Source organism: Stenella coeruleoalba (genome assembly GCF_951394435.1).
Source record: "Stenella coeruleoalba genome assembly, chromosome: 7".
Classification (NCBI taxonomy): Eukaryota; Metazoa; Chordata; class Mammalia; order Artiodactyla; family Delphinidae; genus Stenella; species Stenella coeruleoalba.
The window spans coordinates 121,813,921-121,881,729 of record NC_137153.1 but is presented as its reverse complement, the minus strand read 5'-3'; the positions used below and the strand labels follow the sequence as shown (position 1 = coordinate 121,881,729).

At 61.8% G+C, this 67,809-nt stretch overlaps 2 protein-coding genes and 1 long non-coding RNA gene across 6 annotated transcripts in view; 1 reads left to right on the top strand and 2 right to left on the bottom strand.

Moving 5' to 3' along the window:
- The first annotated feature begins 12,998 nt into the window (after positions 1-12,998).
- Positions 12,999-26,212, top strand: AGPAT2 (1-acylglycerol-3-phosphate O-acyltransferase 2). Its single transcript, XM_079927545.1, has 6 exons — positions 12,999-13,395; positions 21,919-22,052; positions 22,470-22,645; positions 22,890-22,985; positions 24,634-24,706; positions 25,507-26,212. Exons 1-6 carry the CDS (start codon positions 13,214-13,216, stop codon positions 25,680-25,682), a joined length of 837 nt encoding a protein of 278 aa, XP_079783671.1. The 5' UTR covers positions 12,999-13,213; the 3' UTR covers positions 25,683-26,212.
- A 463-nt stretch (positions 26,213-26,675) lies between these two features.
- EGFL7 (EGF like domain multiple 7) lies at positions 26,676-36,638 on the bottom strand. Of its 2 annotated transcripts, XM_079926821.1 has the most exons (10): positions 36,479-36,638; positions 34,692-34,769; positions 30,679-30,800; positions 30,317-30,433; positions 29,234-29,349; positions 28,927-29,022; positions 28,629-28,793; positions 27,981-28,045; positions 27,245-27,407; positions 26,676-27,038 (listed from the first exon to the last, which is right to left on the bottom strand). In XM_079926821.1, the coding sequence occupies exons 3-10, from the start codon at positions 30,756-30,758 to the stop codon at positions 27,016-27,018; spliced, it is 825 nt and encodes a 274-aa protein (XP_079782947.1). In that variant the 5' UTR covers positions 30,759-30,800; positions 34,692-34,769; positions 36,479-36,638; the 3' UTR covers positions 26,676-27,015. The 2 variants fall into 2 exon arrangements, with proteins under 2 accessions (XP_079782947.1, XP_079782948.1); XM_079926822.1 differs by lacking the exon at positions 30,317-30,433.
- A 30,199-nt stretch (positions 36,639-66,837) lies between these two features.
- The window catches only part of LOC307189426, a 7,158-nt gene continuing 6,186 nt past the window's right edge, over positions 66,838-67,809 (bottom strand). For all 3 annotated transcript variants that reach the window (XR_013829185.1, XR_013829186.1, XR_013829187.1), the window contains one exon: positions 66,838-67,809. This exon is cut by the window's right edge. This is a non-coding gene — a long non-coding RNA (uncharacterized lncRNA).

Genomic DNA, 67,809 nt, shown 5'->3' with positions numbered 1-67,809 from the left:
ACCCATGGGAATCCCGTAGCTGTAAAATCCAGGGTGCTGGGAGGGGTTGCGCCTGTGCGGGTGGGGCCCCGCAGAGCTGGAGGTGCAGGGCTCAGGGCACAGCTGCGGGCATCTGCCCTCGGGGCCGGGGTCTTCCGGCCTGCTCACCGCTCACCTGCTCCACAGAGGTCAGAGGTCTTGGGAGACTTCCGCTTCTCAGATCCCAGAATCCAAGTTTTGTTTCTGCAGTGGGAGGGTCCCTTGGGTGTCTAGTGCACTGCCTGCAGTGAGCTGAATAGTTGCCCCCAAAAGAGATGTGTTCACATCCTCACCCCTGGACCCTGTGAACGGGGCCTTATTCAGAAGAAGGATCTTTGCAGATGTCATTAAGTTAAGATCTTGAGAAAAGGAGACCACCCTGGATTACCTTGGGGTGGGGGGCAAATCCAGTGACCAGTGTCCTTATCGGAGACTCACAGAGGAGAGACAGACACAGGGGAGAAGACGGGGCAGAGGCAGGAGCCGTGCTGCCCAGGCTGAGGAACAGCTGGCCAGCAGGAGCTGGGAAAGGGAACGGCCTCCCCTGGAGCCTCCAAAGGTAGTGCGGCTCTCCACACCGGGATTTTGGACTTCTGGGCTCCAGAACGGGGAGACTAAATTTCTGTCATTTTAAGTCACCCTTCGTGGTAATTTGTTACGGGCGGTGCTTTCAAGAACCAAAAAGTTCCGTGTCTGGAATGTGGCTTGCAGCAGGGGCCCTGCACAGATGGGGCTGGTGGGCCTGGTCCTGTGAGGCTTCCAGCTCCTGCCCCTGAGTCTGGACTGATCCTATTTTCCAGACGCTAAGGGATTCTTTTCAAAATGCCTTTTGGACTCCTCCTGGCACTTCTTCTTCCCAGAATATTCTCCCTATGGATTCTTTTTTTTTTTTTTGGATTCTTTTCCACGCATCCAGTTGCAAAAGCGTCTCGTATCAGTGATCCACTGCGGTATAACAAAGCACCTCAAACCAGCGGCTCAGAACAGCAAGCAGTGCTGTGTGTCAGGAACCCGGACACCTCCGCCATGCGATTCGGGCCCAGGATCTCTATGACATTGATGTCAAAACGTCAGCCAGGCCTCTCGGTCCTTTGAAGGCTTACGTGGGACTGGAGGACCACGTGCTGGCAGGTTGGTGCTGGCTGGAAGTCAGCCTGGCCATGCTGACCTTCAGCGGGGCTGCGTGAGCACCCTCACAACATGGTGGCCCGCGATCTGAGCTCCAGGCCAGGGCCGCGGTCCCTGGAAGTTGCACACCAGCACTCCCCCCTACGCCGGGAGTGAGGGTCCCCGGGGTTTCCTGGGGGCCTGCACTACACATCCCCAAGGACGAGTCAGGTCTACACAGGGAGGCTACAAGGGGATTAAACCACAGCAGGAGACCCTGAGGTTAGGCCCAGCGCAGAACTTTCTTAGCGTGACACCGAACAATGCAGGATGTCTCCCGGAGCGTGCTCACAGGAGCCCTGAGACGGAGGACGGTTCCTCCACGCTCCTCAGATGGCCACCCGGGTCCAGAAGAAGAGCAGCCCCTCCAAGCCACGCGCTGCGGTGATGGGGCCGGGATTGGAGCCCATCTGCTGACTCTGGCCCAGCCTTCCCCTCCCCCCTGACACCCCTGCTGTCTTGGCCTAGCGCCACGGGCCTGTTTTCCGGGTGAGGCCCCCTGATGCCCTTAGTCAGATTGTGTGGTCCCCTCGCCCTCCCTCCTGTGTCCTCTCTCCCCTCTCTGTCGCTCCCTCCCTCTATCCCTCCTCCCCCCACCTCCTCCATCCCCACCCTGACCTGCTTGCTGTCTCTGGAGGGAGGCAGAGGTCACTGTCCTGCAAGGTCTTGGTCCAGGCCGAGGTCCAGCCGGCCTCGGGGAGACAGAGGACACCATGGACTCGGCAGCACAGGGCCTCAGGCTCAGTGGCCCGAGGCTGTACCCTCCTGACAAGCATTCCCAGGGCCATGCGTTCAGTCAGCCAGCCCTGGGCCGGGCCCTGCTGTGTGTGTGTATATGAGTGAGTGTGTGTGTGTGTGTGTGTGTGTGTGTGTGTGCAGGCTCACGGGTGCCTGCACGCCCAGCCCTGGGCTGGGATGAGGAATCCAGCAGTGATAGGGGCCGGACAGAGACAGACTCGGCCCCGGCTGCGGGGGCCTCAGGGTCAGTGGAGAGCCTGACACTGCCGGGCAAATGGAATGGGGGTCCCACGGGGAAGCCCAGCACTAAGGGGGCCTAAGTGACCAGCAGATCAGGAGGGCCTCAGTGAGAGGGTCTTTTGGGCTGGGACGCACCCAAAGGGGCCTGCTGTGGAGGGGGAGGGCATGAGTGGAACTCCCGGCAGAGGGGGCAGCATTGGAAAAGGCTCTGAGGCAGGAAGGGGCAGATGCATTCCAGGGCTGAAAGAAGAATGTGAGGGGGTGCTGAGGGTGGGATCACCGGGAACGACAGTCTGCTGCCCAGAAGGGAGCGAGGGAAGCAGGTAGGAGGACTGCGGGACTGCGGCCCCGGGACTGCGGCCCGCGTTCTCACGGTTCCCAGGGCCTGCCCCCTCCCCCATCAGCGGCCCAGGGACAGGGGACGGCGGCGTCTCTTCCTCAGCCACCCCGGGGTGGGGGGTCCATGCAGTGTTACCGTGGAAAGCAGCAGGCTAAAAGCCTTTGACCCAGAAATGTCACCTGCTGGAACCTGCCCTAAGTTAATCATTAAGGAAGGGGGCGCAGATTTCGCGGGTCACTCAAGCAGCCTTGTTACGAGAAAGTTCAGAACACCCTAAACGCCCCCGCCGAGAGGGGACTGGTTACATAAATGAAGGTCTGTTCAGGCAGCACAGTATCCTGCAAACCTTAAAACAGAGCTGCAGCCCTGGGCCCTCAAACGCCGGACGCTTCTCAAGAGATGCACGCTCTCCAGGGCCCGGGGACCTGCCCCACACCCACAGGGAGGCCACAGCCTGCTTCGATGCCTTCAAAAGTCCACGATCTGGGGGAGAAACAAGTCTTTCTGATGCCGAAAGGAAGCTTATTTTTATGATGACGTTTAGACAAGTTCTTTTACGTGTCATCCAAATGAAAAAACAACATTTAAAAACTTCCCTTGTAATTTGTGGATCCCCAAGAATAGAGCCGAGGACTCTAATTCTGATGAGAAAAGCAGAGCAAAGAAAAGTAGGGGGAGCGTCACCCCATTTGTGGGAACTCACACAGGTATGCAGGTGTACATTGACGGGTGCGTACAACAAAGAATCCTAAAGTCTGGAAAGCCACACGCTTAGATGCCATAGTGATGCACTGGTTCGGTGTCGAGCGTACAGGTGACTTGTTTATTCTTGCCCACCTGTATCTTTTTCACTGAGGTGAGAGTCATGTAACATAAAAGTGACCATTTTAAGTTGCAGAATTCAGCGGCCTTGACCACATTCACAGTGCTGTGCGATCAGCACCTCTGTCCAATCCCAGAACATTTTCATCCCCCCGAAAGGAAATCCCCAGACCTCATAAGCAGTCACCGCCCATGCACCCTCCCTCCAGCCCCTGGCACCCACCAATCTGAGTTCTGCCTCTAAAGATTTTTCTAGATATTTCATGTAAGTGGAATCGTACTATATATGCCTTCCTGTGTCTGGCTTCTTTCCCTTAAAATTAGCTTTCGAGGTTCGTCTGTGTGGTAGCACGTGTCAGAGCTTCATCCCTGCTCATGGCTGGACGGTATCCCGTTGTATGCACGGGCCACGTACGATGGACTATCATTCCATTCGTGAACAGAAACGTACGTTCATCGGTGGGCGCACGTTTACCTGTATGTTTTACAGCGATCGTCTAAGCCCTCCCATGGGAAGGGATGAGTCAGCCTCAGGGGCCATTTCCCCGCGTTCTCTCCCAGTTCCTTCCCCTCTCCTGTCCTGCTGCCCTTTCTCCTCCACCCCCACCTGCTTTGGAGCTTCAACCCACCTGACATCAGGATCTGCAAGAGGTAAAGTTAGGACTGTTATCAACACAGATCATGAAAACGGCTCGTGTTCCACTCTGGGCTCTTTCAGATCTACGGTACCTGAAGACACCCAGCAGTGCCACTCCAGTCGCAGAAGGACAAATGTCGTGGCCCTAAGACAGGGGAGCTGTGCACGTGTGTAGGTGCGTGTGCAAACATGCAGGGACTGTTCACGCACGTCGAGGGTCTGGAGAAGGCGTCAGCTAGCCCCGCCGTGGGACGCCAGCTCGATCCGGTCTCCAAAGGGCAAAGAGGACTGGGGTGGACTCCCCGTGCGGGCGTCTTGGGCTCGCTGTGTGCAGTGATCCTCTAAGAGCAACACGGAGGGGAAGCTTGCCCAGCTTCTTCTCTGTGGGACGGGCCCGGTGGGCACAGGAAGGGGAAAGTTTACCTAGAGGCAGCTCTGCAGGACGACCACAGCAGATCAGAACCCACAAGCCACGCCCTGGGGGGCGAGGCCTCTCCCTCGAGGCTGCCCTGCAGGGCTCAGTCTTCTGAAGGCAGGTTCTCCCCAGAGGGGGCTGCGTGTGGGCAGCACCCTGCGGGACCCCTGTGGCCTTCAAGACGGGCTCCTGTGCTGCCGTGGTGTCACTGGGCCAGGCGCTGAGCGCCTGCCAGGCCTCTTTACGCTTTGTCTCACCAGCCAGGCCATTTTCCCCGGGCGGGCCTGAGCTTCTGCCCAGGCACTGAGAGGGTGGTGTGAAAACAGATCCACCTTCAGTGCTGCCTGGGCTGCTGCGGGGCAGGGACCGAGCTCTCATGAACGCTCAGGGTCAGACAGAGCCCGGGATCTGGCCCCGCACCCGCGGGGCTTGGCTGCGGTGGGAGGATTCCGCGTGTGCCCTGGGGAGGCCCTGGCCAGGGTGGACCCCGCACACGTCTCTCCCGTCTGGGGCGGCGGTGCCCCACCGACCCCACGTGGGCCGTGCACTGGGAGCCCGTGGCGCTAGGAGCGAGCCAGCCAGCACTCCACAGCGGCCACTGCCTCCGGTGGGGATTCTATTCAGATGGCCGGGCCATCAGCCCCAACAGAGCAGGCGGGGCCTCCCCGGGTGCTGGCCTTAGAGGGATTTTGGGGGCTGAGGCGGGGGGGGGGCAGGGCCAGGCAGAGGTGAGCAGATCTGCCTGGGAGCCCCTGCCCCCTCGTGGTGCCCGTCCGCGTAGGGGTCGTGGCTGCCGCATCGCTGGGTCCACCTGGAAGCAGAGCTGGTGACCAGGCCCGGGGTCTCCCATGGGTCAGGACCCCCAAGGGTAACTAGGAAAAGCCACCTGCCGGCTAGGACAGCCCAGGGCGTGGAGAGGCTGCAGGACGTCCGGGGCCACACATCTGCTCATGGCTGCTGTGACCCCCCAGGACCCCAACACGGAGCCCGAGCAGGGCCATTGCCCGCCAGGCCCATAGCTCAGGACCCTGGGCCCACAGCATTTTAGGGGTCCACAGAAGTGCTTTCACCTTTTTTCAGATCAGAAAGGAAACAGAAGGAAAAAAATGAACTCCTAGGGTTCCTTTTATACCAACACAGGCATAAAATAAATCTTCAGTATTTTCACAGAGGAAAAAGCCCACGGAGGCCGAGTGTCGAGGACCCACCCCGGCCCCAGCGGGGAGGACCAGAGGTGCTGGACCGGAGAGGAAGGCCTGTCAGTGCAGAGCTAGGGAGGAAAGCAGGGAGGCGAAGGTGAGAAGGGTTAGGGAGAGAGAGGGAGGGAGAGGGAGGGAGAGATGGGGGAGGACAGTCACGGAGCCGGAGCTGGGAGCCCACAGCCTTGGTGGCGGGTGGCAAGCTCTGCTGCCCCCAGCCTCCAGGGGCGCACCGAGGGGACAGGGAAAGACGGCCTGCACCGGGCTCCGACCCTGTGCCGGGTGCACAGATGGGCGGGGTTCGGAGGAAGGGAACGGAGCTCAAACGGAGCTCCAGCGGGTGAGAGGAGAGAAGTCCCCCCAAACTCTGCACAACCCCCGACACCATCTCGGCCATAGGGTGGGGGCCAACAAGAGCCCAAGAGTGCCGGCCGTCCAGGGCCAACCACTGTGTGCATCGCCGGGGCAGCCAGCCCTGGGCCAGGTTGATTCTCTGGGGGCTGTGCTCCGCCGGGGAGTGGAGGGGCCCGGGAAGTGGGAGGGGGGTTGGGGGCGGGCCCTGGAATCCGGAGCTCCTCCCTCCGTCCTCCGCCCTGCGGCCAGGGCTGCTTCCACTAGAAGGCAGTGCTGCTCGGCCGTCGGCAGAGGCCGGGCCAGCTCGGCAGGCGCAGCCGGGAGTGAGAACTGGGGCTGCGGAGCAGGATGGGGCCCTGCTCTGGGGAGGGGGTCACCGGATGCAATACAGGACACCTGGTGAGATTTCCATTTCAGATAAACAACGAATGACATTTTTTAGTATGGGACGTCCTTGTCCTAAAATAGTATTCCTTGTTTATCTGCCATTCAGATCTTACCCAGTGCCCTGTATTTTTTTTAATTAATTAATTTATATTTATTTTTGGCTGCGTTGGGTCTCTGTTGCTGTGTGCGGGCTTCCTCTAGTTGTGGCGAGCGGGGGTCACTCTTCGTTGCTGCGTGCGGGCCTCTCACTGCAGTGGCTTCTCTTGTTGCGGAGCACGGGCTCTAGGCACGCGGCCTTCAGTAGTTGTGCCGCACGGGCCTAGTTGCTTCGCGGCAGGTGCGATCTTCCCAGACCAGGGATTGAACCGCAACAAAGAGTAGCCCCTGCTCACTGCAACCAGAGAAAACCCGTGCGCAGCAGTGAAGACCCAAAGCAGCCAAAAATAAATAAATAAATTTATTAAAAAAAAAAAATTATGGCGCGCGGGCTTAGTTGCTCTGTGGCATGTGGGATCTTCCCGGACTAGGGCGCGAACCCGTGTCCCCTGCACTGGCAGGCAGATTCTTAACCACTGCGCCACCAGGGAAGTCAGAGTGTCCTGTATTTTATTATTTTATTTGCTAGGTCTGCTGACCATTCCTGGGACAGCACAGGCAAGTGCAGGGAAGGAGTCCAGGGTGGGGCTGCAGCCCCGGCTCCAAGTTCATCAGCTCAGTGACTGATGTCCGGATGGGTCACCAGGAGGCCGCACCTGCCCTGCACGGTGACTCAGGTGAATGTTGGCAGTGGTGCTGGCTGACATCCAGGCAGACCTGGGCAGGGCGGGGCAGGGCGGGGTGGCTTAGACCGAGCTCTGGAACCTTGCCTCTGACCTCTTACCCAGAGGTAGCAGGACCCACTGACTTTGACTCGGGACTCATTTATCTAGGCCTCTGAATGGTGAAGGGTGTGGTGAGCGTCAATGGCCAGAGAACTGGGTCTGCTCACTCTGAAAGGGACGGCTGCTGTAGTTCCTGTTGTTGGCACTCTCTAGACTTGTGCAGTACACAACCTGGGTAACTGTGCCAGGTGGTCCTGGACTGTGTCTCTGTTTCCCTCTTCACCCAGGGGCTCTCCCTCATCTCCACCTGCCAGGCTTCTGCTCCCACCACAGTCCCTGTGCTCCCACAGGAGTTTCCTTGGTTATATTTAGGTCATGAATTCACCTGGAGTTTCACTGGGTTTATGAACAAAGGTAGGGGCTCTGACTCACTCTCCCATCCGCCGGGGCTGCTCTGCCCCAGTGCCACGTGGCCAGCACTCCACGGCTCGCTTGAGTGGGTGTGTGTGAGTGCCGCAGAGGGGCAGAAGCCAGAGCTCAGATACCCCGCTCCCTGGGACTAGGTCTCCACGGGGAAAGACGGAGAGGGCAGGACAGACAGAAACGGCAGCGGCACCTGAGGCCTGTGTGCAGGTCAGTTCAACGACCAGTGCCTTCTTGTGTCTGCTTATCCGGAGGGCCATCGCTGGCGCAGAAGCAAGCCAGCCGTTCCCGCCAGTGGCTTTTCCCCGATGATCGAGTCCCTCGGTTCCTTTCTGTGGGCGGTGGGCCCAGCTCAGCAGTTCAGGGCCTCGTGTGTCCCCTGACAGCCCGGGAGCTGGCAGGCTCCAGGCAGCAGGCGTGCTCCTCTCTGGACTTGTAAGGGAGGAGTCCTTCACTCACTCACTCTCGTGCTCATTCATTCATTGACCAGTGAACTGTTCGGGCCCCGGCCATGGAGCAGGGAGCTGCGTGGAGAGGTCTCAGGGGCCGGACAGCGGGACTTGAGCCAACGGGCGGTGGCGAGGTGGGGCAGGAAGCCGCCTACCTCTGCCCACGGAGCCCCAGGGCCAGCAGGACCCAGGGACACCGGCTCCTTCCCATGCACACAGCACCCCACGGCCCAGGCCTGGCCTGGCTGCAGGGGGATTGGAGGCTCCCTGGAGGCCCTGGGTGGCAGCCATGGGTCACCCAGCACAGCTCGGGGACAGAGAGGAAACGTGGCAGAAGGAACCCACGGGGAGGGCCTTGCCTCCCCCGGTCCCTTATTCCCACTGGATCAGGAGGGACGATGGCCCACACAGGGGAAGGCCACCGGCCAGCGATGGCGGGTGGAACACAGGCCCGGGTCTCTGCAGAGCGGAGCGCCCAGCCTCCCACCTTCCGCCTCCTCTCGTCAAGGGGCCGCTGAGGAAGAGTGAAGAGCTGCTCCCTGAACTGGAGAGTCTGAGTCTCCGGGGTGAGTTTGCAGAGCTGCCACCAAAGGCCCTTCCCGACCACGTAACGGACCAGACAGACGTCCCACCTGACCTCACTCAGGTCAGGGTGGCGGGGGTGAGGGGAGAAGACCGATTTGGGATCTCGATTCAGCACATGCAGGGGAGGGTGAAGGAGGCCTGGTCAGCGGGGCAGAGCCCTGGCCCCTCCCCCTTCACGGAGGAGAGGACGCCCCCACCTGCCCCGGCGCAGGGGGCTTCCCTAGTATCTGTGACCTCCTCCCTCTGCAGTGGTGAGGCAGGACGGAAGGGACCAGGCACGTCCAAGGCCCCATGGCCCGAGAGGCAGCCCCTTGGGCAGCAGCTGAGGCCGGGACTGGGTGGCGTGAGGAAGCGGGCGACCTGTCTGGCCTCCAGACCTGTCCAGCACCACGGGCTGGCCAGCTGGGGCAGCTGACGGAGTCTAGATGCCAGCTGGGCCAGGGGTGAGGCGGCCGAGGGCAGCTGCCCAAGAATAGGCCTGGCACGCCACGCAGCCTGTCCCCTTCAGCTCACGGGCCCCACACACAGCTGAGGAAACTGAGGCCCAGAGAGGAAGGGCTGGGCCGAGGTTATCCAGGGGGCTGGAGGGGATGCCTGGGTCCGACCCTGGGCACCAAAGCCCATCTCCTGCTCCGTCTTGCTGGCCAGGGACCCTGGGGGGCCCTCTCGCCCTTCTGGGCCCCTGTCTGTCCAGTGCAGGGCTGAGTGAGGCCATCTCCGAGGACCCATCGGAGACCTGGGGTACGGCTGGTGTCGGAGGCAGGGAGGCCGGTGGGGCCCTTCGGGCGCCGGCTCCAGGGCCTCGGCTCCGCCTCTGCTCGGATGCTTTCTGCCTCCAGCCCCTTGTCCCTGCCGCCCCTCCCACCCAAGCCTGGCACTCAGACACGTGTGTGGTGGCCACGAGGGGCTGTGCGAGGGGGCCGCCACCTGGGACGGGGGGCCCAGCTCTCCAGCGATGGGAGGGGCTGCTGCGGAAAGGGCCTCACGCCGGGGCCTTCAGCTCTGGCTCCTCTTGGGGCTTTTGTCTCCCCTGCTCTGTCCAGCGGCATCTGCCTGACTCCGGCCCTCTGTGTCCCAGGCCAGACACCCTCTCTGGGAGGAGAAGAAGCTGCTCTGCCTGCCCGGCCCCTCCCCCCGGTCTTGTGACCCAGGAGCTCCTGACAGTACAGCCAGATGGCGATTTCCTGTTGACCCCGGAGCCCGGCTCCGTGTCCCTGGCTCCCCGTGCCCTGGCCAGCACCCCTGGAGCCCCGGCCGCACGGTCCTCTCCCCGCTCCCTGGGGAGTTTGTGGCCCCAGCACCGCCCCCTGCAGAGACCTGGGAATCAGGCCCAGAGGCCTCACCTCATCTATTTTTAAGCACAAGTCCATGAAAGATTCACAGGCTCCTTTATCTACTGGTGGTGGGATGGCACTGGTGCCTGTGGCACACCCACCAGCAGGTCCCAGGTCCCGGCGAGCTCACCTGGTGCCCCGGGGCAGCCCAGGCGCCTCCCTCTGCAGGGCCCCGCTCTGCTCTCCCGACCTGCCTTCTTCCCAAGGAGCTTCTCCCCAGGAGATGAGACTCCTGGAGACGCCTCCCCAGAGGGAGTGGGGCTCCTCCCTGCGCCCCGACCAGCTATGCTACTGGCTGCTCCCCATCTAAATGGTCCCTGATCTCCGCGACTGCTGAGCCTTTGTCTCCTCCCTGGCTTTCTCGTCCTGGCCTTTTACCCGGGCAGGTTTGAAGGGAGAGGAATCCACCTCCTGATGCCAGAGGCAAGGTCGGGAGGGGCCTTGCTTCCCGCTGGCCTCCTGGAAACAGGCCACAAGGAAACTGAGGCTCGGGGATACTGGAGCTTAGCCATTTCTCTGGAGTTCAAAGGCTGGGCAGCCCGCCCCTGCCCCTAAAGCCACATGGCGAGGAGGGGTGCTTTATCTGGGCCTCCAGAAATGCAGAGGCTCGGCCCTTCCTTCCAGGTACCCCACCCAACCCCAGATAAACACAAGGACCTCAGGGCCCCTCCCCTTGGCTGCTGAGGGCTCCCGTGGCCTCAGGAGGTGGTACCGGTTCAGCCCCGATTGTGTCACCTGGTGTCAGGTGCTGTCTGGCTGGGCAGGTCCCAGCTAATGCCCAGGAGGGCTCTCAGCTGTCCTCCAGCAGGAGATGGGACTGACTTAGCAAGAAACTCCCCCAGCACCTTCCCTGGGTGCTTGTGGGGACTCGGGGCACCCAAGAGGGTCAGGCAGGACGCGGGTACATCCCTGCCCGTCAAAGTAGCATTCTCCACGTGGGAGGGGCCTGGAGGGAGCCCACGCCAGGCCCTGCTTCGTCATGAATCACTCATTTTAGAGGAAAATCTCATGCCTCGGTATCTCCACCAACCCAGAAGATTCCCTGGTGATTCACTTTCAAGAAACAAAAAGAGTTATTGTTAGCCTTCCAAATGGGGCATTACAGGAGAATATTGAATATTTGTTTCAGACCCAGCGGAGCCTGAGGCCCCTCCTCCTCTCCCTCCCTGTCAGGGGAAAAGTGGACGTTTTCTTTCAACACTTCCCCAGAGGAGGAAGGAACTGGGAAAGAAGGCAAACTTGAGCAACAGCCTGTCTGTCTGTCTGAGGACAAAAGAGCGGCGTCCAGAACCCGCGCCCCTGGGAGCAGGAGGGCAGTGCACCAGGCGCACCAGGCGCACCAGGCGCTAGCAGCCGTCCTGGCGCAGTGGGTGTGGGATGCGGGGCCGGGCCGGCTCTTCCCCTGTCACCTCTGTGAAACGGGGAGGCGTTTGCTCTGGGGAGTACTTGTGGGGCACCTACTGGGTGCCAGGCATTATCCTCTTGGGTGTCAGACGCCAGAGCAGGCACGGCTCAGTGGAGCAGCCCTGGGAGGTGGGGGAGAACGGCCACGAACACGAACACCCACGAACGCGTAACTGAGTCACGGGAAGGGAGGTGAGGGGTGGGTGGGGCTGCCTTGGCGAGGGTGGTGGCCTGGGAGCTAAAGGACCAGCAGGAGCCTTGGGTAAAGCAGCTCCGTCTGCCCGTGGTGGTTGTGAGCACGGGATTCCGTTTCTCTGTGAGGGCCCTCTGGGGCCTCCAGCTCAATGTATTTCTACACCCCCTCCGAGAAGCCCTCCTGGGACCCGGCCTCCTGCCCCAGTGCCCAGCTCCCTGCAGCACTGCTGGCTGTCGTGCGCCCACCTGACCCACAAGCCTTTTCTGGAGTCTCGCTGGGGTCTGTCCAGGGAGCCCCAGATCCTGCAGCCAGCCCAGGCACAGCAGTGCCGGCACCCCCTCCCCGGGGGGCTCTCAGGCCTCCTCTAGAGGGGCCGCTATATCCTGTTCCAAGAGTGGAAAGAGACAAGCTGTTCTGGGTGATGCAGAACGATGGCCAGACGGATTTGCAGCGAGACTGAACTAGAGAGTGCCCTCACCGGTCTTACTGTACATCGCCCACAGGTGTAACGCAGAGGAAATGACACTCCTGCTGTGCAAAGCTAAGAACACCTGTGAAGGGGCTACTCCACCCACAGCAGGGAAACCGCTTCTCCCTCTGGGCCTGAGACCCCCATTCCTCCGTGATGGAAGCTTTTGTACTTGTCAGCCAAAGTGGCAGTTTGGGGAGGGGGGAGGCTTCAGGGAAGTATTTCAGTAACAGGTCACCTCAGCGTCTGAAAAAGGGAAGAGGCCCCTGGGGCTCCGCACACGGGGCCATTGGTAAATTGCAGCAAACCCGGGACCCAGGCCACAGGCGGAGGGCACTTGTGCAGAAAGGAAACTTGGTTTTACAGCCGCGATCTGCTCTGAGGCCGGTTGGCTGAGCCCACAGGGGGTGACCTGGAGCACCGGGCAGGGTCCCTGCTCCTCCCCAAAGCCAGCGCAGGCCCATCCGCTGATGTGGTGAACATAGTCGCCTGATACCGGCCCTGGCCTGGCACCGGGAGCGCTGGAGATAACACGCGGAACCTGGCACCCAAAGCCGTTGCTCCCAGCCCCTACCAGGAACACGCCTCATGCCTACCCAGAGCCCCCTCCCCTCAGTCCTTGCGCCCACTGGGCCGCACAAGGCTGGGTCTCCCCTCAGTCGCTGGAGCGGACCCGAAGCGGCAGGCTACCCGTCGGTCACCGGGCGCGGTTCAAGGGCCCCTTGTGTGGCAACCGGGCTGGCAGCCGCGTCCTCGGCCGCCTTTGGAGCCGCGGTTTGGGGAGGGGAGCGGTGGGTTAGGGCTCGGAGGCGGTGCCCGCGGGCGGGGGAAGGCGGCCCGGCGGTGGGGACCTGCGCGGTGCCACGGCCCAGGCGACCCGCTGCGGGGATGCGGGGGCTGGGGAGGGGCGCAGGGCCAGAGGCCGGAGGCCTGGCGGCAGGGCACGGGCAGCGTCGCGAGCGGGGCGGGGCGGGGCGGGGCGGGGGCGGCGCCGGGCCGGTGGCCGAGCGGCGGGTGTGGACGTCGCGGGCGGGGCGCACCTAGCCTCTTCCTCGCTCGAACTACGCTCGCCACCCCGGCCGCCCCGCCCCGCCGCCCTCGCAATAAGGGGCGCGGGCGGGTCAGGGCGAGGAGGAGGGTCGGCCGCCGCCAGCACGCGGCCGGAGCCCGGGCAGGGAGCCGGAGGCCCGCGCCGTCGGGGCTCGGGGCGCGGCCATGGAGCTCTGGCCGTGGCTGACCGCGGCGCTGCTGCTGCTGGTGCTGCTGCTGCAGCTGAGCCGCTCCGCCAGGTTCTACGCCAAGATCGGCCTGTACTGCGTGCTCTGCTTCACGGTGGCCGCGGTGGCCGCGGTCATCTGCCTGCTGCGCCACGGCGGCCGGACGGTGGAGAACATGAGGCAAGGGGGCCGGGCGGGGCGGGGAGAGACACCGAGGCGGGGGCAACGCCGCGCGGCCGCCCGCTTCCGCTTCCCTAACTTTCCCGTGTCCTTTCCCTCCTTCCTGCCCTGCCCGCGCCTCTCCCGGGCTCTCGGACCGGCCGAGGGGAGAGAGCGGGTCGGAGAGCGCGGCTGGGGAGGCGGCCGAGGGTGGGCCGGGGTCCCCGGAGCCGGCGTCACAGTGTCCCCGCGCCCTGGCCCCGGGGCCCCGGCCAGGGGCAGGCACGGAGGGATTTAAACAGGTCTCGCCCTCGGCGCCGCGCGGGGAGTGCGGGGTGCGGGCGGCCCCGAGAGGAATGGGGCCGGGCCAAGCGGGCAGAGGCTCGGTCCTGCTTCCCCGCGGGGAGGGTGGGCCGCCCGCCGCGCACCGCCCCGCCCGGACCCGCCTCCGCTCGGGGCCTGGGGCGTCCCTCGTCTTCTCTCCGCCACCCCCTCGCGCCCACCTGCCGCGGGCGACGAGCGCACTTGTGCTCGGCACCAGGCCGGTTCCCCTTCCCTTTCCTTCCGCTTAGGAAGGTGTGGTGGCCCCGCGGGGGAGGGTGGGCGCGGAGTCCTTGGGGTCCAGCTTCGGGGCGGGAAGAACGGGTGGTGGCTGGGACGCCCCCCAGAGTTGGGGAGCTTGGAGTTGCTGGGGTGAGGGGTCAGGCTGGGCTGACCAGAAGAGGCGGGGGGCCTCTCTTGGGTCAGAGGCTGGACTGGTCACGGTGGCCTGAGAGGGGCTCCTTGCCCTTTCTCCCAGTTTCCGACTGGGAGGGTCTGTTGTTGACGTTCCTCACTGGCTTTTGCAATGATGACCCTTGGCTGTGCCTGGTGTGGGCATACTGTGGTCCCCGAGGCCCTTGCCATCCACATGCTCACAGGGCAGTGGGTGAGGGTTCCTGGCTCTCTGCCGTCCGTCCCTGTCCTTGTTCATCTGGGCGGGCTGAGCCTTCCGGGACTGGCCCACACTCAGCGGGTCCTCCGGGCCCCGTTTTCAGGAGTTCGTAGCTCCTGTGGCCCAGGAGTGGAGTGTGGCCTGAGCGTGGGGAGACTGGTGGCTGGGCCGTGGGTCTCTAGCTCCCCGCCATGGCCCAGGCCAGCGTCCCAGGGAGTCCAGACCCCAGGGCCGGCCCACTTGTTGCCCTTCCAGCCGTCTTCTCAAGCAGCCGACCCTCTGGGGTGCGGAGGGCCTGGCCTGGGATTGGGGATCCCCTGCAGGCAGTGGGCTCACAGCCAGTCTCCATTCAGCACCCGCTGGGGACCGGCCTGGAGGGGCAGGGGGCGGAGGTGGCTGCAGGCAGCAGGGCTGGTGGGCTCCCTGGAGGAGGTGCTGTCCTGGGTTCGGTGGGAAGCGAGGCTGGAGCAGGTTTTCAGCAGGTGACAGGCGTTCCTGGAGGCGGCCCTCCCCCTCCCTGGCTCAGTCTTATCAGGTGGCCTCTTCACAGGCGCTTCCTTGTCTTTCAAAGGCCCAACTCGCTCTTCCAGGCTTGGGCTTCAAAGCTGCTTCCTGGCGTCAGATCAGAAGTCACCAACTGCCCTTTCTGACGCGGTAGCGGGACGGGCAGGCCAGCCTGACCAGCACTTGGCGCTCCCTCCGGCCCCACCCTGCCCAGCCCGGCCCTCCAGCCTCTGCTGGCCGGCTTCCCTCAGCCCAGAGCCGGGCTTGGCCCCCAGCCTCCCCCAAGATTCTGGCCAACTGGGGCATCGTCTTCAGGACCCTGAATCGTGCTCAGGAGGAAGCTTCCTGCTGCCCTTCCCTCCCCAGGGCAGCCCCCGACTCAGGCTCTGCAGAGGGACCAGGCCAGGACATCACAGAGGTGCTGTGTCCTCCCCAGAGAGGGGCGGACCTGGGGGTCCGGGAGCCCACAGCCTCCTTCCCCTGCACCCCCAGGTCCCACGGGGCGGGTCACAGTGATGACCCCCAAGGCTCCCCAGTGATGGCAAAGAGAGGGGGTAGGGACGGGGTGCCTTGTGAACAGGAGTTCCCCAAGGCGTGCATCTGTGGGGGGCGGAGAAATGCAGAGGAAGAGGAGGTGCCCTGGGCGTCTAGGCAGCCGGTCCAGGGACGGGGCCCAGGAGGGCGGAAGCGGAGGTTGGGGTGCCGTGTGGCCAGGCTTCAGGCCCCACCTGGGACCCCTGAGCACCGTGGGTGCCTGGCTGCTCCCCCTCCAGTCCCACCCTAACTCCCAGAAGGACTCTGCCCACCATCCTCGACACCAGCCTCTGCTTCCGTCTCCTGAGCCCACACCGTGCGCCGCGGATGCCTGGAGCTTGGGGACAGGGTCTATTACGTGTTCCATTTTACAGACGAGTCTGCAGAGAAGCAACGCAGGCCTCCGAAGCGGGGAGTGGGGAGATGACTGGCAGGGCCCCAGAGCCAGGACATGGGGCCCGGGCTGCAGACCCACCGGGAGTGGCTCCCAGGGCACGCTTTTCATCTTTCCTCCGTCTCCCACGGCATCAGGGGCTGGGGGCAGCGCCGTGGCTGCTTTGGGGCTGGAGACCGGGCTCGGGAGAATCCCTGAGTTCCAGGAGGGGCAGCCCCACTCCACCTGCCCCCTCACTCTCCCATGTTCCCCGTGATGGGGCTCCGGGTGAGCACCCCAGGAGGCCTTTGCCATTGAGTTGCGAGTTCTGAGTGTGCAGGGCAGTGCTGGGAGCTGCGAAGCAGAGGCAGGCTCCGTTCTGACCAGGCTGTGGGCCGAGGCCAGGGACCCCTCCCAGAGTGGCCGGGTCCCGCGCTCAGGGTGAGGCTGGCGTAGCAGGTCCTGTTTCCTTGTCCCAGGGGCACGTGCCCTCATTGCACCCATTGGACGGAGAAGAGAGCGAGGCCCGGGGAAGCGGTGTGTGTTGGAACTGGGTTCCCTGCAGGATCGGGAAACCTAACAGCAGCGGCCTAACCCGGGGAGTGTACTTTTCACGCGTCACAGGCGACCGGGGCAGGCATGCCACTGTTAGGGCAGGACCTCTGGGGACTGAATTGCCCACTTCTGCGTCCATCCTAGTGGCCGGGACCTGGGGGACATAGCTAGGCTGCGGGGTGGGGTGGGGGACAGGGCAGATGGAGCCCCCCACCTGCTCGAAACATCGAGGACGGGCATCACTGCAGCCAGGGGCGGGGGGCTTGTCGATGCCGGTCAGGGTTTGAACCCAGCACTGCCAGCCACTGCGTGGCCCTGGGTGGGGGGGGTGGTGCGTGGATGCAGACACAGCGCTGTCGGGGAGCCGCAGCACCTGGGGGCTGGCCTGGGGCCCTGGTCTCACAGGAAAGTCTGCCCTGGCTTTGCTCGGGGTGGGATAGTGAGGGGCAGAGCCTCCCCTCTGGGTGTACTTCTGCGGGCCCAGGAAGCAGAGCTCCCGAGAGCCCTGGACACTGCTCACGGCCCCGCCTCCTTCCAGGCCCCTGGCGTTCAGCCCACTCCCGTGCCCCTCTTAACACCTCTGGGCACCCGAACAGGCTGGAGCCCCCACCTCCTGGCCCCCTCTGTGCTCCAGCTCTCGTGACACTTGGAAAACACTGCTGCTCCGCCCGGTGGCCCTCCCAGGACCTCCTGTCCCCTGAGCAGATCAATGGCTCTGTGCTGCCCTCCTGGCAGGGCCGCTCTGAGCAAACCCCATCACCCCCTCCCTTTCCGGGGGCAAAGCCCGTGGGGTCTGGCTGAGGTCCGGCGCCTCTTGGCCGAAGCAGCTGCCAGGTCTCCCCAGAGCCACCTAGTCCGAGTCCAGGGTCTGAGGGCAGAGGTCAGCAGGTAGCTCAGACCTGACCTTGAACTGCTTCCCAGCTGCCCGGAGCAGGTGCTGTGGCCGGAGGAGGATCCTCTTGCTTTCATTTACTTTGGGTCCTTCTGTCCTGCCTGTGTCATCGCCGCCGACACAGCTGCTGTTTGCGGAGGGCTCCCAGGGTCCCGCAGGTGTCACGGGTGTTCCAGCCTCATCTCGCTCAATCCCTCCGCACCCTTCCCCTTTCACGAGTGGAAATGGAAGTTTAGGGAGGTCAAGTCCGTTGCCCAAGGTCACAGCTGGTGAGAGGGAGTCAGGGTCTGTCTGACCCTGAGCTTGGGCCGGGCTCAGGTGTCCTCGGGCGAGCACAGGTGGTCCAGGGGGACTGGCTGCCAGGAGTTCGGCCTCAGGCCCCCCAAAATCTGCAGCATTTATGCTGCTCACTTCTAGGCTGGCGGCCCCGGTCAGGGTTAAGTGGAGGGCTTCTGAGAAAGACCCAGGAAGGGCCAGGAAGTCCCCTCTGCTTAAGGGGACGGCTGCCCCTGCGGGCACTTGGAAGGAGCCGGTCCTGGGGGCCACCTGCCTTGCTATGGAAAGCTGGCACCAATCACCTGCCTGGCAGCTGTCCGCAGTGCTTCTGGAACCTTGTGCCGTGCACTCAGCCCAGCCCTGGGCCACCTGGGCTTCAGGCGACCTTAGCTCCACCCCCAGGGGAGGCAGGACATGGAGTTCAGGGCTGGAGGGTGTGGGACAGGCACCCGTGACCCCTGCTCTGCTCCCCGTAGGGGAGAGGAGGGAGCAGCTCCCAGACTCCGCGGCCGAGGGGCGGGGCGCTGGGGTCAGCTGGGTGTTGGGGCACAGGGGGTGTTGGCGCTCAGGATGAGGCCTGGCTGGGCAGGCAGGGCAGCCTGGGTAGGGTGGCTGCTTTGAGCTTCCTGCTGGGAGAGGATGACAGAGCCACTTGCAGCCCTGCTGGGGGTGGGGTGGGGGCCATAGAGCCCCCCAGGGGAGGAGGGGGAGCGCTCAAAAGGAGCTCGAGACTCCACCTGACAACCCTGCAGCCGTCACCCCGCCTCCAGCAGGCCCTCTGCTCGACATTTTCCACACATTTTTCAAAAGCCAGGTTTAGAGGTGGGCTCGGCCCATCCTGGCCTCCCTGCTGTGTGACTTTGGGCAAGTCACTTAACTCTGCTGAGCCTGGACTCCCTCACCTGTGTGTAATGAGCGTACAACCTTGTGGGGTTATTGTCTGACCGAAACCAGACAGTTAACGTCCGTCTAGGTGCAGGCGTGGCATGTAGCGTTCAGGAGGTGCTGGGCGTGGCTGTGGGGTGTCTGTCCCCGTGGTTAGGAGCGTGCTGCACTGCAGGCAACGACAGACCGGCTCTGCCTGCCTGGGCACTGGAGGGGCCTCTGCAAAGCTCCGTCCAGGCAACGACAGACCGGCTGTCCCTGCCTGGGCACTGGAGGGGCCTCTGCAAAGCTCCATCTGCTTCCTTCTTCTTCAAGGAAGCACTATTAAAATGATAATAGAGGGCTTCCCTGGTGGTGCAGTGGTTGAGAGTCTGCCTGCTGATGCAGGGGACACGGGTTTGTGCCCCGGTCCGGGAAGATCCCACAGGCCGCGGAGCGGCTGGGCCCGTGAGCCATGGCCGCTGAGCCTGCGCGTCCGGAGCCTGTGCTCCGCAACAGGTGAGGCCACAACAGTGAGAGGCCCGCATACCGCAAAAAAAAAAAAAAAAAAGGATAATAGATACTTTCTCACCACTTTTACAGAAAACCTTGAAAACATGGGACATTAGGAGAAGGAAAAGTGGGCACCCACGTGCACGCCGCCTGCAGGGAGTGACCGGTCCCCTCCCCTTGAGGACCATCCGTTGCCTCTTTCCTCTCCCGAGATGCCCCTTTCTTTCCCAGCTTCCTATACTCAGCCCGCGGCTGTGTCTTTTAGTTTGTCTGAGAGCAGTTATTTGTAAGTGTGTGGAGAGTTGCTCTCCCGCAGCGTGTGGGGCAGCCCTGGGCCTGTGTGTCCGTCCTGGAGCCTTTGGTGCGGGGGCTCTGCCTTGGCCTGGGCTCCCAGCCGGAGTGGGAGAGGCGGGAGACAAGCAGCAGAGCCGCTGCAGAGGGCCCCTGTTCAGCTGAGTCTTATACGCAGCATCTTCCATAGTTCAGACAAAACAAAACACAACACCTACCCATATACAACCGACCCCTTAAATGAGATACAGAAAGAAAATCTAGGAAAGTTCTGGAGACGGATGGCTGGGGACGGCTGCATAGCAGTGTGAATGTACCGGCGCCGCTGAACGGACACTTGTAAATGGTTTAAAATGCTACATTGGACGTGTATTTCACCCCAATTTTTAAAAAAGAAGAAAAACGGAGCCAGCAGATGCCACTACCAGAGAGAAGCACCGTCCTTTCCAGATGTGGCCTGGGAGGGAAATGCAAACGCTATGTAGTTATTAGGAGTCAAGGGAGCAGGCCTGGCAGCAGATAAATACAGATCTTTGCTGTTTTCCTCTGCCACGGCCCTGTTTATATTACCTCTCCCCACGGGGCACGTGGAGGTGTTTTCGGATTTCCCTAATTCAGACCGCCCTGTGCCCGCCTCACGCCTGCTTTAGGACCCATTGCGGAAGAGGATTGCAAGCTCAAAGGGAGTAGGTCTGTTAAGGGCTTTTGCCACGTGCTGCTAAGCTGCCCTCCAGAAACCTCTGTGGCCTCTGACTTCTGCCAGCAGCCCTCGGGCCATTTCCTAACACCAGGCCAACACCTCCCGTTACCAGGCTTTCATCTGCCAATCTGAAGGAGGAAGACGGGGTTTCTTGTTTCAATCTGCATTTCTTTGACTGCCGGTGAGATTGCGTGTTCCCCGTGTTTATTGGACACACGCGCCCTCTCCCTGTGCCCTTCAACCCTCGAGATGACCCGAGAAGCTGTGTTTTGCAGCTGAGCTGCCCGAGGCTCCCCAGCTGAGACAGCCAGTCAGTTCTCCAGAGAGTGTCCAGCCTGGCAACCCCTGAGCCAGATGGGGACAAGCAGGAAGGTCTGGCTCAAGCTGGCCGAGGCTCACAAAGCTGAGGAAGAAGCCCTGGCTTCCAGATCCGGGGAAGGCGGGCCGGCCTGACTGTGAGAGCAGCCCAGGCTCAGCTGCTTCCTGGAGCCTCAGTTTCCCCATCCGCACCACGTGGTAATGTGGGGAGCTAGGCTTTGTGAGCTGGATACGAGTCTGCCTTTCAGAGCAAAGAGGCAGACCCGACAGGGTCCACTCGTGAGGGCCTAGAGGAGACAGATCCACAGAGACGGAAAGTGGACAGTGGGGCCCGGGGCTGGGGAAGTGAGCGTTCAATGGGGACAGAGTCAGTCAGGGAAGATGAAAGAGTCCCAGATAAGGGGGGACGGTTGCACGACAATGTGAGTACACTCGACGCCACTCAACTTAAAACGAGTTGAGATGGTACATTTTATGTTGTGTGTACTTACCACAGTTTTAAGGACCTGAGTGTGGCTTTGGGTCAAGGGCCCAGCTCTGAGTCTCTGCTCTATTGAGGGCCAGCTCTGAGCCCAGGCCCTCCGGACACAGTGGGAAAGCCCTCCCTTCCGGTCAGGACTGTGGGGAGATGAAATGACCCTGCTGTGTGCGTGCGCGCACACACGTCTTCTGGGAGAAGTGGAACAGTTCTGGGTCAGCAACCCTTGGGTCACTGGGGCCCACCCTCAGCCCCCTGCCACCCACGGATGGGAAGGACGCAGGGGACCTTCCTGAGTTGCAGAGGAGTGACCTCAAGCCTCGGGCTCCGTCACCCCGAGCAGGCTGACCCCTCACGGGCACCTGTCTCTTGCCGAGTGTGTGCAGTGTTCCCGCAGAGCAGGGGGCCGGGGCCTCCCTCCTCCCTGCCGGCCAGCCGCCGGCAGACACCGTTCCCAGGGGCATGCCCGGTCGTGCCTGCCTGTCGAGTGTGAGAGCTGCTGGGCCAGGCCTCTCAAGGTCACGAGTGCCCAGGGCAGCCTGCTGCTGGGAGCGGGGCCCACACACACGTCCTGGCTCCACCGCCATCCTCATGTGACCTTGGGTGTGTCTGTGAAAGGCGCTGGGGCGCTGCGCTGTAGGATGCAGGGGAGGAGTGAAAGCCTGGCCGGGCCAGTGTCCCCAGCGGTGGAGGCTGGAAGCAGCCTTCAGCTCCTCGCCAAGGTCTCCGCTTGGAACCCATGCTTTCTTCCCGGGGTGGCTCTGCCTTGAGGGGACGTTCACTTCCCGTGAGTGGGGGCCCAGCCTCCTCTGCAGGGGCCTCTCCACGTCGGGTGCTTTGGTCGCTGACACGTCTGAGAAGGGAGCCAGCCCGGCCCCGGGGGCTCTCGGCCTTCAGCCCCGTCCAGCTGGGCGCCCCCCCGGCTTGTGGTGACGAGCAGGGGTGTGGGGTGAGGGCTGGGTGGCAGGTGAAGGCCTGGGAACGCAGACGTGGACGGAGGCGCCCTCCCCACTGCCGGGCGTCCAGGCCCCCAAGGCCTTGCTCCTGTGTGACCCAACCCTCGCTGGCTGGGGTAGCAGGGGGGCAGGGAGGCACTCGCCATCCCGTTGAGGGGTTGAGGGACAGGACCTGAAGGTTCTCCGAGGGGAAGGCGAGCTCAGGGTCAGCGGCCAGCCTGCCAGGGCGGGCGTGGGGGTCCCCGTGCTGTGTCTGTCTCTGGTCCCGCACTGGGATGACCCTGCCTAGGTCTGCAGGCGGAGCCTGAGTTACAAGGTGGGTGGTGGCCTCTGCTCACGGCCCGTCTCCCCCTCAGCATCATCAGTTGGTTCATCCGGTCCTTCAAGTACTTATACGGCCTTCGCTTTGAGGTAAAGGGCCGTCAGAAGCTGGAGGTGGACCGCCCCTGTGTCATCATTTCCAACCACCAGAGCATCCTGGACATGATGGGTAGGCCGGCTGCGGAGGGTTTGGCGGGAGGGCCGGCCCTTCCCAGTTGCCTGCGGGGAGGGGGAGGAGGGGGCATGCTGCTTCAGCTGGTGGAGGCTGGGCCCCGAAGAGCTGGCAGGTGAGGGGCAGATGCGGACCGTGGACCTGTGCCCCCCTCCAGACACAGGCCTCCAGCTGGTAACAGGAGACAAGGCTTCCTATGCCTGGCGCCGGGCTCGGGAGCCCTGCTTCAGCACCTTCCCTCTGCAGGGGAAGCTGAGGCTGAGGCCAGGTGAGGCCAGGTAGCCAGTGGGAAGGCGTGACTGGGCCCAGGCCTCTTGGTGTGCAAGGCCGAGGGCCAGCTCGCTCCTCCGCGGGGCGGTGGCCACCTGGCTCTGAGGCTGTGCTCTGTCTCTGTCTCCCCGGCCCCGGGCTCAGGCCTCATGGAGGTCCTCCCCGATCGCTGCGTGCAGATTGCCAAGCGCGAGCTGCTCTTCCTGGGGCCCGTGGGCCTGATCATGTACCTGGGCGGCGTTCTCTTCATCGACCGGCAGCGCTCCAGGACGGCCATGACCGTGATCTCTGATGTGGGCAAGCGCATGGTCAGGGAGAAGGTGAGCGCCTGGGGCTCGGGGCCTGCTTGGCGGCGTGAACGCTTTTGTGCTGTCGGGACAGCCCGCGAGCGTGACTCCCTTTGGCAGAAGGAAACGCGTCTGTAAACTGCATACAGAGAAGCCAGGCGCGGTGCCTCGGCCGTCGGCGGTGGTAGTGGCGGTGTTTCCGGCTGAGCGGCGGGGCTCCTTGGGGGTGGGGGCCCCCCGGGGCAGCCCCCTGACCCGCCTCCTGTCTCCCCAACAGCTCAAAGTATGGATCTACCCCGAGGGCACGCGGAACGACAGTGGGGATCTGCTGCCTTTCAAGAAAGGTGCCTTCCACCTGGCCATCCAGGCCCAGGTACGCCAGGGCCGCAGCCAGGGGTTGGCTTAAGGCTGAAGGTGACCTCCTGGCCAGGCGAGGCCACTGGCGCTCCTGGACCACCTACCGCTGGGCAGGCGGCAGGGCCTCCCCCCACCCAGCACCTGTCCCTGACCGGCTAAGGAGGGCAGGGCCGCTTTACCCACTCTGAGCGTTAAGGCTGGCACCCGATCCGGCCCAGCGCCAGCTAGAATGATGCTCGTGGCCACCACCCCTGTGCTGGAGCTCCAGCACCCCGCTTCCTAGCTGGCCAGGCGAGGGGCCTGCGGAGGGAGGCTGGGGTTGGCCTCAAAGGCGGAGGCAGGAGGCCTGCTGGCTGAGCTGTCTCCAGAAGGCTGTGCCAGGCGCAGGCCCCCAGCACCCCTAGCTGGGCGGGGGCGTGGGCAGTGGCTCGGGGGGGCGGGGCCCGCGGCGTGAGGCAGGGTCGGGCCGGAGCTGGCGATGGGCCAGGATAGGTGAGCTGGGAGCCCTCCACGGGGCTTGATGCTTTTCTGGTCCTTGACTTGTAGGGACGCAGTTTGTCCTAGAGGTGTCCTGGGGTCTGGGGTGATGGGAGGAGAGGCTGGGGCACATCTGTCCTTCGGGTGGGGTCTCCTGGTAGGTGAGGGGTGCCCTGTGCTGGGGGACTTGTGTAGGGGAAGGCAGCCATCGTCTGGGGTCAGGGGAGGGGGCTTTCATCCTGCCTGATCGGAGTCAGCGGGGCAGCTGGGCAGGGGTTTGCTTTTTCTCCTGTCCTTCACCTGTGACAGGTGGCCTCTAGCACCCCCTGGTGGCCCTGAGCAAGGATGTGAGAGCCCTCCTTCCAGAAGCTGCCAGCCAGTGCCAGGCGGGTGTGGGAGCTGGAGCGTGGGGTGGAGGGGCCCCGAGCCGGCAGTGGGTGTGTGGGGATGGGGGCGTGAGCCTGGGCTCTGCCCAAGCAAGAGGAGGAGGACACCCCCGACACAGGCCTGGAACTGAGGTCACTTCCCTTCGCCGGGGTCGTGGAAGAGGAGACAGGAGATACCGAAGGAGCTTTGGGGAGCCGGGGGCAGCAAGTCTCAGCCAGGAGACCGGGCGTCGTTTGCTGTCATCCCTCTCCCCGGCCCCGGGTCGATGATTACCCCCAGGTGCCATTTCCGACATTGGCATCACCATTGGAGTCACCATTGGACTCAACGCTGGTGTCTTCCAGGAATAGCCTGCCGCCTCCCCTGGCTGGAGCTGCCCTGTCTTCCCTGGGATGGGGGAGAGGTTGGGAAGGGAGGGGTGGGCGGAAAGACCTCAGTTACCTCCTCTGGCTAAACCGGACAGGGCCCTGGTTAGTCTTAGGACCCCGTGAGGAATGCAGAAGTGCATTCTATGGATACGTGCCAACCCAGAAAGCCTTCCTGGAGAAGGGGATGCTTGAACGAGGGTGCACAGGATGTGCACTCTGGGCCCAGGGCGGGAAGGGCGTCCGAGGCCCAGGGGTCAGTGTGTGGAAGCGCCCTGGCGCAGGATGTGGCCACAGGGACTCCTGGCACCAGCCCCAAGGTGGGGGCAGGCTGGCGGCCAGGCAGGCCTCTCCCCAGAGCTCATCCTTGGGGATCGGGCCGGGCTGGGTGAGGGCTCCGGTCCATCCTCAGGCTGCCACGTCTGCCGTCCCCAGGTGCCCATCATCCCCGTGGTTTACTCCAGCTTCTCCTCCTTCTACAACTACAAGACGAAGCTCTTCACCTCAGGTACCCCCAACCTGTGCACTCGCCGGCCCACCTGTTCTCAGTCACTGCGACACCCGTGCCCCTGAGAGAACAGTTCCCGTTTCTGGGGGGTCACTACAGACCCCTGCTACTCAGTGGCCGCTTGGGGAAGGACGAAGGGAGGGAGGGGAGGGTCTAGAGTCCCAGCCTTGGGCTGCGGGGAGACTGAGGTGCCCAGAAGGTGGGCTCCGTGCCCAAGTTCACACACACAGGCCCAGGCTGTGCACACGGCCCCGGGGGCCTTGAGGTGGCCCCTTCCTGTGCCAGGGTGGGCTTCTGAGCCAGCGCATCCAGGCCTAACTCTCGGGGGCAGCAGCCTCCCGGGCACCCCCATGCCCCCCAGCCATGGAGCTTGGGACCTCCCCCCGCCCTTCCCTCCAGACCCTGCACAAGGGCACCTGGTGCCCAGGTGGGAAGTGGGGTCCAAGATAGAAGCTGCCTCTGCCCACATCTGAGGCCCCGAGGCCGCCTGAACCACTGTGGAGGGTGGGGGTGGGAGGGAGGGTGGGTACCTTCTGGGGGAGGAAACGTCTGGCCCCTGGGTGGTCTTCACGGGGGAGCACACACTTGTCCACACCCACTGAGAACATGCTTGGGACTCGTGTGTGTGACCGTGTCGTTATTCTCCACTAAAAGCCAACCACCCGGGACCAGGGTGTCTGGGGAAGAGCCCGGCCCGGCCCCTCGGGAGACTCTGCGGGGGAGGCTGGCGGGCAGCCAAGGAGAGGAGGGGCCCCCCCTGGAGAGCCCCTCAGGCTGCTAACGCCCCCCCACCCCACCAGGAACCATCAAGGTGGAGGTGCTGGACGCCATCCCCACCGCTGGCCTCACTATCGCCGACGTCCCCGAGCTCTTGGACACCTGCCAGCAGGCCATGAGGGCCACCTTCCTCCACGTATCCCAGCTCCCCCGGGAGAACGGGGCCCCTGCAGGGCCCGACGCCCAGGCATCCCAGTAGCCGAGGCCTGGGGCGGGGCAGGACCTGGCTAGACAATGGACAGAGCGACCCCTGCCCACCAGATATCACTGTGTCCCCTCCCACGGCTCCCCCAACTTTCCTCGGGCCCTGGAAGCAAGGGACCCCTTCCTGTCACTGGCCTCAGGTCCAGGCCCCTGATGTCCCTGCAAAGGAGAGTCACCTGGAGCCCCCCAAGCTCTGAGGGCACGGCCTCACCCACCCTTGTGCCTTCGGGGTCTGGTGTGGGAGTGGGCCTGGGCCCCGATGGGCTGATGGGGGGGGGCCGGTCTGCCCAGCCCCCACCCTCCTGCCTGGGCTTGGGGGGCACAGAGGCTGGATCTGGGGTCCCAGCCACGGCCTGCATCAGGCTCTCGGAGAGGCGGGGCTCTGGGGGGCCAGGACGCCTAGTCTTATGCCACCTGGGCCTCAGGGCGGCCAGAAAGCAGTGTCTGTGGCCCCCACCGGCCTTGGGGAGCAAGCCTGCTGAACTGGTACTGCGCTCATCATTGTTTTTTATAAACGAACTCTTGGAAGTACCTGGTGAGTTGTGGTCACTGGGGGCGGGCAGGGCTGCCCTCGCTCGTCCTCCCTGGGAGGAGTGTGGAGCGCCAGCCTCCGCCCTCGGTGGGGCTCCCTGCCAGGGCCTGGGCCCACGGTCATCCTGTGATATTTCTTCCACTGGGGGTGGCAGGCGTGCCCAGGGGTCAGGCAGGCACTTGGGAAGGAGGCTGCAGAGCTGCTCTTCGGCTGCTGGCTAGGGGTGGGGCCCGCTCGTGGGGGGGGCGGGGCGGGGCTGTCCCTGTGGCCAGCGTCACCTTCACGAAACCACCTGCTCCAGCTCCTTTTGAAGAGGGGGCACCACGACCCTGCCTAGGAGGGCCCAGGGGGCGCGCTGGCAGCCTCCTCCCTCCCAGCACGTGGTGGTCGGCCGGGGGAGGCCGGTCAGGTTCAGAATGTTCCTGCAATCCAGCCACGGACACAGCGGCTCAAGTCTTATTTTATTCTGACGATGATCAGGGCTGCCTGGTGAGCAGCACAGGGGCCAGGCCCTGGGCAGGAAGCCCTCGTACCTTCCTCAGCCGTGGGCCCACCAGGCCCCCAGAGCCGGCTGCGGGGGCGCAGGGGTCTGGCCGGGCTCTGCTCACAAGGCCAGAGTGCTGGCTGGGCTGGGGCTGGATTCGCACAGGAGGGCCCGCACTGCCCCCTCCCCACGCGGGGCAGGGGGGGGGGCCTTCCTGGTGGGAGAGGTGGCAGGGCAGGGCCCAGGGCAGGGCAGGGTGGGGCCGGTGTCCTCGGACTCTTGGTGGCCAGAGCGGGGGCCTGGGTCGGACTGTCACACCTCCTTCTTGCAAGAACCTATGGGTGGAAGGGGTGGGGCTGGGGTCAGCAGTGTCCGTTCCCCACCAGCCTCCGGCCCAGCCAGATCTGCCCGCTCGGCCTGTGGCTGCCCCTCCCTGCGCCCTCTGGCCTCTCTGGGCAGGAGATGGCTCCAGCCTCGGGGGTCCTAGGCTACCAGAGGGGGACTCTGTGGGTGGGGAGGTCACAGGGACCACGGCACTCACAGGAGCCCAGCTGCTCCTCCAGGAAGGAGATCTGCTCGCTCAGAGAGTCAATGCGGTCCAGCTGCCGGAGGGAGTGGGCCAGGAGGCTACCCGGGTCCGGGAGCCCGTGCTCCAGGGCCCGCGAGGCCAGGCTGTGAAGCGGGGTCAGCACGAGCTGCAGCTTCTATGGGGCAGGCGGAGGGCCCGGTGGAGAAGGGCCTGTGTGACCCTGGGCCAGCCCCTCACCCTCCCTGTTCCACAAGGATTGAAGGACAATAGGGTGGCCAGCAAGGGCACCGCCAACCCCCAGACTCAGTTCTAGCTGCAGGGCCCTGGACGTCCACCAGAGTGAGCTTCTGCGCCAGGAGACCGGGGCAGGGGGCGGCACAGACGGATGTCACACAGGCCAGCCCGGCCAATGGTCCCTGAGGCCTGGGACCCCTGGTTGGAGGAGCTAGGAGGGGTGGGCAGGGGTTGCTGAGGGGTCTCGGGCCAAGGACCCTGCGGAAAGGCCGCAGGGGCACTCTGTCCCTGCAGGGACAAAGGCGGGGGTGGGCTGGGCCGAGTCCTCGCTCTCGGTGGGGCCCCGCCCCCTCCTGTCCTGGCATCCCAGACACCGTCCGCTGCCCCTGCCCAGCATGGCGCCCAGGCCAAGGGCACCCTAGGCTGCCAGCAGCGGGAAAACCTCCCGCCCAGGGCTCCCCCACTGAGCCCTGCCCCCATGCCGAGGCCCCCGGGTACCCCGCCCAGCCCTCACCTGCTCCAGCACGTCCACCCTTGACTGAAGCCTCTGCATTTCCTCCTTCACCTCACTGCCCACTCCTGGGGAGAGCCGGGTGCCGAGTCAGGGGGGCCGGGCTCGCATCCCGACGCGGGGCCTCCAGCCTCTGCTCCAGGCGTGGGGCGCAGCCCCGGGCACCGGGTTCCTGCCCCAGCTGTTGTGGAGAGTCCTCCCCCAACCTTGGGTCCTGGCCGTCCACCAAGGCCACCCTCCTGGTCCGGAAGGTGGCTCTGGGCAGACGCAGCCTCACCCGCCCGCCCCTCGGTGCTGGGGTCCCCGTCATGCTGAGGGGCTCCGGGCTGAGGTCCGTGCCGCACTCTCGCTCTCGGCGCCGGGCTGCCAACGGCGCATTATTACTCACGGTACGAGTTTGAAGTGTCACAGCGCGTACCAAAAGTAATAATGTCCCGTCACCAGCGGAGGGAGGTGCTGTGTCTCCAGGCTGCCCAGGCAGGGACACGTGGGCGCCTTCTTCCACTCCGGGCTGAGGTGAGGCCCTCCCCGCGGTCCCCGTGGGAAGCCACCACCCATCCACCCTCCAGTGCGCCCGTCACCCCCACCAGCTCGGGCCCTCCCTGCCCACCCCCCAGGCGCATCAGCAAGGGGGGCAAGCGGGGAGTTTACCTGTCGCGGGGTTCGGGGCCACCCTGGGGGCCCCTCTCCCGGGCAGGCAGAGTGCCCCGTCCACAGATGGGCTGTGCCCCTCTCGGCACTGACACCAGTAACTGCCCGCGGTATTGACACAGCGCTGGGGACAGCCGCCCCTTCCAGCCCTGCACTCATCCACGTCTGTGGGAAAGGGCTGTCAGGCAGGGGCGCCCACCCTGAGCCCCCTCGAGACCCACCCATCGGTGGGCTACCCAGGACACACAGGGGGTGCCCGGAGGCCCCCTCCCCTCTGGGAGGGTGGAACCAGCCTCACCTGTCTGGCAGGTGTCGCCCTGCCATCCTGCAGGGCAGTGACAGCGGCCGGGCTGGACACAGCTCCCCCCATTCTGGCATGGTGGCTGGCATATTGCTGTGGGTGGGTGGGGAGGCCTGTCACCAACTCAGGAGGGTCCCCAGGGCCCCGCAGGGGTGGCAGCCAAGGAAGGGGTGCCGTGCCGGAGATGCTCATTCAGGTTTTGAGAGACAAGCAGCTGGTGCCTGGCCCCGGGTCTGGGGAGCGGGAGGGACCGCTCCCTCGCTGGGTTCGACTTTAACTGACCCCAGGCGCCAGGGGCCCGTACCTGCTGCACAGGACCCGGGCAGCCCGCTGGTCCTCTTCCAGCCGGGGCAGCAGGCATAGCGAGGCCGGGCGGGGGCCGGCCCAGGGCTGCGGCGGTAGGCAGTCCTGTAGAGGGTCCTGCGGGATGGGTGGGGGCAGCTCAGAGGGGCCCGGCCCTCACGGGGGGGCCTCAGTGGTGCCACTGGGTCTCCTGGGCCCCGGCCGGGGCTTCCCCAGCCGCTGGCCTTCCAGGCTGGCTCCGTCCCCGTGCCCTCCAGAACCACAGGAGCCGTCTCCCCCAGCATGGACAAGGTCACCCAGGTGTGCCCCCAGAGGTCCTTTCCCCCAGGGATGGTACCTCTCACAGCACAGGCCACCTCCCCGGCCCAACCTGCTGTGCTGAGCAGGACCCCGAGGCCTGGGAGGAAGCCCGGCCGAGCCTGGCGTGGAGCAGAGGTGGCACCGCGGGGGAGAGCCTCCTGTTCTAGGGGCGGGGATCTAGGCCCTGAGGGGAGGGGCTTGCCACACCGTCTCCCATCCCCGACCGGGGAGGTCTTCAAGCACCTCAGAAAACAAAATCCTTTAAAGCCACATTCCCACAGCGGAGAACCAGAGAGGCACGCCCCTCAACTGGCACAGGCTGGGGCGTCCTAGGTGTTGGGGGCGGCAGGACCTCCATCTGTAACTGCCGGGGGCTGCCACGGGGAGAGGGTGCCCACTGGAGCCCCAAGGGCAGGGCCAGGACGAGGAAGCTTTCAGGGAGCCACGCGGGTAGGAGACTGCAGCCAGCGATGCTGGGTGGGGGTGGGAGCGCCCCCAAAGTGGAGGGGAGCAGACAGGGTGGGTGAGCCCCCTAAAATGAGGGTGGGGAGAGGATGCGCCAGATGCCCTCGTAGCAGCTGATACTTGAGGTCACAGCGGTAGCTTCCTGAGTCGGGACTGCCCAGGTTACAACAGGTGTCAGTCTCCGCCACCCACTCAGACGTGGCCTCGGCGAGCCCCTTCCCTGCTCTGGGCCTCAGTTTCCCTTCTGGGGCGCACTGCCCTCCCAGCCCCAGGGCTTGTGCGTGGCAGATGGGGCGCTGCGGCGGCAGGCGGCGCTCACCGGTAGGTGCTGCAGGCTCGGTGCCCATCGCAGGTGGTGAGGAAGGGCTGGTACACACGCTGCACAAAGGACTCGGACACGGGGCCCCTGGGAGCCCCGATGACACACACCCTGCGGCTATGGGGTGATGGGGGCCAGAAAGTCAGTGGGGGGGCTCCCAGGGCTGTGACCCAGCCCCAGAACCCAAGGGAGCCAGAAAGCGGGGAAGGGGTTTCCCAGTGTCACCATGGGAAAGACCGTCGGCAGGAGCCACAGGGAAGCCTCGGCTCCGCAAACACCGGGGGCTGCCCTGGGGAGGGGCCGAGGGCTCCCCGCCGCACACCCCCACCTCCCGAGCGCCCAGAGGCCGCGCCCTGGCTCACCCAGGCCGGTAGACGTGCTCGGTGCCACCCGCCGCCAGCACCAGGAACCAGAGCAGGAGCAGCTCCTGGGAGCCCCACATGGCCTGTGTTTCCGGATGGAACGGCCTTCTCCTCAGGATGGCCTGAAGCGCAAAGCACAACCCTGGAAGTCCCTCTGCAGACCCCGCCTCGAGCCCGTGCAGACCCCGCCTCGAGCCCGTGCCCCTCGTGGAGACTGTCCTCTTGGCTCCGTGACACCCGCCCAGCTCACCCACTTTGTTGGGACCTCTCACCGCGGCGGCAGAGCCTCCACGGGCGGTGTCAGCTCTCCCCGCCCCCATCCCACCTGGACAGGGAGGCCGGCCCCTCACCAGCTACATACAGCCCGCCCAGGGGCCACAGAAGGGCCACGACATCCGGGGTCTGGGAACAGAAGCTGAAGCCCTCGCCTGGGGAGAGGGACACCTGGGCAGCGCTGGGCTTGGTCAAGTTCACTGGGGAAGGTGGGGGCCCAGGGCGGGCATCTGGACTACGTCTCCGTCCCCTGGCTGGGTTGGTGCCCTTCCCACAGGGCAGGGCTTGTACTCCCCGCCTCAGTCTGCAATTGGGGTGTTAGTGGCGGGGCGGAACCCCCCCCAGCTGGCTGTGCCCTTGTGGCCTTCAGTGACCTCACGTGCCAGACGGGGAGCCAGCCGTGGTGGCTTGGGGGTCCACTGGGGTGCAGGTGCCCAGCAGGCAGGGGCCACTATGGTCCTCCTCAGGGTGGGGCCGGGGCCTGCACTTAAGAGGGGGGTCACTCCGCTGCCGGGGACTAAACCGCTAGTGCAGACAGCCTCCAGGGCTCCCAAGACAGTGGCCCTACTAGGCACCCAGATGGTGGGGGGACTGGAGCAGCCCCCCCACACGCCAGTGGAGCCGATCACCGTTCCTGCCCTGGCTGTGGATGGGAGCCGGGGAGGCCCAGAGAGGGATTCCCGGGAGCCCCCAGCCGGGAACTGATGGTCTGTGGCAAGCCCAGGGGACGGGGGCGGGGCTGCTATCTGTGTGCACAGCCAAGGGTCTGGGGAGCTGGGAGCTCTCTGCTCCCATGCTCCGGGCGCCCCATCTGAGGTTTCCCCCAGGTGGGCTGAGCCTGGCCCTGCAGGCCCCCCCGCCGCCGCCCGCGCGAAGGAAAGGGCACAGGAAGGAGATGAACTGGTGTGTGTGGTGGCGGCGGGGAGCAGAGGCTGGGTACAGTCACCTCCCTCTCTGGGACTCTGGGACTCACTTTCCTCAAAGACACCACTAGGGTCTCGGAGGCCCCTCCTCTGGCTCCTCTGGTTTACGGTCAGTCCCTAAACCACCATGAGCATCACTCAGCCCCAGATGCCCGCCCAGGCCGACCCAGAGGGAGGCGACGCCACGCCTGGTCCACGCGCGGGTTCAGCTGGGTGTTCGGGCCATGCTCTTCCCACGGCACCACGCGGCCCTGGGCTGGGCAGGAAGGCAGCTGCACGAAGGCTTTCCTGCACCTCCTGTTCTCTGTCACGGGCCTGAGAGGGGAGGGCTGGGTGGCCGAGCAGGCAGAGGCTGCAGCGGGCAGCTGAGGTGTTGGACTTAGTTTGGGGGCGGCGGGGGGGGTGCTTCTTAGCTGTTTCTGGGCAGGGACATGTCCTGCCAGTCAGAGTTGGCTCGGAAGATGAACTCTGGGGGGAGCGCACTGTTAGACAGCGGGCCTGGTGGCGGTCCAGGCAAGAATTGAAATGGTGGGGACAGGTGGTCCTGCGGAGTGGGCCCTGGGAAGGCAGCGGTGGGCCGGGGGGCTGGCAGGGCTGGGCAGGGGCCTCCGGGTTCCGCACACCCTGAGCTCTCCCACACCGGCCACCTGGAGGGCGGTGCATCTCATGCAAATGTGACTGTCCTCCACAAACACCCACCCCAAGCACCTCCCCAACCTATCGGAAGCTGGTTAGAAAGGAAATCGTGCTTTTTAAAAGAAGAGAGTTGATTTTTGAAAGTCACGCTTTTCCCCTAGGCCAGAGGAAGCCGATGGCGCTGACCAGCCTGTGCTGGGCTGGCAGAATCCCATTTCCCTTTGGTGTTACAGCCCTGCTGGGGCGGGGAGCCCGGGCAGGGCGCTCTGTGGTACCTCCAGAACGATAAGCAATAAAGTCCCATCCCCTCTGTCTGCACGAGCCCTGCCACCACCTTCCCTCCCACCTGCCCCGGGCTGCCGCCTCGCTGACCCCACCCGGGGAGACAGTCGTTAGAGGGAGGGGCCTGACTCCACCGCAGGGCGATAGCCCTGGTTCCCCCTTCCACCGTGAGGGGTGCTTTGGACGTTTGGATGGGCGGGGGTGGATGCGGAGAGGCGGAGTGAGATTACAAGACTGATTCCCTGGGGGTGCGCCCTCTCCACCGCCCACCCCACGTCTCCCCTTCCCCCTGCACGGCCGGCTCCGTGGAGAGTGGGAGCGAGGGTGGAGTGACACGTCCCCCCGCTCCGCCACCGCAGGGTACAGCTGGCCTGGGCTGCGGGGTCCGGGGCCCGCGAGGCTCTGAGTCAGGCCCTGGGGGAGCCGCAGGGCCCGGATAGGGGGATGAGGGGCTGCGGCGCCCCACCCCTCCCCCGCCCGGGCCCACCCGCGCGGCCCGGCCCGGGTCACCTGTCACCAGCAGGGGGCGCCCTTTCCCAAGGCCGCTGGGCCCATTCTCCGGACCCAGCCGCGAGATCCGGGGCCAGGCTGGGGTTCGGGTGCCCGCGCGGCAGAGCCCGGCGCTCCCGGCCCGCTCACCTTTGGGCTCCCCGCGGTCGCCCTGCGTCGCCCCCCAGCTCCGCGCGCGGCGAGGCCCCCGCCCCCAGCCCGAACGTTGAACAGACCCCCGCCCGCGGCCGTCCCCGCGTCCCCAGCCGGGCGCCCCGCTCCCTCCACACTCACCGCCCGATCCGGGGCGCGCACGCGCCGCTGTCGCCACCGCGCAGAGGGGCCCCGGCCCCGCCCGCCCGCCAACCCCGGCCCCGCCCCTCCCGGCCCGCCCCCGGCCCGCCCCCACCCTGGGTGGGCTCCGAACGCCCGCCCGCCCCCATTGCGCAGATTGGGAAACTGAGGCCCCGCGGCGGACGGCGCCCCGGGGGCCGTGCAGTGAGTCAGCTGGAACCGGGTCTCCTGACGCACTACCCGCCGCCGAGCGCTACTGCCCCTCCCAGCCGGCTCCCGAGGACGCAGGGCTGAGCCGGCAGCCAGGTGCCCGGAGGCCGCATGGGGAGCCCGCGCTGGCCGCGGGTAGCTAGCTCTCGACTCCCCTAGGCTGAGCGCCGACTCCCGGGGATGGCCATAGCCCCCGGGTGGCCAGCTCCCTAGGCACCGGGGGCTGGCTAAAGCTGACCGCTGCCCTGCAGCCACACGTGGGGTGGACGTCAGTGATCCCCCGGCTCATAGCCGGGACTTCCAGAGATCTTACAGGTGGGGGCGGGGCTCGGCAGAGCGCCGCCGGGTCCTAGGTGCAACACCGAGCCTCCCTCCCAGCCAGTGTGCCAGGTTAGGGGGTCTGCCGGGCTCCCACCTGGTGCCCCCTTTGTTCAGGACAGTTGGGACCACCCCTGAGTGCTCTTCAGGCCTCCAAGGAGTCCCTCAAGTGCATGGGCACCACTGGGGGCTCCTGGGCCAGTCACCTCTCCTCTCCTCTCCAGGCTCCCTCTCCACATTCGCAGCATGGGCTAAAGAAGCCCCGTGTGGTGGAGTGGCCAGCAGTGCCCAAGAGACAGCAGCCGGCACAGCTGGAGCCAGGTGCCCCAGCCCCTCCTCCCCTGGGGAGCCCTCACGTCTGCACCAGCGTGTTACAGCCGTTAGTGCGCGTGACACCCTGGGCCCGCGCCTCTCCGCACTTTCTGCCCTGGAACTGGAGCCCAGGCCCTGTTCGCCTAAGTGCGTGTGTGTGTGTGTGTGTGTGTGTGTGTGTGTGTGTGTGTGTGTGTCTGTGTGCACACGTGTAAACCGTGCCCGGGCCCAGCCAGGCCCCCTGCTGCTGCCCAGCGCATCGCCTGTGGCACTCACCTGGAGAAGCCGTCTCCCTCATGCCCCAGACACTGGTGGCAGCGGTGGGGGCTGCCCTTTCCCCTCCTGTGCCGGGGTCTGCGGGTCAGAGACACGGTGTGGGTTAGCGCACAGCCTTGGTCACCGTGACATCCAGGGGCTGGGGAGGGGGACGGGGCCGGCCTCCATGTGGCTGTGGGAGCTTGGCCTGCACTTGGCCTACAGATCCCCACCCCTCTGATGGCCAGAGAGGAACGGGCCTTTCAGGCCTGCCCACACCCTGTTGCCCGGGGGTCCTGAGTCCCGGGATGGAAAGCTCTGCAAAGCCCGGGGTGCTGGGAGGGCATCCCGCAGGTTCACGGGGAGGGGGGCCTTCAGCTCGGGGGGCGTCCGGATCAGGCCTACTTTGGTGCACAGGAGGTAAAGGAAGGGAGGGGACACAGGAGGCTGGACAGGAGCCCCTTCCTGGACCAGGGGCCCCTGGAAGCCCCTGGAAGATGACCTGAGGGTGGCTGGGTGGCGGGGGCTGGGATAACTGTGAAGTGGGGGGTGGTCCCTGGCGTGGCGGTGTCTCTCCCCCCACCCCCAACCCAAGCAGGCAGCCCCAGGCAGTAGAGAGTTAAGGGCCAGGCCCAGGGGGACTGGAGGGAGAGTTGCCCTGCCCTGTTCCCTGCCCCCATCCAGTCCCTGAAGCTGGTCACTTGACCCTTTGACCTCAGGCCTGGGCAGAAAGGGGCCTGGCGAGCTGCGTGGCTGGTCCTCGCTCCGCTGCTAAGCTGGGCGGACCGTCAGCACCTGCTTTCTCATCTGGAAAGTGGGTGTTTGTCACACAGACTGCTGGGGTGGACGTGACAACAAGACTGTCAGAGGCCAGGAAGGGCCCTGCCGCTCGGGGACCTGGGCTGCTCTGGGAGGGGGGCTCCCCTAGGCTGCAAGCTGTCCCTCTGCCCGGGACGGCTGTCCCCCGCCCGCCCCCGGCCAGCGCAGCCGAAGAGGGGCTCCTCCTGGGGCTGTGCTCGGTGCCCCCCACTGGCATGGCTCCTCCTGGGGCTGTGCTCGGTGCCCCCCCCGGCATGGCTCCTCCTGGGGCTGTGCTCAGTGCCCCCCACTGGCATGGCTCCTCCTGGGGCTGTGCTCAGTGCCCCCCCCCGGCATGGCTCCTCCTGGGGCTGTGCTCGGTGCCCCCCACTGGCATGGCTCCTCCTGGGGCTGTGCTCGGTGCCCCCCACTGGCATGGCTCCTCCTGGGGCTGTGCTCGGTGCCCCCCCCCGGCATGGCTCCTCCTGGGGCTGTGCCCGGTGCCCCCCCCGGCATGGCTCCTCCTGGCTCTAGATTTGGCTTTGGGGTTCCAACCCCTCCCCGGCGCCCCTCCCCGACACCCTCGGGGTGCTCTCCCACCCTTGGGGGACGATGCCCTCGGGACACGCAGGTCACAGAGAAGAGGGGCCTTACTGCCAACCCCGGGGGCTTCCCTGGGAAATCAGAGCGGGCGCGGGAGGGCGTGCGAGGCGCAGCGAGGCCGCCGCGCTGGCTTCTCCGGCCAGGGGTCACAGCAGCTGCTGGGCTGCCCAGCGTAAGCGTCAGTGTCGGGCAGGCCAGACTGGCATCCAGACTGTGCCACCCCCAGCGGGTGCCCTTGGCCAAGGTGAGGATGGCACTGATGGGGGCATGATGCGGTGGCCCCGGCCAGCGGAGCTCTGCAGACCCTCGGAGCTCAGCCCGCAGGTGCCCGCGGTCCACAGAGCCCGCAGAGGGGCGCTCGCCCTGCTCTCCCCCCTCCCTGCCCTCCAAGGCCGCCCCTGCCCTACCTGGTGCCGCCCTGGGGCTGGCTCGGCCATGGCCACCACTGCTGCCCCCTCAGGCCAGGGCTGGGCCCTACCCCTCGACGGCCGCCTTGAGGCAACTCCCGAGGCCGCCTGCCTGTCCTGTCGGAGGCCTCCGTCTTGGCCATGGGGACGGTGGACTCGGGGCAGGGAGGCTCCTCCCGGAGCGAGGAAGGGCGGCTTTTTATGCTCCGTCCCCGTGTAAATCGGGGTTGGGATGGGCCCTTCCCAGCCGGACTTCCTGTGTGTGCTGTCCGCTGATAACGGGGATCTGTCAGTGAACAAACAGGAGGCCGAGGGGCGGTGGGGGGCCGCCGAGGGAGGGCCTGGGCCCAGCGGCGGGGGCAGGGGTGGGGGAGCTCTCCCCGGGGACCAGGCTCTAATCCTGAAGCAGCCAGAGACGGTGCTCGGGCCCAGCTGCAGCCTGGCTGGTGACGCTGGGGCCCAGCTGGGCCCAGTGTGTGACAGAGGACGTGGCTGGCACACAGGGCCTCCCCAGGGCCGTGGGTCCACCAAGCTGGTGGGACCACATTAGTGCGGCTCCATGGAGGGGGCCGTTCTTCCTGTGACCCCCAGGGCGTGCACCTGCACCCCCGGGTGTGTGTGCCAGGGCCCGGGGGTGGGAGCGGCCAGAAGAGAGCTGGGGATGGGGCAGGAGGCTGGGTGGGCTGAGAACAGCCCGCTCTGTGAGTCCCTGGGGCCTAGAGTGGCCATGGTGGGGGGTGACGGAGAGGGGCAGACGTCAGCTCAGAGGCTCAGGCCTTCTCTAGGAATGCCCCCTACTCCTGGGCATGTGCAAGCATGGGCGAAAGCCCCCAGTCCTACTTCCAGGCCCCTCTTCAGAGGAGGGCAAAGCGCGTTCCCAGGCCCCCTCTCCTCCCTTGGCTTCCAGAGGCTGAGGGGGGCCTCTAGGTGGCCAAAGGGGGTGCTCCTTCAGACCCTCCAGGTGGTCCAGCCCCCCAGCTCAGACCCGCAATTTCCTCATTTAGGCGGTGCTGGGGACCCGCAGGCTGAGCACCTGTTGCTGCGATGCTAGTTGGCTGGGTGCCCAAAGGGCAGCTACTGAGGCCACACCTGGCTGAGGGCTCTGAGTGAGCAGCGCCCCCCAAACCCCATTGTCCTCGGGTCTGAGCCCTGCTCCGGGGTCAGCACTCGCCCACCCACAGGTGGGACCCTCTCCGACTCTCTGGCCTTGAGCATCTCTGCTCAGCCCTACCTCCCTCCGGCCCCACCCAAATGGATTTCCCGGCCAAGAGGGAGGCCGGAGCAGCTTGGGAAATTCCACACCCAACCCCCCACGCCCCCGAATGCCTCCGAGAGCAGGAGGGAAGTCTGCCCGCCCTTCTGGTTGGTCTCAGTGGTCAGCAGGGACTGCTCCCTTCCCCGCCCCCATAGGAGGGTCTCTTGCAGGCATGAGGCTGGGGTCAGCCAGGGCCTTCACTTCTCCGGGCCTCAGTTTCCCCATCTATCCCATGGGGCCAAGAGAGCTGCCAGCGAGTGAGGTGGCGGTGACGGCTGACAAGGCTCCGGGCTGTCAAGTGTTGCCGGATTGAGCGCAAGGAGGTCTGGGGGCGCTCATCCCCCATCTCTTCCGCTCCAACCCACGTGGCCCACTCTCGGCCCCATGGCTCTCCCACCTGAGGGTACATCTGTCCAGAAGGGTTAGGGTTCCCAAACCATACACTGAGTGTGTCCTGCTGAGTGTACTTTCGAGAGTGTAGGGGCCAGGTTAGGCTTTGCTCCCACCAAGGAGGTGACCCTCTGCCCACATCACAAAGACCCTAACCCTAACCCTAACCCTAACCCTATCCCTAACCCTAACCCTAACCCTAACCCCTAACCCTAACCCTAACCCTAACCCTAAACCTAACCCTAAACCCTAACCCTAACCCTAACCCTCTAACCCTAACCCTAACCCTAACCCTAACCCCTAACCCTAACCCTAACCCTAACCCCTAACCCTAATCCTAACCCTAACCCTAACCCTATCCCTAACCCTAACCCCTAACCCCTAACCCCTAACCCTAACCCTAACCCTAACCCCAACCCCTAACCCTAACCCTAACCCTAACCCTAACCCTAACCCCTAACCCTAACCCTAACCCCAACCCCTAACCCTAACCCTAACCCTAACCCCTAACCCTAACCCTAACCCCTAACCCTAACCCTAACCCTAACCCCTAACCCTAACCCTAACCCCTAACCCTAACCCTAACCCTAACCCCTAACCCTAACCCTAACCCCTAACCCTAACCCTAACCCTAACCCCTAACCCTAACCCCTAACCCTAACCCTAACCCTAACCCCTAACCCTAATCCTAACCCTAACCCTAACCCTATCCCTAACCCTAACCCCTAACCCCTAACCCCTAACCCTAACCCTAACCCTAACCCCAACCCCTAACCCTAACCCTAACCCTAACCCTAACCCTAACCCCTAACCCTAACCCTAACCCCAACCCCTAACCCTAACCCTAACCCTAACCCCTAACCCTAACCCTAACCCCTAACCCTAACCCTAACCCTAACCCCTAACCCTAACCCTAACCCCTAACCCTAACCCTAACCCTAACCCCTAACCCTAACCCTAACCCTAACCCTAACCCCTAACCCTAACCCTAACCCCTAACCCTAACCCCTAACCCTAACCCCTACCCCTACCCCTACCCCTACCCCTACCCCTACCCCTAACCCTAACCCCAGGCCCAGGGATCTGCTCTGTGCCCCCGGGTGGAAGACACAGCAGACATCAGGGTTGGCTGGGCCCCGCCCCTTCTGTGTATGGATGCGGAGACTGAGGCCCAGGGAGGAAAGGGACTCACCTCAGGTGAGCAGGGACAGATCAGGACAGAAGCTGGCCCCTTCCTCTCTTTTCTCAGTGAGCCCCCAGTTCCTCCTGTGCCCCCACTCCAGGGGCAGACCTATCCCTGCCAGGGGACGGGCTGAGGTTGGGAGTAGCTAATTAGCCAACTTTGTGTAACGGTTAATGGGCCACCCCTCCCTCTAAAGCATGAGCCTGTTAGGGAACTTTCTGGAAGGATGCCCAGAGCACAGAGACAGAATGGTGGGTTGAATGGTGGAATTACAGGTATGGGGAAGGCAGATCCCGGGTCCTCCACATCCCAGCCTTCCCTGCCCTGGCTCCGCCGCTGCTGCCCACTAGTTCTGGGACCCCCACTGCTCTGTGACCCCCTCCCGACAAGCTCTGCCCTCCCACAGCCCCTCCTGGGCCGAGACCAGAACCAGGGCAAGGAAAGGAGGCTTTGCCTCCACACGCCAGCCTGGCCCGGCCTGTCGCCTAAAACCCCACGGTGCCCTCCGCTCTCAGGTCCCGGAGCCTCAGAGCCCGACGCGGGAGACGCGCTAGGGTCCTGCTCTAACCCACCGCAGGTCCGGGGCCGGGAGGGTCTGCACAGGAGGGTGGGCTGGTGCTGGCTGGCACCCCCTCAGACTCCAGGAGGGTCTTGGGGGCCGGCAGAGGGGTCACGGGTGCTTCCTGCCCCATGGGCCCCCTTCCCAGGTGCTGGGGTGGGTGGAGCTCACTCTGTGGTCCAGGCTGGAGGGGGAGTCTACCTGGGGTGGGCCAGGACTACCCCCATCCTCAAGGAGGCCCCCCTGCCGCCCCCAGCCCGCCCGACCCTGGCGTCTGTTCGAGGTCGTCCAGCACGCCGCCACAGCAGGAGTCAGTTTGGGAAGGAGTTGGCGCCTCCCCTGAGGGCAGGGCAGACCCCCTCTGGCCGGCTACCCCTACCCCACAGGCCCAGCGTGGAGGTGGCCCCTGGTGGGATTGGTCAGCGACCTCCAGGCCGTCCACACCTGGGTGGCTCAGAGACCCGAACCCGGAGCCTCGCTGGCCTTGGGTGTGGCGTCCAAGGCAGGGCCCCAGTGGGGTCGGGAAGCTGGTGTTCTGGTCCCAGCTTTGGCTCGCACGGCTGGAGCCTCTGGCCACAGCGGGCCTCAGTTTCCCCATCTGCCCCACCGTCAGTAGGTGAGATGGCGCTGCCTCCCAGCCTGCCTGCAGGCGTGCTGCGGTTGACTGAAGGTGAGTCGTGCTGCCTTACCTTCCCAGAGTGTGCTGGTCAGGCCGGGGGCATGGTGGGGGCGGCCAGGGTCTCCTGGTCCTCCTGGGACCTTCCTGGGAGCCCTCACCGCCAGGCTTTTGGCCTCCACAGGCCCAGGAGTGGATGGACCAAGCCCCCAGCAGAGGCCAGCGTGGGCATCTGAGGCGGCCTGAGGGGTGCCGGGCGCGGCGTGTGAGCCGGGCTGCAGGAGGGAAGGCGCAGCGGACAGAGCAGGGGAGAGATGGGGCTTCCTGTTTATCCCCCGGAGTGGCCCGCTGGCCTCGGGGACAGGATGGCTCTGTCAGCCAGATTCACGCCAGATGCGGCTGACCCTTCATCAAGGGACGCGTGCGCTCGGTCCAGTGACCCATCCCCAGTGGGGCTGGAAGGCAGCTCGCCTTCCCCTGGGGCCAGTGAGCTGTCTCCAGTGCTGAGCCAGGTCCCAAAGGGAGCCAGAGGTCCCACAGAGAGAATGGGGTCTGTCCAGCAGCTGGGGGTCTTCATCTCCCCCCCAACCCCCCTGACTCCCGCCTTGCACATCTGTTAGAAGTGCCCATGGCCGTGCGGTGTGTGGCGTACGCACGTCTTACCCTTGAGCTGATGCAGCTGAGGCTCACGAGGGAAGATGGTCATCTAAGGTCGGCTGGCGGGAAATGGAAGCTCTGGTCGTGGAGCCCAGGGGTGCCTGGGCAGCAGGAGGCCCTCGGGGGACCCTTGGCCTCTTCTCCTTGCTGTTCCCCATCCTCCCTCCCTGGGGACCACCCATGCAGCCGTCACAACCTTTCTGCTGCTCAGGCGGAGGCCCAGAACACGTCCTTCACCGCCCCCCGGCCTCGGTTCCCCGAGGGTCTCCATGGGCTCTGCCACTGACCCATCCTGGTCACCACACTTCCTGGGAGAGTCATGAAACCAACCACTGCCCAACATTTCTCCGGGTCTCCCCCACCCACAGTGCGGGAGTGCACTGGACGCCCGGCAGCCTCGTCAGCACTTACTGCTCTCCGCTCTTTCATTTTAGCCACCCTGATGAGTTTTGTGTGTGTGTGTGTGTGTGTGTGGTACGCGGGCCTCTCACTGTTGTGGCCTCTCCCGTTGCAGAGCACAGGCTCCGGATGTGCAGGCCCAGTGGCCATGGCTCACGGGCCCAGCCGCTCCGCGGCACGTGGGATCTTCCCGGACCAGGGCACGAACCCGTGTCCCCTGCATCGGCAGGCGGACTCTCAGCCACTGCGCCACCAGGGAAGCACCCCCTCTGATGACTTTGCAGGGGTACTGCTGTGTTGTTCAGGGAAGCCCGCACTCTGATGACTTTGCAGGGGTACTGCTGTGTTGCTCAGGGAAGCCCCCCCTCTGATGACTTTGCAGGGTACTGCTGTGCTGTTATTTCTCTAATACAGGGAGATGGAGAAAATCTTATTTTTTGAACCACAGATTTCCTCCCTGGGGAAAGATTCATTTTATGGGGGAGATACCGGGGTGGGGGTGAGAGCTGGGCAGGGGGCACTTGGGGAGCAGGGCAGCTCTGAGGGGGCCGAGCTCCGAGCCTCTGCTTCGCTGAGCGGTCTGTAAAATGCAGGCACAGTGAACGTCCCAGGGCACCAGTGGTCTGGGCAGTGGAGAGAGGAGAGACCACCCCTGGGGAGTAAGCTTGGGGGGGGTCCCCTGGCGTAATTTCTGCTGTGGGTGTGCAGTGCATCCCCGGCTCCCAGGAGCCTCCATGAAATGTTTGTCTCTAGAGCTGTTGGCCAGGTCGGGGTCAAGGTCAAGGTCAAGGTGCTGACTATGGCCAGGAGCTGGGCACCGGGTCCCGCCTGGAAGCTGGCAGGTGGGCAGTGGTGGTCCGGGCTGACCCCTGCAGGAACCTCGCTGAGCAGGGAGAGCCCACGACAGAGCCTGACACCCTCCCTCCCAGGGCTGTGGCCGGGCCCTAATCCTCGGGTCCTCAGCCCCATGGCCCGGGCTTGTCCCAGTGCCCGGCTTTGCCTGGAGCCCACGCTGCCCCCAGCCCCTCAGAGCTCCCCCTGTCGTGGGGGGTGAGGGAGGGAGGCTTGCGCTCCCTGCCTGGCTCCCTGGACGGAAGCCCCACTCACGGTCAGGCTGCAATTTGCCAAGCCCGACGGATGGGGCGGCCATTAACGTGGAGGGGAAAAAACACTTTATCTCCCAGGAGGGAAAGGGAAGTTCCAGAGAACCGACGTGTGTATGTGGAGGGGGGAGCAGGCTACTGGAGGTGGGCCACGGTTCAGCGCCCCCATCTTGGGCCATCCTGTCCCCTCCCCGCCCTGCCCACTCAGGGAGAGCCGGGAGCCAGGCCCTCCGAGGCCTTCGGGGAAGAAAAGAGCAAGCGGGGCGGCTGAAGCTTCGCTGCTGCTGAGCTGCGTGTGTGTGGCTCCCGCAGGCTCTCAGGCCCACCCTGAGGGGCTCACTCTGCCATCTGACCCTGTCTATGGAGGACGGCTGATCTCTCAGGGTCACGAAGACCGTCACGGGCAGTCTGACCTCCAACCTCCAGCAGTCTGCAGGGCGGTGGGCACGGCGGCCCCCACCCCCAGGCAGGTCTCGGGCACAGCGTCCGGACCGCCCATCATCCCAGCGGTCTGGGGGGCCAGGGGGGCTGCTGGGAGCAGCGGGGGGTCCCCTCCGCAGGGAGACCGTGTGGCCAGGAGAGTCTGCCTCTCCGTGGGGCGGCCGTGGCCTCCGGACAGGTCAGGGAGGTTAGAGGCTGGAAGCTGCCCTGCCTCAGTTTCCCCACTCGTCAGATCAGACGGGGAGCCCTGTGGGGGATCTGGGGGTCTCTAAACACTGTCACGGTGGACAGCTTGCGCCCAAGCCCGTTTTGGGGGAGGGGCAGAGGGGCTCACAGCTTCCACCAGGTTCTCAAAGGGGCCCATGCCCCCCGCTGCAGAGCTCCCCATGGGTGGCCCTGAGGTCCCCCTGGCCTCACGGTCAGTGCTGCTGAGCTCCCAAGCCGCCTGTGGTCATTACAGTTTCATATCTTTAAAAATGTAAAGAGACAGGCGGGGGTGGTGGTGGGGGGGTGGCTACCCGGCCAGAAATCTCTGTTTCCTCTCAGCCAGGAAACAGGAAGTGAGTGTGCGGGAGATTGGGAGCCAGGCTTTGAGAACAATAGAAAACCCCCTCCAGAGGGGAAAGGGAACTGCGTCAAGGGGCCGGGGTGGGGGCCTCCTGACCTCTCCCCGCTGTGCACGGGCCTGGGCGTAAATTTAGTCTGGGTTCTTTTCCCGGTGAAAAGCTCCAGTGCCCCGTGGCTGGGCGAGGGGGTGCAAGGCCCTCCTCCGTCCCTGGGTGCAGGGCTCCTGGGGTCTTAGGGACCACCTGGGTAAACTGAGGCCCAGAGAAGAGCAGAGCCTGGCCCAGGGGCTGCGGGGTGTGGGGCTGGAGCGCCGTGGCCATCCCGTTGGGGCTACGGGTCTCCAGAGAGGCCCACGTGTGCAGGGACAGAGACCCCCCCACCAGGCCCAGGAGAGGAGGAGAAAGGCTCCCCCGCCCCCACCTGCTCAGCCCCCCTGCCCACGGCAGGCGACTCTGCTCCAAACAAGCAGGCTTGGCCCCGAGGGCTGTGTGACCTTAGCCAGAGCTCCGGGACGGCCGGCGCTCGGTGGGAACCCAGGGCCAGCCAGTGGTTTCTCTTTTTAATATAACAGCTCTGTTGAGATGTAATTGACATAGCCCACAAGCCACCAGCTCAAAGTGTACAAGTCGACGGCTTTCAGTGCGGTCACTTGAGTAGCCATCATCATGGTCAACTTTAGAACATTTTCGTCACCTGAAAGAAACCTGCGTCCTTATGCTGCCTCTTCCCCATAGCCCTCGGGGCCCGCACCTCCCAGCCCTAGGCAACCACCCATCTACTTTCTGTCTCTGTGGACTTGCCTGTTCTGGACGTTTCCTACAGCAGGAATCCTACGATGTGGGGGCCTGTGTGTGTGACCTCTTTCACTCAGCATCATGTTTTTTTTTAACATTTTATTTATTTATTTTTATACAGCAGGTTCTTATTAATTATCTGTTTATACGTATTAGTGTGTACATGTCAATCCCAATCTCCCAGTTCATCCCCCGCCCCCGCCCAGCGTCATGTTTTTGAGATTCACGCATATTGTGACGTGAGTCAGTGCTTCGTCCCTCTTTACGGCCGAATAACGTTCCACTGTGCGGATGGACGTGTGTCGTCCATTCCTCAGCTGATGTGCATCCAGGCTGCTCTGAACACACATGTGCAAGTTCTTGTGTGGACGCCTGTATTCCCTTTTCTTGGGAACGTATCTGGAAGTGGGATTTCTGGGCCGAGAGGTCACTCCATGCTTTATCATCTGAGGAGCTGCCCAAGCTGGTGGTGTCTGGCCACACTCTCCCTGCTCACCCCAGGAGAGCTGGAGGGGCTGCTCTCTGATCCTGCCAGGACCCCCGGATGGAATAGGAAATGCACACGTGGGACCCAGAGTTTGTGGCCTTTTCTGGGCCGGGCTCAGAGCTGAACCAAGGCCCCTCGAGGCTCACGGGACGTCACGTGGCCCGTGAACCATCCCCTCCTTGCAGACTGTGAGCCAGGGGTCACATTGGACCCCTCAGGAGCCTGTCCCTCCCCTGGATGTGCTGGACTCAGCCACTGGAGCCCCTGGGAGTTGCAGGGGGTCCCCGGCACTCACCCTGATACCTGGGAAGCACCTACAGGCCCAGCCCGACCCCGTCCTCGCCTCCCTGGTCCCCAATCTAGGGATGTGGGACCAGGATAAGGAAGGCTGGGCCCCTAGCAGCTTGCGGAGAGCAGCAGTCTGGGGTCTGATCTGGGCTGTGTGTTCAGGACCCCTGGGGTCCAGGGCGATCCTGGGCAGGCCCCATCTTCTCTGGGCCCCAGTGTCCTCTGTGGCAATGATTACTCAGGACCCCTTGGCTAAATCCTGGGTTTTCTCCTCGGCCGCCACTGCGCCAGGAGGGAACTGAGGCTCCGAGAGGCCGACTGCCCCCCCAGGCCACATGGCATGCGGCAGAGCCAGGATCAGAATCCAGGCCACCCAGCGCTTTCTCGAAGCCCCTTCCTGCCCCGCCCTCCCCGCCCTGTGTCTAGGATTCCAGACGTCCCAGGTGAGCGGGGCTTGGAGTCTCCTGACTCCCTGTGAGCTCTCCACCAACCCCCTGCTCTGGGGAATGGCTCTGCATTCCCCACTTGTACCAGAGTGTGACCTGTGAAGGGGGCCCTGCGTCCTTTCCTGGGGAGGGAGGGGATGCGGGTCAGGCCCCTCCCCAGGCCCGGCAGGCACCCAGGTGTGGGAATCACCCCCACATCTAGGGTATTGGTGCTGCGGCCACGGGCTGCCATCCTGGCCCAGAGGACGCCAGCCGGACTCTCAGCCAGGATGTCCCCTCCCCCTCCCGCCTGGGGATCGCAGCTTCCTGAGCCAGCCCCCCCTCCACCCATCCCCACAATGGCCGGAAACCCCAGGCTCAGGCTGCGGGCCAGGCAGGCCAGCAGCGGCCCTGGGACAGGCGGGAAGGCTGCTCTGCCCGAGCACCCCTGGGTGGAACTGGGAGCCCCGAGGGCCCGTCGTCTCGGGGCCGACCGTGGACAGCTGCCCACGGAGCCCCGGCTGGTGGAGGGCTCAGGAGGCGGGTACAGGTGGCTGTCACACCCGGGCCCCCCCGGCCGCCCCAGGCTTCCGAGACTGACGACCACCTACACGGCCACCGAGTCCCAGCTCTGGCTCCGCTGCGTTAATGGGGCTCAGGAATGCGACCCTGGACAAGCACGACTGTTTCACTGGGTCTGACTCGAGAGGCGCCCCGTTCGGCCCCCCCACCATCTGAAGGGACAGCGTTAAGAAGGGAAAGAGCCTCCTCCCCTCGCTGGGCTGGCTCCCTGGAGCTCGTGGGCTGTGCTTTGGAGGGACAGAGGGACACGGGCGAGGGGAGGAGTGCCCCCGCTCGCCCCACCAACCCCGGAGCCAGATAGGACGTGAGTCCTCCAGGGGCAAGGACACCAGGGGCCTGTGTCTGGGGCAGGACAGGAAGGGCCCTCTGGGCCCAAGTTTGCTTATTTATATTGTATTTTACGATTCCAAAATGAAAATCAATTTCTTTGTGTGTGTCGTTCAGCCCATGAAGTAACAAGTGCTCGTTTGGAAAGAGCCAGTTGGATTTGATGCCGAAAAGCATAAAAGAGAAACCACCATGCCTGCGTCACGTCGCCTGGGGTCCTGGGGGCCCCTGTGTTCCTGCAACACCCCACCCGCCACTTACAGGCCGAGGGCGCCAGGGTAAAAGCTACACTATTTTTAGCACAGCTTTGGGTTCATGGCAATATTGAGAGGAAGGTAGGGAGAGTTCTCGCAGACCCCCGCGCCAACGTGCAGCCGCCCCTGCCGTCCACGTGCCTCCCAGCCGTGCGCTTGTTACAGGGGCGAAGCCACACAGACCACGCACAGAGTCCACCGTGCAGCCTGGTGTCACTCTTGGTGTGGTGCGTTCCCTGGGTTTGGACAGGGCTGTAAAGATGAGTGTCCACCATATGGGCTCGTGGGCAGCCTGACTGCCCTAAACACCCTCTGAGATGCACGCATTCTACGTGGATGGTTTCACGATTTTGGTAGAGGTAATCTCCCTGTAATCCCCACCACAATCGACCGAGGGGCCACCCATCCCCCGACGCACCCACACCCCCTGTGGTGACTATGCCCTCGGCTGGCCCCTGCCATCCTGGAACCACACAGCAGTGCCCTGTGCTCAGCTCCGGGCCTCAGAGGCGGTCTTGGCTGTGAGTGGGTCTGTGATGTTCCTGCCCGTGGCTGAGCGGGACCCCTCGGTGTGGGTGGACCACAGTTCATAGCAAATACATTTTATTTATTTACTTTTTAAAATCTATTTTATTTTTATTTATTTTTGGCTGCGTTGGGTTTTTGTTGCTGCGCGTGGGCTTTCTCTAGTTGCGGCGAGCAAGGGCTACTCTTCATCGCGGTGCGCGGGCTTCTCATTGCGGTGGCTTCCCTTGTTGTGGAGCACAGGCTCTAGGCGCACGGGCTTCAGTAGTTGTGGCTCGCGGGCTCAGTAGTTGTGGCGCACAGGCTTAGTTGCTCCGCGGCATGTGGGATCTTCCCGGACCAGGGCTCGAACCTGTGTCCCCTGCATCGGCAGGCGGATTCTTAACCACTGCGCCACCAAGGAAGCCCCGCAAATACATTTTAAATGAAGGGGCCCGTCGTTTCTCAACAAGTAAACATAGAACTACCTCCAGCCATTCCGCTCCTAGGTGTGGACACAAAGGACCTGAAAGCAGGGACAGCACAGCCCGTGACTAATATTACTCACAATAACCAAAAGAGGGGAACAGCCCGGATGTCCATCCACCGACGAATGGTGGATGAAGGACACACGTGGTCCAGCCAGGCGGCGGAATGAAGCTTATTATCCAGCCATAAGAAGGAATGAAGCAGTGACACATGCTACCACGTGGATGAGCCTTGGGGACGTGACGCTGAGTGAAGGAGGCCAGGCTCAGAAAGGCGAATGTCGTATGATTTCATGTGTATGAAATGTCCCGCGTGGACAAATCCAGACAGACAGAAACCAGACCGATGGGGGCAGGGAATGGGGAGTTACTGTTTAACGGATGTAGAATTTCAGTTTGGGAAAATGAAAAAGTTCTGGGAAGAGATAGCAGTGGTGGTTGTACAAATGTGGATGTGATTAATTCTACTGAATGGTACACTTGAAAACGGTCACAATGGCAAATTTTATGTCATATATTGACATATGTTACCACAACGTAAAATAATTAATAATGCAATATATCCAAACTCACTGAATTGTGCACTTTGAATGGGTGAATTGCGTGGTATGTGAACTACACCTCAAGAGCTGTTGTAAAAGAAAAAGAAATGCCCCAGAGTGCTTCCCGAGCAGGTAGCCCGAGTGTCTGCCCTGCTACCAACCCCACAAGGTATGGGGACATGTTTTGGGGGGACCAGGGAGCCAGTGGGGAGGCAGCACCCCAGGGGTCCCAGGCCCTCTCTCCCACTCTCTTGGGAGTTCCAGAAACAGACACCCAGCCCAGCCTTCCTGGGCTCTGCCTACAGCCCACCGCCCACCCTCAGACCTGGGCACGCTTTCCTCGGCCAAGCGCAGCTCCTGGAGTTCACTGGGTGGGAGCGATCCCTTTGGGGGCCAGTGGGGCCCACCTCAGCCCAGCCCACCAGAGCTACCGTGTGGCTGAGTCCTGTGGGCACGTGGGCAGTGGGGGTGGGGGGACAGCCCTCTCTCTGCTTGATGTCGGGCTCACGCGGACTGGGTCATTTTAGGACAGATGAGCAGCCTAGGAGGTGGGTTCTGAGCCCGGCTGAGCTAGGTCCATGCTTCCCTGGGACCTCAGGCAGGGAAGGGGGCAGTGTCTGCTCCCGAGGGAACCTGAGCCGGGCCTGAGCCCCTGGAGCCTCCCTGACCAAACGCTCCCCTCTTCCCCACTGCCCCGAACTGAGCCAGCAGACTGCTGGCCCTGGAGAGGACCCAGCAGGAAGGAAGCCTGGTCAGCTCGGTCCAGATTCCTGCCTGGTCCTGGGGCCCCTGCCACCTGGGGCCTCAGACTCCCCCAGACCCTGGACCTCAGAGCCCAGGGCAGAGAGGAGGCGGACGGGAGGAAGGCCACCGCCAGGAGCTCAGTCCTTCTGTCCTGGCAGGAAAGAATGACCGGAGCTGGGGACAAAAGGCGGACGTGCGGCTGGCCATGTGCGCCCTTATCAGGGTCTGCACTCGCTGGGCCCGGGGCCTCGGCGGAAACACTCCTCTCCGCCTGCCTTCCTGCCCATTGCCGGGCCACACCGCAGGCCAGGCACTGTGCAGGGCAGGGGAGCCGGGGGGAGGGGCAGCGGTGGGGGGGGGGCACCTGGCCTGGGTTTGGGGCTGTAATCTGAGTAAGGCATTAGCGTTATTCACTCTGCTGCTGGAAAGTGGAAGCTAAAATTCTCCCCATCTGTCAGATGAGGAAACCGAGGCCCAGAGCAGCAGCGACCAGGGAAGGGGGGGGCAGGCGCCCCGGAGCTCTGCAGGGCCCGCTGGGAGTACCCTGGAAGGGGTGGGGACGACCGGGGGAGCACACGTGTCACAACCACACTGTACACTTAGGAGTCACTCGTGTTATTCCGTGTACAGAAAGTGCGGCTCGATGGACGGACACGAGGAGGTGGCCGCAGGCAGTGGGTGCGGGGGGCTCCGTGGGTTTCCTACAAGGGAACGGTCGGTCGTGGCCGTGGGGGTCCTGTCCCTTCCCACCACCCGGCCCCTGCCGTCCCGCCCCAGGCCCCGCCCTCTGGTGGGCGGGGCGGGGCTGCCGGCGGGGAGTCGCAGGACTGGGCTGGTGGGAGTGGCGGACCCAGACCAGCCAGGTCAGCGGCCCTTCGTGCTCACCTTCTGCCCATCGGTTGTGGCATGAGGTCCGCCTGAGGGCTGCCCCGCTGTGAGGAGGGGCGGCCAGGGGACCTCCAGCCCCTGGCCACACGAGCGGATTGGCCTCAGGGTGGGCCCCGTGCGGGGCGACCTGGCCGGGCAGCTTGCCCAGCAGGGCTCCAACATTTGTTCCCTCCCAGCCCTGGGAGGACACAGGAGCAGGTGGGGACACTGGGGAACACAGCCAGCCCTCTGGGGGTTGTCAGTACTGTCCCCCCAGCATATTAAACCCAACGTTGGGGTGACTACCCCAGCACTAAGCCCAGGGTTGGGGGTGATGACGGCTCTGCCCCTCCCCCTGGCACACCAGCCTGGGCCACAGTGGCCCCAGGTCCCCGGCTCTGCCCTACAGACTTGGGACAGGTCTCTCTTGCCTCAGCCTTCCCCTCTGTAAAATGGGCAGAGGGGTCTCTCCTGGATGCCCCCGGCTGCCCGGGCTGAGGCCTGATCTGAAAGGGCCCTTAGGTGCTTGTGGCCTCCACATCCACTGCCATTGCTTGATTATTCCCATTTCCCAAATGAACAGAACGAGGTACAGGGAAGGGGAATGGTCCTCAGTCCTGGTACCTGGGGAACCCTTACAAGTCCACTGTGTGGGCCCGTCCCGACCCTGGGGTCAGGGCCTGGGCAGTGGAGACTTTGAGAGCGTCCCCGGGGATGCTGGTGTGAGGTCAGTGTTCCACCCTTTCTTGGGTGGAGCAGGGCACTGGGGCTGGGGGAGACCCTGACAAATTGCAGGACACAGAGGGGGGGCAACGGCGTCCTGGTGCTCACCACCCCCCCCGGGGCATCTGTGGTCACACAGTCTACCTTGATGACACCGGGTGCAGGAAGGCACCCAGGGTCCTCCGCAGGGCCCCCCTTTCTGCAGAGAGCAGGAAAGGCCATGGAAGAGGCCCCCAGATGCTTCGGCCCTATAACCCAAGGGCTCTCCTCTGGGTGGTCGGGTAGGCGAGTGGGGAGGGGCTGGTCAAATGTTCCTGTCTGCATCTCGGGGAAACATGGGGAGCCCAGTCTCCCAGCCCAGGGTTCAGGTCCTGAGTCCGCCGTGGGATGTGGCCTCCGCGTCCTTGCCTGAGAGCGGGTGACGGCCGTGCCCCGTGGGCAGTGTTGGTACAGCATCTGGCTGTGACAGTCCTTCCCGTGGGTCCTGGCTGGGGCCTGTGGCTCACAGGACGAGAGGGCGAGGCCCCAGCCAGGATCCTGCTGCCGGCTCCATCGTCACGCTGGGCTTGGCCATGCCTCAGTTGTCCCCATCACAGGGGGCCAGGCTGGGAGCGTGAACAGTGCCTGACCCAGCCCTGGAGGCAGCCCTGCTGAGCTGTAGGACGGGACGTGCTCGGGGACACAGGAGGGCCAGCAGTCGTGTCCAGAGCACGTCCACACTCGGCCCTGGCCCAGCCTGGCCGGAGGCCCTGCCTCTGCTGACCAGAGAGGACGGAGGAAGTCCCTGGTGGCCTCTTTCCTCACTGACCCGCCCACCTGGGCTGCTTCAGGAGCACCGGGGTGCACTGGGGCCCTGCAGCCAGCCCCCTGCTGCCTGTCACCTCTGAGGCCTGGTCCCCGATGCCTTGCTCTCCGTGACACCTGGCTCCCACCTCCAGGTTGGGGGGCTCCCTGGGGGCAGGGGTCATCTCTGCGTCCCATACCCCAGACACAGGGCCTAGCACTGGGGGGGGAACCAAGGCCTACTTGGCGAGAGGTCAGCGGCACATCTGTCGCCCATCCCTGTCCCCTCCAGGCCTGGAGGAAGAGGTGGGGCAGGGAGGCCTGGGGAAGCCTCTCAGGACGGAGGAGCCCCGAGGCCGGCCGAGGGTCCTCAGCCCCACCAGTTCCACCGCCCCTCCCTCCGGGCAGCAGTCTGGCTTGGAGTCGAGCAGGGCACCAGCCCCGTTCAGTTCACCCACTGGCCACCGGGCGGCAGTGTTCACCGCGTGGCCCGGCCCCAGTCGCCGGGGAAACCCTGGGCGGGGCTTTGGGCGGCGGGGCCCTGAGTGGACCGTTTGGGCGGGCACACTCCCCTGACCACGTGGGTAGATGTCCAGGGCGGCCCGCGTATAGTTTCCTCCCGAAGGGGCTTCAGGTGCACAGGGGTCAGTAGACCAAGCTGTGATGAAGCCGTTCCTTCCGTGTGTGAGAACTTTCCGGCCCCCAGGCTTCGACCCAGAGGCTTCACCCCCGAGCCGGTGCCAGACCCCGACCCTCTCTAGGTGTCTCTGACCCTCTAGGGTCCCACCGCCTGCAAGGGGCCAGCGGGGCCGGAGCGCAGCGTGGGCGGTGGGGGGCGGGGCCGGTCCCAGGGCCGCCGGCTCGCGGCCCGGGCCCCTCGGCGCTGGCCCCTCAGAGCTCCTCGCATCCTTCAGTCCGCTCGCTCTGTGGCGGCGCTTAGGGCGGTGAACCCCGCTGGCTCTGTGCCTGGCCTGGCCTCGGGGCACAGGTGGACCAGGAGGGGCAGGAAGCTGGACGGGCACCTGCATGCTTGTGTTCTTCTGGGCTCCCCCGAGGTGCCCGGTGCCCTGCGGGCTGAACGCTTGGTGAGGGAGCTGGTCTCCTGGCCTCCTGGCTCTGCCGCTGGAGAGGAGATGCGCACACCGTTGTAGGGGCAGACTGGCTCTGGAATCTCTGGGACCCACAGGGGCGTTCCTGTGATGATGAGGTACCAGGATCACAGCTGAGCCACAGGCTTAAGGAGTGGCCGGTGGAGAGCGGACAGGGCACAGAGGGCTCCAGGGCACAGAGGGCTCCAGGAGGCAGGCATCTGAGAAAAAGGTGGACTCGAGCAAACCCCATGTTTTGTTTGTTTTTTAAAATTTATTTATTTATTTATATATTTTTTGTTGCATTGGGTCTTCGTTGCTGCACGCGGGCTTTTCTCTAGTTGCGGCGAGCGGGGGCCACTCTTCGTTGCAGTGCGTGGGCTTCTCATCGCAGTGGTTTCTCTTGTTGCAGAGCACGGGCTCTAGAGCGCAGGCTCAGTAGCTCTGGCGCATGGGCTTATTTGCTCCGCGGCACGTGGGATCTTCCCAGACCAGGGCTCGAACCCGTGTCCCCTGCGTTGGAAGGTGGATTCTTAACCACTGCGTCACCAGGGAAACCCAAACCCCATGTTTATAACCGCACTGAAAGACTGTGTTGCGGGACAGCTCGCAGATCTTGTTCAAGCTTCAGGAGGCCAGGCCGTATCACGGCCACTGCTGGCGGGGAAGGCCACGGAGGCTCTCTTATCTCGGCTGCTGGCTTCAGGCGGGTCAACCGGCGCTGTGGCTGCGGTGGCAGTGACTTCCGGGTCCCCGGTGTGTGGCTGTGGCTCTGGGTGACACCCCTCCCTGCACAGAGCTGAGGTGTTCAGTTCAATGTTTGTCGTGAACTACACATGACACAAAATTTGCCATCCTAACCTCACGTTTAAGTGCACAGCTCAGTGGCGTAAAGCATATTCCGTTGTCGTGCCACGATCACCAACGACACCCACAGAGCTCCCGCCTTGTCCCAAACTGAACGGCTATTCCCACTAGACATGCACTCCTTCTCCCCTCCCCCAGCCCCAGGCCCCCGCCAGCCACTTTCTGTCTCTACGGTTGACTCCTCTAGGGCCCTCACTGTATTAGTCAGGGTTCTCCAGACAAACAGAACCAGTAGGGTGTGTGTGTGTGTATTTTAGAGAGATTTATTACAAGGAATTGACTCACGCGATCACGGAGGCTGACAGGTCCCAAGGTTAGCAGGAGGAGTCCACAGACGCGGCAGGCGAGGGAACCAGGGCTTTATGTGGAGTCTGAAGGTAGAAAAAGATCAATGTCTCAGTTTGAAGGCCCTCAGGCAGGAAGAATTCTCTCTTATTGGGCGTGGGGGGGGAATCAGCCTTTTGTTCTTTTCAGGTCATCAGCTGATTGGATGAGGCCCGTCCACATTAGGGAGGGAAATATGCATTACTCGGGCTACTGATTTAAATGTTAATCTCAGAAACATGCAGAATAATGTTTGACCAAATACTGGGTACTCCTTGCCCCAGTCAAAGGCACACACAAAATTAACCATCACGCTTATATAAGTGGAATCCTACAGGATTTGTCCTTTGGTACCTGGCATGTTTCACTCAGTATGATATGTCCTCAAGATTCATCCATGTCGTAGCCTGTGTCATCATTTCCTTCCTTTTTAAGGCTGAATAATATTCTGTTGAATGGATACAGCACATCTTGTTTGCCCTTCATTGGTCCGTGGACACTTGGGCTGTTTCCACCTTTGGCTACCGTGAATGACACAGCTGTGAACACCTCTGAGCAAATCTCTGTGTTCCTACTTTCAGTTTTCCAGGGTTATGCTCAGAGGGGGACCTGCCGGATCAAGTGAGTTCAATGAGTTTTGTCCATTGGATACACCTATGTGGTCACCATCCAAAACCAGACTTAGGACATTTCCAGTAGGAACAACTTCCCCTTCCAGATGTGCTGGAGAATTTACCCTCCCACTAGAAACAACCAAAAAACAACACAAAACCAGACAAAATGCATGAAACAATGGCTCTGAATGCACCGGATACCAGGCAAAATGGGACAATGATCCCTGAGAGATGGGGGCAAGTGAGGTGAGCCCTAGACTTCCCCCAGCTCACTGACTTGAGGGAGTTTCCAGGCTGTGACAGGAGAAGTGGGACGAGATGGTCCCCGTGGATCCCCTGGGTGAGAGTCTGGGGAGGTCAGGCTGCTAGCAACATGACACAGAGTGTCAGAGAAGAGGGAGCTGCCCAGAGAACCCAGGTGAGCTGAGAGGGTCCGTGGAGTTTCCCGTGGAGGATTGGCCCATGCCTACCTTGGAAGGCGCATGTGAAGAGTCATCTGGGAAGATCAGAGGCTACAGTGCCCCATGGCACTGCTGCTCTCATCAGCCAGACCTCTGGACAGACTTGCCTCTGTGATGGAGAATAATTAGTCCTAGACTGAGTCCTGCTCTGGACCCACTTAACAAATCATAAAATCGAGGGTCAAAAGGATCCCACTGTTCCCAAGTCATGTAACTGCATTCTAGAACAAAGTGCAAGAGGATTTGCAGGAATAAATATCCAGCACTCGGTGAGGTGAAACTCACAATGACTGGCATGCAAACAGAAATTACCAGACATGCAAGGAGGCACGGAAACGCAACCTATGATGAGAGTAACCAATCCCCCCAACCTCCCCAGTGTTGATAGAGATGGTATCACAAATCAGCAGAGGAAGACACTGAAACGGTTATTATAGCTGAATTCTGTACAGTCAAAAGTTAAGCAGAACCATGACGAGGTACCACTATCAGAAAAACAGAAAATAAGTGTTGGTGAGGATGTGGAGAAATTGCAACCCTTGTGCATTGTTGGTGGGAATGTAAAATGGTGCAGCTGCTGTGGAAAATAGTATGAAGTTTTCTCAAAAAATTAAAAGTAGGGACTTCCCTGGTGGTCCAGTGGTTAAGAATCTGCCTTCCAATGCAGGGGACGCGGGTTCGATCCCTGGTCGGGGAGCTAAGATCCCACACGCTGCGGGGCAGCGAAGCCTGCGCGCTACAACTAGAGAAGCCCGTGCGCCCCAGTGAAGAGCCTCCGCATCACAACAGAAGATCCTGAGTGCCACAACTAAGACCCTACGCGGCCCAATAAATAAATATTAAATAACTTTTAAACAATAGAATTACCATATGATCCAGCAATCTCACTCCTAGTTGTATCCCCAAAAGAACCGAAAGCAGGGTTTAGAAGAGATATTTGCACATCGACATTTACTCCAACATCTTTCACAGCAGCCAAGAGGTAGAAGCGACCCGGATGTCCACCGATGGATGAACGGTTAAAGAAAACGTCCTCTCTCCATACAATGGAATACTATTCAGCCTCAAAAAGGAAGGAATCCTGACACATGCTACAACATGGGTGAACCTTGAGGGCATTATGTTGAGTGAAATAAGCCAGACAGAAAAGGACAAATATTGTATGATTCCGTTTACGTGAGGGACCTAGAGGAGTCCAACCCCCAAGAGCAGAAAGGGGAGTTAGTGTTTACCGGTTGTAGAATTTTCTACTTGCCGCGTGAAAAGCTCTGGGGAGGAGGAGGATGCCAGCTGCACAACCACGTGAGTGTACTTAGTGCCCCTGAAACTTACACTTAAAAGTTGTACAGGGACTTCCCAGGCGGTCCAGTGGTTAAGACTCCACGCTTCCACTGCAGGGGGCACAGGTTCCAACCCTAGTCGGGAAGCTAAGATCCCGCAAGCCGTGGGGCATGGCCAAAGGGGGAAAAAATGGTTAAGACAGTAGATTTATTTTATGGGTATTTTACAATTAAAAATAACAATTTAAAAACAAGTAGAGACAAGGAAGGCATTTCACTAAAAAGTTCCCTCAGGCCCCCTCCCACATCCCCTCCCTCCCCCCACCTCTGCCCCACGATCACTTTCTGATTCCTGTCGCCACAGACCAGCTGTGACAGCGCTTGGACTTTGGACCTCGTGGAAATGGAATCAGGCAGCCCGTTCTCGTCCTTATCTGGCTTCTTTAGCTAGCGTGATTTTTTAAAATTGAAAATCACATATTGAATGTTACCATCACAGCTTGTTTAAAATACATGGACGTTTGGACTGCTCTCAGGTGTTCCATTTCAAACTTTGAAAAAGGAGTTTTATACAAGTAAGAGGTAGTTATACTTGAGAAAGCCGATAAACTTAGATAAATTAGTAGAGGGAAAGAAAGAACTGGGACAGAGATCGGACAGCAGGGTAGGTTCGTGGGAGGAGGTGGGTCCCCCCTGGACCAGATGACCATGTCCACACACCCGACAGCTTCTCGTGCCCCAGCAGGGATCAGATTGGAAAACAGATTGGAATCCTGTCCCGGGCATTTTTAGAAAGTGAGACCAGGCCTTGGCATCCTCGGTGTTTCATTTCGATGTTTCTATCCACGGCATATGCTCTGAGTTACCAGGAATGGAGTTTGGATTTTACCAATCTGCCCCCTTCTCTGCCTGCCATGTGTCTGCAGCCCACATTTGAAGGGTTGTTAAGTCAACTTCTAATTGTAGGATAGATTCAGACTTACACAAAACATCAAAGAGAGCACGGAAAGTAGCCATACACCCCACACCCATTTCCGCATCAGTAACAACTTACTTCAGGGTAGTCACAACTGACGACCCAACATTGATACGATATTTATCATTAACTAGAGGTCCGAACCTTATTCAGATTTCCTCAGCTTTTCCCTAAGTCCCTTTCCTGTCCCAGGACCCACACGACGGTTGGTCGCCGTGTCTCCTGGGGCTCCTCTGGGTGGTGACAGTTTCTCATACTTTCCTAGTTTTTGATCATCTTGATGGTTTTAAGGAGGACTGGCCGGGGATTTCATAGAATGTCCCTCTATTGGGATTGGTCTCATGTTTTCCTCAGGACTGGAGTGATGGGTTTGGGGGGAAGACCACAGAGGCGAGGTGCCCTTCTCATCACATCGTATCAGGGGCATTTGCTGTCCACATGACTCATCACCGAGGACGTGGACCTTGACCACCTGGCTGAGGTGTGCTTCCAGGTGTCCTTGGTAAAGCTACTCCCCACAGCTTTCCTGCTGTCCTCTGGAAGGACATCCCCATGCACAGCTGAAGAGAGGGGACAGTGCTCCCCTCCGGGGGGTGTCTGCATGAACCATCTGGAGTTCTTCTGCGTGAGACATTTGTCTACTACCCCCACTTACCGAGCCAATCATCTATTTGTATCATTATGGACTCCTGGCTATTTAGTTTACACCGTGGGTTAGAATCCAATAAGAAATTATTTTGTTGCTTAAATTTCTCCAGCTTTGGCCCATTGGGGGCTTTTGGGGGTTGGCTTTTGTGTCCCTTTGATATACACCCCACCATCGTGGGTTTGTCTATTTCTGGGAAGGGGGTTGAACAGTTCCTTACTTCCTGGCACCACAAGACGCTCCAGGCTCATCATCTGTACTTCCTGCCCCAGCCCTAGAATCAGCTGTTTCTCCAAAGAGCCCTGGATCCTTTCATCGGAGGATGGTGTTAGAAACCAAGATCTGGGCGCTGGGCTGCTCCTTGCCCTCGGGGTGTCATAGCGTCTAAGCCCTCTCACAGTCAGAGCAAGGAAACATATGTGCACATTGGAACCTATGTATACACACATATCCATAAATATCTCTCTATGTAACATCTGTATTTTTTTTTTTTGCAGTACGCGGGCCTCTCACTGTTGTGGCCTCTCCCGCTGTGGAGCAAGGCTCCGGATGCGCAGGCTCAGCGGCCATGGCTCACGGGCCCAGCCGCTCCGCGGCATGTGGGATCTTCCCGGACCGGGGCACGAACCCGTGTCCCCTGCATCGGCAGGCGGACTCCCAACCACTGCGCCACCAGGGAAGCCCCTAACATCTGTATTTATATGAAGCTGATCACGGGTTCATACTGATGCGTCCAACTCGAATCCATCACCACAGGGACCATTCTAGCACCTCCCCTGCTCACCTGCAACGCCCACTCCAACAGTGACACCCTGGTTCCCACCATCCATTTACTTAAATGTGCCATTCCAAGATGCAGGCACAGTGGGTTCACAACTGCTACCCTGTGCTCCTGTGGAAACAATCTCATCACTGCAGCGTTTTGATGTCATCCACGTTATGTGCCTCTGTAGTTCCTTTCCAGTGCAGAGTATGTCCACCACGTGGCTACAGCACAGAGGCTGATTCACTCGCCTGCTGACGGACATCTGACTGGCTTCTGCGTTTTGGCTCTTACAAAGGAGGCTACCTGGAACATCCCTATACAGGTTTTTTGGTGAATGAGGTAGGCAGATTCTAAGACTGCCCCTAATGACTACCCTTCCATTTCGAGCAAGTGGGACCTGTGAATATGGCCAGCTGTTACTCCTGAGATCGAGTTACATTGTCTGGCAACAGGAGACCATGCGGTGAGAAGGACCTAATCACATGATCCTTTCAAAGCAAAGGGTTTGGGGGACTTCCTTGGTGGTCCAGTGGTTAAGACTCCAAGCTCCCAATGCAGGGGGCCCGGGTTTGATCCCTGGTCAGGGAACTAGATCCCATATGCCGCAACTAAGATCCCGCGAGCCACGACTAAGACCCGGCACAGCCAAATAAATAAATACTTAGAAAATAAGAATAAAATAAAATAAAAGCAAGGGTTTTCCCCAGTGGAGGTGGGGAGGGAGTCGGAGAAGAACACTGTGCTATTGCTTTAAAGATGGAGGGGGCATGAGGGTGACCTTTAGGAGTGGAGGGACAGCCAGCAGGAAGTGGGGACCAGATCTTACAACATGAAGAACTGGATTTGTCCCTGAGCCTCCAGACAAGCCCAGTCCGACTGACCTTTGATCTCAGCATCATGAGACCCACGTCACAAGAGTCTTCTGACCTATGGACCCGTGATTTAATCAGTGGGTGTTCTCTTAAGCCACCAAGCTTTTAGGGGTTTGTTACGCAGCCACAGATGACTGATACAGTGATGTGTTTCCATTTCTCTCAGGTAAATCCCTGAGAGTCAAATTGCTGGGGTTTAGGGAAGATGCATATTTAATTTAGTAAGAAACTCCCCAAGAGTTCTCTGAACGGTTATATCGTTTTATATTCCCACTGGCAAAATAAGAGTTTCAGTTGTTAAATGTTCTTAATAACACTTGGTGTCATCAGTCTTTGGATTGTAGCCATTCCAATGGGTGTGTGCTGGTACCTCACTGTGATTTTAACTTGCATTTCCCTGATGTCTGCAGATGCTGGGTACCTCTCCAGGGTTGTTGGTCATTTGTCCATCTTCTTCTGTGAAATGTCTGTCCAAATATGTTGCCTATTTAAAAAATTGAGTTGTCTGTATTTTCATTGTTTGTTTGTTGGTGCTCTTTACATATTCTGAACACAAATCCTCATCAGAGATTGTACTGTGAATTTTTTCTCCAGCTTGTGGATTGCCTATTCATTTTCTTAATGGTGGCTTTTTTAAAAAAAAATTGAAGTAGGACTTCCCTGGTGGTGTAGTGGTTAAGAATCCGCCTGACAATATAGGGGACACAGGTTCGAGCCCCGGTCACGGAAGATCCCACATGCCTCGGAACCACTAAGCCCATGCACCACAACTACTGAAGCCTGCGCACCTAGAGCCCGTGCTCTGCAACAAGAGAAGCGACCACAATGAGAACCCCACACACCACAACAAAGAGTAGCCCCCACTTGCTGCAACTAGAGAAAGCCCGCGCGTTGCAACGAAGACCCAACACAGCCAAAAATAAATGAATAAATTTATTTAAAAAAATTGAAGTATAGTTGATTTACAATGTTGTGTTAGTTTCAGGTGTACAGCAAAGTGATTCAGTTATGGTAATGGTGTCTTTTCACGAGAAGAAAATTTTGATTTTGATGAAAGCCAACTTGGCAGTTTTTTTCTTGTATGGCTGGTGCTTTTGTGACCTGAAAGAAATCTTTGCCTACCCCAAGGTCATGAAGGTTTTGTCTTATGTTTTCTTCCAGAAGGTTCTGGGTTTTTTTTTTTTTTTTTTTTTTTTTTTTTGGCTGTATTGGGTCTTCATTGCTGCATGTGGGCTTTCTCTAGTTGCTGCGAGCAGGGGCTACTCTTCATTTCGGTGCGCGGGATTCTCATTGCGGTGGCTTCTCTTGTTGTGGAGCACGGGCTCTAGGCACACGGGCTTCAGGAGTTGTGGTGTGCGGGCTTCAGGAGTTGTGGCTCATGGGCTCTAGAGCGCAGGCTCAGTAGTTGCGGCACACGGGCTTAGTTGCTCCACAGGATGTGGGGGTCTTCCCTGAGCAGGGCTTGAACCCGTGTTCCCTTCATTGTCAGACGGATTCTTAACCACTGCGCCACCAGGGAAGCCCAGTTCTGGGTTTTACGTTTAGGCCTCTGATCCATTCAGATTTCATTTTTGTGGGGAGAGTGAAATAAATGTTGAGGTTCAATTTTTTTCTCTGTGTATCCAGTTGTTTCAGCACCATCTATTAAAGATTTTTTTCCCTGTTGAATTGATTTGGCATCTTAGTTGAAAATGAATTGACCATATGTTTGGGAGTCTATTCCTGGATTCCCTGTTCTGTTTTCCATTAACCCATTTGTCTATCCTTCTGCCAGTACCACGCTGTCTTAATTACTACAGCTTCATAGTAAATCTTTAGAGTGTAGGCCCTTCAACTTTGTCAACTTTTCCAAAATTCTCTTGGCTATTCTAGATCCTTTGCAATTCAATTTCAAATTAAAATCATCTTTTTCTTTTGGCCTTGCTGCGCAGCATGCAGGATCTTAGTTCCTCTACCAGAGATCGAACCTGAGCCCCCTGCAGTGGAAGCGCGGAGTCCTAATCACTGGACCGCCAGGGAATTCCCTCAAATTAGAATCATCTTGTCAAAACCTTTTAAAAAGCCTCATGGAATTTTGATAGAATTTGCAATGAACTTCTACATTATTTTGGAGAGAATGAGTGCCTTAGAAGTATTGAGTTTTCTAGTCTACAAATACAGTATATCTCTCCCGTTATTTGGGCCTTCCCTAGTTACTCTCAGCAAAGTTTTCCAGTCTTTTTTTTGAAAGTCTTCTGTATTTTTTTTCATTATTTTGATTCCTTAATATTTTATTCATTATTTTGATTATTTGATGTTTTTAATGCTATAGTAAATGTTTAAGAATTTTATTTTCTGGGAATTCCTTGGTGGTCCAGTGGTTAGGACTCTGGCATGGGCTGGATTCAATCCCTAGTCGGGGAACTAAGATCCCGCGAGCCACGCAGCGCGGCCAAAAAAAAAATTTTTTTTCTCCAATGCTTCAGTACTAGCATATAGAAATATAGTTGATTTTTCTAAATTTACCCTTTATCCCTCAACTTGGCTAAATTGACTTATTAGTTCTAGAAGTTACTTTTGAAATTTTAGAAGGATTTTCTACCATAGGATCCTGTTGCCCTTTTAAATCTGTACGTCTTCTATTTCTTGCCTCCCTGCTCTGGCCAGGACCTCCAGGACAAGGTTACATGGAGGCAGCAAGGCTGGACATCCTGGCCTTGTTCCTGCCATCGGGGGCAGCGTTCAGTTTTTCCCCCGTTATGCACGACTTCAGCTATAGGTTTTGGATATAGATGCTCACGTCAAGTTAAGTTCCCTTCCATTCCCACTTTGCTGAGCATCCGTGTCATGAATGTGGTTGAATTTTGTCAAATGCTTCTGCCTCATCCATTTTTTCAAAACATATTGATTTTGGCTGTGCCGGGTCTCAGTTGCGGCATGCATGCAGGATCTAGTTCCCCAGCCAGGGATTGAACCCGGGCCCCCTGCGTTGGGAGTGTGGGGTCTTCCCCACTGCATCACCAGGGACGTCCCCTTGCTTCTTCTATTGAGGTCATCACGTGGATTTTCTTGTTCACTCTGTTAATATGGTGCGTTATGCTGATCGATTTTAGAGCGTTAAACCAGCCTTGCCTTCCTGGGATAAACTCCCCGTGGTCACAGTGTAGTCTCCTCTTACATTTTGTGCAATTGGATTGACTAAGATTTTGTTAAAAGATTTTTGTGTCACTGTTTATGAGGGATATTGGTCTATAATTTTCTTTTGTGATATCTTGTCTGATTCTGGTCTCAAGATAACAGTGGCCTCATAAAATCTTATTTTCTGGAAGAGTCTGTGTAGAATTGACTTTTCTTCCCTGAATGTTTGGTTGCATTTGCCAGGGAAACTGTGTGGGCCAGGAACTTTCTCTGTGGCAAAATTTAAATTATAAATGGAATTTCTTTAATATTCTGAGTACATACTTCTTCTTGTGCCTATTTTGATCATTTGTGTCTTTCAAGGAATTTTTCCATTTCATCTAAATTGTCCAATTTTTAAAAATTAATTAATTTATTTTTGGCTGTGTTGGGTCTTCATTGCTGCATGCAGGCTTTCTCTAGTTGTGGTGAGAAGGGGCTACTTTTTGTTGCGGCCCGCAGGCTTATTGCGGTGGCTTCTCTTGTTGCAGAGCACGGGCTCTAGGCGTGCGGGCTTCAGTAGTTGTGGCACGTGGGCTCAGCAGTTGTGGCACACGGGCTTAGTTATTCTGCGGCAAGTGGGATCTTCCTGGACCAGGGCTCGAACCTGTGTCCCCTGCGTTGGCAGGCGGATTCTTAACCACTGCGCCACCAGGGAAGCCCTAAATTGTCCAATTTTTGGTCATCAATTGATAATACTGAAATATTATTCTTGTAATGTCTTTAGGGTGTGAAGTGATACCTTCTCTTTCACTCCTCGTATTGGCCGTTTGTCTCTTCCTTTGATTTTTCTTGATCAGACCAACTGGAAATTTATCCATTTTATTGATCTTTTCAAATAGCCAGCTCTGGGTTTCACTGATGTCCTCCATTGTTTGTACATTTTCTATTTCATCTATATCTACTCTTATCTTTATTATTTCTTCTACTTCTTTGGGGTTTAATTTCCTCTTCCGCAGTCCTTGGCAGGGTCTGGCAGCTCTGCTTGGCTGCCCGGGCAGTCTGGGCCCCCGGGAAGGGCAGGGCTGTGCTGGGACATGCGTCCTAACTTTGGACCCGGCTCTCTAGGGAGAACGGTCCTGGAGCCCCTTCCTCCTGCACTAGGGACGGGGTGGGTGACTGTTACGTCTGGAACCCAGGCCTCCAAGTACCAGACTCAGACTGTCCCTGGAGACTTGCGGGGCGGAGCAAGGGGTCCATGGCTCACCAGGTTCTGCCCTCACCCAGGCCTCAGGGTCCCCCTACAACACGGGCTGAGGGACCAGCATTCCTGCCAGGGCCTCAGAGACGGGGTGGTTGAATGGGCTCCATGCAGGGCGTCCTGCTGCCACAGGGGGGCAGTGCGGCCCCAGGAACGCCCACTGTGAGAGAGAGAGAGAGAGAATGAGGATGTGTGTGTGTGCCCGCGCAACCCTCCTCAAGCCACCAAGGTCTCACAGGACTTCTCTGACTCTCCCCATCTGAGCCCCCTCCGCACCTGAGCCACTCCCCATCTGAGTTCCCACCTGGGCCTCTGTGGTTGAGCCGGTGGAACACCGCAAGCGTCCACTTGGCCCAGCAGGTGGCGCCAGGAGCTTGGGGAACTGACCCGGGCGGGCAGGTGGCGGGCGGTGGGGGGGGGCGGGGTGCGGGGCGGGGGCTCGCGGGGCTGCGGCTGAGCCCCAGGCGCTGGACTGGAGTGCGGGGGCACCGCCAGGCCTCACCGAGCTCAGTTTTCACCTCATTTATTAATCACCGCTGGGGCTGGGGGAGGCTGGGAGGGGCGGGGCCTGGGGGTGGGGATGCTGGGCGGTGAGCTGCGGTGGTCCCGCAGGTGGGGGCAGAGCACCAGGCCTTCCCGAGGTCTCGCAGAGGGAAGCGGTGGAATCCCGCCCAACGGGGGATGGGGTGGGGGGTGGCAGGAGGCGTGGGGGAGGGAACTGGGAGGAGTGTGGGGCCTCGGGCTCAGGAGAGGCAGCGCACAGCAGGCGGGGCCCCACTCTGCCGGCCCCTGTTGGGGAGCAGGACGGGCCTGGGGCTTCGGCACTGGGGAGGTGACCATTCCCCCACTACCTCCTGGTATGGAGCTGGGCAGGATCCTCTCAGGCCTCTGGTCTCTCCCAGCAAACCCCCAGTCCTCTCCCGCCCTCTGGGGACTGAGCTGTGACGCCCCGTGCGTACCGCCACCCATGGGCAGCTGCCCAGCTGGGGCAGCGGAGGCATCGGTCCCAGGGCTGTGGGGACGGAGTTGGGGGAGGTGGGGTGGGGGGCTGGGGGGACCCCTGATTAGGGAGGGGCCCGGCAGGCTAAGAGGCATTTCTGTGGTGCCAAGGTGGCTGGGTGGGGTGTGCCAGGCCCCCCGTTCCCCCCAGGCCCCCCCCAGCCCAAACAAATCAGAGCAGCAGCATATGGTCAGCAGGGCCTTTGTTTGGCGAGAGAGGGCTGGGGTGCTGTGGAGGCCCCGTCCCAGCGCCTGGCCCATCCCAGCGCCTGGCCTGTCCCAGCGCCTGGCCCATCCCAGCGCCTGGCCTGTCCCAGCGCCTGGCCCATCCCAGCACCTGGCCCGTCCCAGCGCCTGGCCCGTCCCAGGGCCTGTCCCATCCCAGCGCCTGGCCCATCCCAGCGCCTGGCCCATCCCAGTGCCTGTCCCATCCTAGGGCCTGGCCCATCCCAAGGCCTGTCCCATCCCAGGGCCTGGCCCATCCCAGCGCCTGGCCCATCCCAGGGCCTGTCCCATCCCAGCGCCTGGCCCATCCCAGGGCCTGGCCCATCCCAGCGCCTGTCCCATCCCAGTGCCTGTCCCATCCTAGGGCCTGGCCCATCCCAGGGCCTGTCCCATCCCAGCGCCTGGCCCGTCCCAGGGCCTGTCCCATCCCAGGGCCTGTCCCATCCCAGCGCCTGGCCCATCCCAGCGCCTGGCCCATCCCAGGGCCTGTCCCATCCCGGCGCCTGTCCCATCCCGGCGCCTGTCCCATCCCAGGGCCTGTCCCATCCCAGCGCCTGTCCCATCCCAGGGCCTGTCCCATCCCAGCGCCTGTCCCATCCCTGGTGCAGAGCCACAGGTCCAGGTGCTCCTGGGGAGCCTGAGCTGCAGGGCAGGACGCTGGTCAGGACAGTGCCAGGGGAGGACCCTGGTCTCTATCCCTGACACAGATGACGGGGGGGCGGGTGGCTCTTCTGAGTGATGGGGGAGGCAGCTGAGGGGCTCTGCTCCTGGTTCCCCCTCCCCGTCCCCGCCTGTGCCCCTCTCCCCTCTCCAGTGCAAAGCTAAGGGGGGGGGGGCCCCAGTTTTCTCACCTGTGGGATGGTGAGAAGGCTGTGCAGGGCCTTGCTCCTCCTGGCAGGTATTCAGGTCGGGGGCTCTCTTGGGGTTCACAGGACAGAGGGCTGCAGCCTTCAGGTCTGAGCAGTCCTGCCTCGGGGTCCTTGAGGGGCTGCTGGGTGCCTGGGCCCCCCTGAGCCCAGCGGAGGGAGGAGGGGACTCGAGAGCAGCAGGTGTGGCTGCCCTGATCGACGGTAGTTTAGCCACCAGTGGAGGGACGGAGGGAGGGCAGGTGGGGACCACAAGGGCTGCTGGTCCCCAGGCAGGTGGTCCCAGGAGGGAAGTGGGGCAGACAGTGGGCAGAGCTCTGTAGCTGGGAGGCCGCAGTGCAGGGGGTCAGAGGGAGCTGCCCCAGCCCCACCCCACCCTATTTCCCTCCTGGAGCGCTGGGTGAAGACCCCCCAACCTGTAGAATGCCCCCTTTCCCCCAGGCCTTCCGTTGGCCTTCAGGAACCTCCCTGGAGACCATTTAGCCCAACCCTTCATTGTGCACGTGGGGAAACGAGGCCCAGGGCCAACCAGCCTCCTGATCGCTCCCTGCTGGGACCTCTTCAGGCTGGGATCGCTCCCTGCTGGGACTCCCCCAGACACCTGCAGCAGCGTCTCCCCCACATTCCGGGCTGCAGCTCCAGCCCCTCCCCCCGCACCTTACCCCCCCACCCCCACTCCTGCGTAAACCTCCTGTGGTTCCTCTAGGTGCTCGGGACAAGCCCTAGCCCCAAGGAGCTGGGTGCCCACCAGAGGCCCCGCCCACCCGCCTCCACGAGGCCCTGCCTCCGCGCTTGGAGGCTGCTGGAACCCTGGCTCCATCAACCTTCAGGAGCCCCAGGCTCTTCCTGCCTCTTCCCCCGCCCCTCCTCTCTGTCTGGCTCCTCCTGTGTCCTATTCCGGGCTCTGGTGTCACTTTTTCTGAGTGGCATCCTGGACCCCAAGCCCAGGTTAGGCCCCTCCTCTGGGCTCCTGAATCCCCAGAGACCAACTCCCCTTTCAGGCCCAGAGACCAGGAACGAGGAGACTTCCAGAGGCTCAGGGAAGTATTTTAATGTCTTTTAAAATCAGGAGAAAAAACTGAATTTTTAAGAACAAGAAAATGCTTTCATATATAATATTAATGTATTTGTCTTTAGACCAACATATCTGTAAGATCTAATTTTCACTCTTTTTGTTTTTTACGGAGGAAAGGACTTGGGAAGGCAAAGGGCCTGGGCTCACCCAGGTCACACGGCAACCTGGTCCTGGAGCCGCCTGATCCTGGGCCGGCCATGCTGGCACCCTTGCCTGGGACCAGCCTGCCTGCCTAGACCCGGGCTCCCCTGGGCTGGACGCGGTGACAGCACCGTCCGGGTGCCGCTGTCCCACCGAGGCCCTCGAGGAGGCCACGGCTACCAGCTACCTCCTTGCCTCTTCCTCCTGGCCCGTCCCCCTAAAGCCCGTGGGGGCCCCCAAGCGCAGCAGGTGGGTTCCCATCCTCAGGGGGCGGGCCTGCTGGTACCAGGCGGGCTTTGAAGCAACCAGAGGTCCCGTAAAATGGGTGATGGGGATGGTTAACCCCCAATAAACCCAGAAAGGAAAAGGGCCCTCACTGGAAGCAGCCGGGGAGTGGCTGAGGGTGTTGGAGAGGCCCCTGCTGGCCTGGTACCTGGGTGGGAGGGCACGCCCAAGCCCGCCTCCCCCGGGGCCTGGTCAGCCTGTGGGGCGAGGGGGGCGATGGCCCTACTGGGCCCAGTGGGAGGCGGGCGGTGGTGTGTGTGGGGGGCTCAGCAACTCATCCATCTCCCCGCAACTCTATGGTGTGGGACTCACGAGCGCCCCGTTTAATAGCTGGAAACTGGGGCTCCCCAAGCCACACAGTGCCCAAGCGCACGGAGCCTTCGTGTGCCCTAACCAGCAAGCCACACTGCCTCCTTCGGGCAGGGTCTGGGCACCCTGCCGTGGGCCCTGACTTGGGGCTGGGCCCGGCCTCCTGTCCGCAGCCCCAGCACAGCCCCTGGACACTCCAAGC

Excerpts from the sequence above, each read along its gene's own strand:
- AGPAT2 (XM_079927545.1), top strand. The coding sequence starts at position 13,214 with ATGGAGCTCTGGCCGTGGCTGACCGCGGCGCTGCTGCTGCTGGTGCTG. Across the intron at positions 13,396-21,918 it reads CGGACGGTGGAGAACATGAG|CATCATCAGTTGGTTCATCC; the intron begins GCAAGGGGGCCG and ends TCTCCCCCTCAG. Across the intron at positions 22,053-22,469 it reads GAGCATCCTGGACATGATGG|GCCTCATGGAGGTCCTCCCC; the intron begins GTAGGCCGGCTG and ends CCCCGGGCTCAG.
- EGFL7 (XM_079926821.1), bottom strand. The coding sequence starts at position 30,758 with ATGTGGGGCTCCCAGGAGCTGCTCCTGCTCTGGTTCCTGGTGCTGGCG. Across the intron at positions 28,794-28,926 it reads GGGCGACACCTGCCAGACAG|ACGTGGATGAGTGCAGGGCT; the intron begins GTGAGGCTGGTT and ends CCTTTCCCACAG. Across the intron at positions 27,408-27,980 it reads GGGTGGACGTGCTGGAGCAG|AAGCTGCAGCTCGTGCTGAC; the intron begins GTGAGGGCTGGG and ends CCTGCCCCATAG.